This window comes from Gossypium arboreum, chromosome 9, assembly GCF_025698485.1.
Source record: "Gossypium arboreum isolate Shixiya-1 chromosome 9, ASM2569848v2, whole genome shotgun sequence".
NCBI lineage: Eukaryota > Viridiplantae > Streptophyta > Magnoliopsida > Malvales > Malvaceae > Gossypium > Gossypium arboreum.
The window spans coordinates 47,737,588-47,809,676 of record NC_069078.1 but is presented as its reverse complement, the minus strand read 5'-3'; the positions used below and the strand labels follow the sequence as shown (position 1 = coordinate 47,809,676).

The 72,089-nt window shown below is 36.0% G+C and overlaps 2 non-coding genes across 2 annotated transcripts; both read right to left on the bottom strand.

The window, feature by feature from the left end:
- Window positions 1-39,624: 39,624 nt before the first annotated feature.
- On the bottom strand, window positions 39,625-39,731 carry LOC128281171 (small nucleolar RNA R71). The gene has a single exon (XR_008271383.1). It is a non-coding gene; the product is annotated as a small nucleolar RNA R71 (small nucleolar RNA).
- A 25,042-nt stretch (window positions 39,732-64,773) lies between these two features.
- Window positions 64,774-64,879, bottom strand: LOC128281062 (small nucleolar RNA R71). The gene has a single exon (XR_008271278.1). It is a non-coding gene; the product is annotated as a small nucleolar RNA R71 (small nucleolar RNA).
- Between the last annotated feature and the right edge of the window lie 7,210 nt (window positions 64,880-72,089).

Here is a 72,089-nt window from a genome sequence, read left to right as displayed (position 1 = left end):
AACCTTAGCAATAGGTAATAATTACTGAAATACCCTTATGCCTGCAAAATTACGATTTTACACCTAGGGTTATTTTTTTTTCTGAAAAGCATGATGTTCTATTTCTATATACGTATGCCATGACATATTATTTCTGTTGCATGGGACATGGGTTTATATTGATGGAGGAAGCGTTACGGCGACCTCATTTTGCAATCTGGTGGCCTCGCCACATATATCTATTCTGGTGACTTCGTCACAATATCTGGCAGCCTTGTTGCAGCTGGTGGCTTCGCCACATATATATATCTATTCTGGTGGCCTAGCCACAATATCTGTATCTGGTGACTTCGTCACAATATCTGGCAGCCTCGCTGCAATTTTTGTGGTGTGTAGCGGCTGGGTGGGTCGAGTAGTCTCCCCACATGGTGTAAGGCTGGTTCGGGGGTGTGATGGATGGCTCTGGGTTGGGATTTCTGCATTCATGATATATTTGTTCTGTATCTGCTATGGGCCTATGGGTTTCAATCTGATTTTTGTACTAGGCCAAGGCCCAAATAAGTCTGACTCTGAGGATTGATCTGTTTTGGGCTATGGTTGGGTTATGTTACACACTGAGTTTACCGAACTCACCCTTTATTTTCATCTCTGGAGGAAATCCCTAACCATAGTGGGCTTGGAGCTGTGAGAGATTCGGAGTGGCCACATCATCTGCAAAGTTGGTTTTTCTAAGTTAGTTTATTTTTATTATTTTTATATTCTGATTTAATTTTGGGTTTTAAGTTGTAATAAGGCCGCTATTTAATTTTTTTTTTCTGCTATGGTGTTATTTTCTTATTATATTTATACTATGACGAAACTGCTAGTGTTAGGCTGCGCGAGTTTTCAAAATTAATGAACGTTTTCAAGACTCAACAAGGACAACAAATGGATAGCCTAAAGATTGATAAACCGGCTTTTCATTTAACTGTTGTTTTTACAAAGACCACCCCAATCACTTAAACCAGTGAATGCATACTAAGTCGTAAGTCCATTTGACACGTTAGATCTAGCCATAACGTCTGGGCCAGGTTTGGGGTGTTACATTTGGTGGTATCAGAGCCAAGTTGCAATAACTCGGTTGTGGAATGGGTCTAAAAATGGGAGTTTGTAAAGAAATACTGAATAAAGGTTTTCGAAAATCTTTTTTTTTTGGAACTTGATTATAAATTATTTTCAAGAATGTTTCCAATATTTTCTCTTTACAAATAGATGATTTTAAAGATTAAAATCAGTTTTCTAAAATTAGGTTTTTTTAGAAGGTGGCACACCGAATCTCCGGTCCAAGTCTATAAGTTTTCTGAGCCTTTCTGATTGTTTCTGAAATATCTGTTATATGCTTGTACAAAACCTTATCATGGTACTTTAGTTAGGGTAACACTGGAACCATAGAAACTCTGATAAGTAGACTGAGACTGTAGCTAGTCTACTGCAAAAGGAAACAAACTCAAACTCTGAATTACTATTATTCATAAGACATCTGTAATAAACACTAAAATATTAAACTGATTCATAAAATTCTTAATCAGATAATACGAAATGAGTACACGAGCAGCTCGTGGAAGAGGCCGTAGACGTTGCTGAGGTAATACTCAGGCTGAATCTTCATCTTCAGGACATGTGCCGGTAGCAGATACACCGATACCACCGGCAACAGAGGTAGAGTCTCATGATCGAGGTACCAGGGATGATGTTCTATCCCAGGCAATGTTCCGAGTTTTGGAAAGGGTTGCTGGGGCAAGTACGGGAAACAAAATTCAGGGGTCTATTTCTGAGTGGCTCCGGGCCAATAGAGTAAAGATATTTAGGGGCGTATCTGGTGTAGCTCCGAATGTGGCTGAGTATTGGTTAGAAGCCACAGAGCAGATTATGGATGATCAGGACTGCTCTGTGGAGTAGAAGTTGAAGGGAGCCATATCGTTACTCAGGGATGAGGCTTATCAGTGGTGGCTCACGGTGAGAGATGGAACTCCTGTTGACAGTGTGACTTGGGAGCTGTTTAAGACAACCTTCAAAGGAAAGTATGTTGGGGCTAGTTACGTGGACGCTCACCGGAAAGAATTTCTGAACCTGGTCCAAGGGAGTAAGTCAGTGGCTAAGTATGAGTCTGAGTTTACGAGGCCGAGCCAGGTATGCTACGGGATTGTCGCTATAGAGTATGAGCGTAGCGTCGCTTGAGGATGGTCGAGAGATGAACTTAGGGTGCTAATTGCTCCACGGAGGGAGCGTAACCCATTGCTTTAGTGGAGAAAGCTAAGATAGCTGAGGAAGTGAAGCATCTGAAAAGACGAATCGTGAGAAAGATCGGAACCGTTTTAGGAGAGATTCAGGACTTTCGGTGGTATGAACAGGAATGTTAAGAGAGCAAGGGTAATAGAGCCGATTCGGCGATCTGGATGAATCTTTGTTAGACCGCAGGGTTGTAGGAATTGTGGGAAGATGCATATGGGCGAGTGTCGGAAACGTTTTGGTGCTTGTTTCCAATGCGGATCTATAGAGCATAGGGTTAAGGATTGTCCCCAAGAACCAGATCAGGTTCAAGTTTTAGAGCAGAAGATCGCTCAACCAGTGAGGGGTGGACCACAGTTTCCGAGAAGACGTGGACAAGGTAGAGGTGGTAATTGAAACAGTCGAGGAAGAGGAGCGCCTGGTAGGGGTGCTGGATTTGTTAAGGCTCGTCAGCCGGCATTGGTGTATGCAGCTCGTCGTCGAGAGGAGGGTGATGCACCTGACGTCATAACTGGTACGTCTCTGATTTCCAGTATGCCATACACTACGTTGATAGATGTTGGATCTACCCATTCATTTGTTGCATGTGCTATATCTGGGTCGCTAGGTCTGTGCTCTGAGGAGACCGTGAGTGGGGTGTCTGTACTAAGTCCTTTGGGTCACTCGGTTAGGGTAGATAAACTGTATAGAGATATGCCTATAGAAACTCAAGGAAAAGTTTTCTCTGGAGATCTGATGGAGCTACCTTTCGGAGAATTCTATCTCATTTTGGGAATGGATTGGCTTGTTAAGCATAGGGCTACTCTGGATTGTGCTGTTAAGCGAATAATGTTAAAGACCACAAAGGATGAGGAGGTTTTGGTGATAGGCGAGCGTAGGGATTATTTGTCTAATGTGGTGTCGGCATTGAGAGCCAAGAAGTGGATTCGAAAGGGATGTGAGGCTTATTTCGCATTTGTAAGCCAATCGAAAACTGAGGATCTGACAGTGGATAAAGTTAGAACCGTCAAGGAGTTTCAAGATGTTTTTCCAGAAGAGCTTCCGAGTTTGCCCCCGAACTGAGAGGTTGAGTTTGGAATCGACTTGTTGCCTGGAACGGCACCTATGTCCATTACACCTTATAGGATGGCACCGAAGGAGTTGGTGGAGCTAAAAGCCCAAATTCAAGAGTTATTGGATAGAGGCTTCATTAGACCAAGTGTGTCTCTGTGGGGAGTACCAGTGTTGTCCGTAAAGAAGAAAGATGGGTCAATGCGAATATGGATCGATTATCAACAGTTGAACAAACTGACGATTAAGAACAAGTACCCACTGCCGAGAATCGATGATTTATTCGACCAACTTAGAGGAGCTTCAGTATTTTCCAAGATTGACCTTTGATCTGTGTGACAGCCCTAATGTGACCCTAGTCGGAAAGTGGTTTCGGGACCATAAAACAGAGTCATAAAAATAATTAACTGTTATTTTCTATGTTTATTGTGCATGAACATACATATGTGAAAATTTCATACTTTAATTTTGTCAATTATATATGAAATTATTAAATAGGACTTGTGTGAGAAAAATGAAAAGTGGTAGGCAAATTTTTAAGATGGTATATAATGAAAGTATTAAAAGGAAGGGTTTTGCATGTCAAATTAACCATTTTGTTATTAGTGGCTGGCCATGTTGTAAGTTAGTATAAAATATATGAGTTTTATTTTAGCATTTTCCATTATTAAATGGCTTTAAAATATAGAATAATAATAGTTAAAGGAAGGAAATGGGTGAAAGAAGCAAAGTCTTTATTCTTGTTTCTTCTTGGCCGATTCTAAGGGGGAAAAAGGGAGCAACCATTTGGTGATTCTAAGCCATAAATAAGGTGAGAAATTCATGTGAATTCTTGAAATTTTAGATAAATTTGAACTAGTTACCAAGTTCTTTAGGTAACCCATGTTAGAAATTTTTATTTTGGGATGACTAGAACTTTCGGCCATAGTAGTTATTGAGGATTAAGGTTTTTGTTTCATGTTAAATTGGATGAATCTTGGTGTATGGGTGTTTGAACTAAACTAATGATCAAATAGATGCATAGATACAAAGTGAGAAGAATCGGCTATTATGTTTGATACTATTGCCGAATATGAAAATGTTATACTTGAATAATGTATGTAGTTGGAGTTGATAATATGAAAAGAATGCTTAAATGTGTTATAATTGATTAGGCGTTAAATTAACAGCTGCAAAAATTTTCATTGTTTTAGCCGAATATGTGTTTGTTTAAAGAAGGAATTGTTGAAGAATGTATGTGAACTTGGCAAGTGTATTTGGCTTAGTACATAAATGATGTGAAAATTTTGGAATTTATTTTTGATTATGTGTATGTATGACCAAGTATAATCGGCCACATAAGTAAAATGAGTACTTGATGTTATATTATAATTATTGAGCTTAAGTATATGGATGTATGTATATGTGGTCATATAATGGCGTTTTGGTCTGAAAGTTGAATGATGAATTGTTATTTAAATTATATGAACATTCGGCAAAAGTAGCCATGGTGTATAAAATTGTATTATTTATGAAATTTGTAAGTTTAAAATAAATTGTAGAAATGATAAATTATAATAAAATGAGTTTGATATGTGATTGCCGAATGTGATTAACAAGTAAACATTATTGGTAAAACTATTGAATACTTCTACTTGTATTCATTAAGCTCAAGGGCAAGGGGAATCAAAGTTGGATCGGGGAAAAGAGAAAGCAATAGAGTAATCAATCCACAACCGTTCCAATATACCGAGGTAAGTCTTTGAGTAACGGAACTTAGTTTATGATTTTATAGGTATCATATAAAAGCATAGTAGATAAGTTGTGATCTTATGGTTCTATATAAATTACATAGTGAAACAAATGATTTTTATTTTATATGACTTGGAGCTGAATGGTTAAAGAATTCATGTGGAATAACGAAATGAAATCGTATTACGTGTATGTAGCTACTGAGTCGTAAGAGTAAGGGTTGATAAGCATGTTGAACTTGTTTTCTAGTAATGCTAAAGAGTTATGATATATATATGTGCATAGCATTAGTGCGGGTTATTATAACGGTTAAGCCCGAAGGCATTCGTATGCGGGTTATTATAACCGGTTAAGTCCGAAGGCATTCGTCTTTGGTTGTTACATCCGAGCCAAATTCGAAAGTATTTATGTTTGGAAAGGTGCAATTCTGTCGTAATAATTCCGATTAATGTGCTCATAATCCCTAATATGACCAGGTATGGATCATATATACATTGGAAAAATTTTGTACAGTATAAGTTGTGATTATGTAATCGAATAATGCTCTCCTGGCCATTCCTTAGGGTTAATGAAGTCTATAGCTCACTCGAGTTACATGAAATTGATTCAAATGAAATTTAGTTAAGTTTGACTTTGAATGTGTAAACATATTGATAGAAGTGTAAATTAAAATGAATATGTGATCTTGTGCATAGACATTTATTATTCTTATGAATGCTATTTCTTTTGTGTTTTTGTTTCAAATGATTTCCTTACTTATAAGCTTACTAAGCATCGAAACGCTTACTCTATTGCTTAAATTCTCTGTATTATAGATTTTGTTCAATCACTATCGGACTCGGAAGTGTCAAAGTCGAAGTCATCCACACTATCTAAGCCCTTTTGGTACTCTTTTAGTTGAACTTTGATAATGGCATGTATAGGACTGACCTTTGTTGTTAATTAAGTATCTTTTGGTAATGTATATTCGTATAGCCATGCGAAAATGGCTTGTATATTTTGAGTATAGCATTATAATCATTTTATATATATGGTCTTATGATATGGTTATTGAGTGGTATGGAAATGCTTGGTAATGACTAGCCATTGGAATGACTAATCATGATCATATTTGGTGCTATGTATGTCAAATTGCTAGCTAATCCATGGAAACCATGAAATAGGTAAAATTTACCACAAAATAGATTCAGACAGCAGTAGTGACGTGAATTTGAAAAATCACTAAAAATAGTAGAAATGAAATTAAATAATGAATAAGTTATGGAATCGAATCCTGATGAGTTTATTTTCATATGGAAGAAACAAAACAGGTATATGAGCTATATTTTATGAGATGTTTAAATTTTTGTGAAACAGGGCCAGAGCGATTTCTGGATCCCCTGTTATGACTTTGGAAATTCACCATAAATTTTACAAAGATAATTATAAGTCATGATTTATATGTACAGATTCAGTATTGAGTCTAGTTTTATTAGAGACAAACGGTATAGTCATCGAAGCTCTGTACAGGGAGATATCTGATTCGTAATACACAGAGGTCAGAGTAGTCAAACCCTAAAACAGGGGAGACTTTAACTAATAAACTGTACTAATTGGCCCGACCAAAAATTCTGAAAAATAATTAGTAGATAGATGTATGAGTCTAGTTTCAGGAAAAATTTATGGAACTGGATTTCGAGTTTTGGAACTCGAGATATGATTTTAAAGCGATTGTGATGCGATTAGCCACTTGTCTGGAAATTTTAAAATGAATTGTATGAGCTGTTTAAGAAATGAATTAAGTCCGTTAACACCTCGTGTTCAACTCCGGCAACGGTCTCGGGTACGGGGCGTTACATTTTATTGGTATCAGAGCCACGGTTTAGTCGATTCTAGGACTACCGTAATACGTTTCGATCTAGCTATACATGCCATTATGCGTTTATTTGATAGTGTGGTGATTTCTGACAGTTAAAAATGTGTTTATTTATAGTAATGGATCCCGATCCCAACCGAGCGGTAGTTGATGATGTTGAGAGTGTAGCGCTTACTCTCGTACATGGGACGGCGCCGGTGGACTCTCAACCTATTGCTAGTAATCAGAATGATGAAGCTAGGCAGGCTTTTTATAGCGTGATGAATGATTGGTTCAATTAGTATATTCGAACTAATACGGCTGTTCCACAACCCCCACCCCCGATTAATACACCCCCTGCACCCGCGATACCTCCAGTGATTGATCAGATGAGGTTAAATAAGCCCCGATGAGCGAATTTGGAAACACGGGCTCTGAATTTAAAGCTACAGACAGCGATGATGCGGAGCAAGCTGAATTTTGGTTGGACAACACTATTTGGGTTTTTGATGAACTATCTTGCACACCCGATGAATGCCTGAAGTGTGCTATATCTTTGCTACGTGATTCTGCCTATTATTGGTGGAATACTTTGGTTTCCGTCGTCTTAGAGAACGGGTTACTTGGGAATTCTTTCAAACCGAGTTCATAAAAATATATCGATCAAAGATTCATCGATCGAAACGGAAATAATTTCTTGAGCTTAAGCAGGGTTCTATGTCAGTTACTGATTATGAGCGAAAGTTTGTCAGACTTAGTAGATACGCTCGGGAATGTGTTTCGTCCGAGGCTATCATGTGTAAACGCTTTGAGGACGAGTTGAACGAAGATATAAAACTGTATGTTGGCATTCTTGAAATTAGACAATTTGTAGTACTTGTCGAGCGAGCTTGCAAAGCCGAAGAGCTCAGTAAGGAGAAAAGAAAAGCTAAAGTGGAAACAAGAGAGTTTCTAAGAGATTTTCGAGAAAGCCCTTTCAACAATCATCGAAGAAATGTAGAAATGATCCAGGCCGATCTAAAGACACTTCGGGCTTTTCCAGACGAGATCTTGATTGACCCCTTGTGAGTACGCGAGTCACTTCGGTTGCCAGTGTTAGAAATGATCGTCGGGACAGGACAGAGTGCCAGTATTGCGGTAAATGGCATTCAGGGAGTTGTAGATTCCATGACCGCTCCTGTTATAAATGCGGATCAGCTGACCACTTTATCAAAGATTGTCCGAGACCGCTATGCGAGCAGAATGTAAATCGAGTGGGAAACTGGGTGCTACTACAGTACGAGGTAGGCCACCTAGGAATACGGGGAACGCTAGTAGCGGTCAGAGAGGGTCTAAAGATGTTACCACCAGATCTGAGGCTCGTGCTCCTGCTAGAGCTTATGCTATACGTACACGCGAGGATGCTTCTTCTCCTGATGTTATTACCGGTACTTTCACTCTCTTTGATACTGATGTGATTGCTTTGATTGACCCTGGATCTACTCATTCTTATGTAAGTGAGACTTTAGCATCCAGTAAGACTTTACCTGTTGAGTCTACTGAGTTCGTTATTAGAGTGTCGAATCCCTTGGGTCGTTATGTGCTTGTCGACAAGGTGTGTAAGAAATGCCCCTTAATAATCCGAGGCTCTGTTTTTGGTGACTTGATGCTTTTACCGTTTGATGAATTTGATGTTATTCTCGGTTTGGATTGGTTGACCGTACATGATGCGGTTGTGAATTGCAAAAGTAAGACTATTGATTTGAGGTGTGCAAATAATGAGATAATCCGAGTTGAGTCTCTTGTTTTGAATGGATTGCCAAAATAATATCCTCGATGTTAGCTCAAAAATATGTGAAAAAGGGGTGTGAAGCGTATCTTGCATACGTACTTGATAATAAAGAATCAGAAAAGAAACTTGAATCGGTACCAATGGTTTGTGAATATCCGGATGTTTTTCCCGAAGAATTACCGGGGTTACTACCTGTTCAGGAGGTAGAGTTTGGCATCGAACTTGTACCTGGGACTACACCGATTTCGATGGCTCTGTATCGTATGGCACCAACGGAATTGAAAGAATTGAAAACTCAGTTGCAAGAGTTGACGGATAGAGGTTTTGCTCGACCGAGTTTTTCACCTTGGGGTGCACCAGTATTATTTGTGAAAAGAAGGACGGAACCATGAGGTTGTGCATCGACTATCGTCAGCTGAATAAAGTGACAATAAAGAATAAATATTTGTTACCGCGTATTGATGATTTGTTTGATCAACTAAAGGGGGCCTCAGTGTTTTCAAAGATAGATTTGAGATCGGGTTATTATCAGTTGCGAGTTCGAAATTCAGATATACCCAAAACTGGTTTTAGAATGAGATACGGTCACTACGAGTTCTTAGTGATGCCGTTTGGACTCACTAATGCCCCTGCGGTATTTATGGATTTGATGAATCGGACCTTCAGACAGTATTTGGATCGGTTTGTAGTTGTGTTTATTGATGACATTTTGGTCTATTCGAGAGATGAAACCGAACATGCTGAGCACCTGAGATTAGTGTTGCAGATTTTACGGGATAAGTAGTTATATGCTAAGTTCAGTAAATGTGAGTTCTGGTTGAGAGAAGTTAGCTTTTTGGGTCATGTGGTATCTGCATCGGGTATTCGAGTTGATCCGAGCAAAATTTCAGCCATACTTAACGGAAGCCTCAGAAATATTCTTGAGGTTCGAGCTTTTGGGACTTGCCGGTTACTACAGACGGTTTGTAAAGGGTTTCTCGATGATAGCCACACCAATGACGAAACTACTTCAGAAAGATGTTAAGTTTGAATGGTCAGAAAAATGTCAGAAAAGTTTCGATCAATTAAAAACTTATTTGACTGAAGCTCGATGCTAGTGCTTGACTGAATCGAGCAAAGAGTTTGTCATTCTGATGGCGCATCCTTACTTGGGTTGGGTTGTGTATTGATGCAAGAAGGTCGAGTTGTAGCTTATGCGTCGAGGCAATTGAAGCCACATGAGAAAAATTATCCAACCCATGATCTCGAATTAGCTGCCATCGTATTCGCTTTGAAAATATGGCGACATTACTTATTTGGTGAGAGGTGCCATGTATTTTCGGATCACAAAAGTCTCAAATATTTGATGACTCAAAGAGATTTGAATTTGTGACAAAGACGTTGGCTTGAGTTATTAAAAGATTATGAGCTTATCATTGACTATCACCCGGGAAAGGCTAATGTGGTTGCTGATTCTTTAAGTCGTAAATCCTTTGTTTGCTTCTGACGATGAATGTACACTTATGCATTCTATTCGATAATGTGTTAGTAGCAGAATTAAAGGCCAAACCATTGTTGATTCATCAAATTCGTGAAGCTCAGAAAGTCGATGATGAATTGGTTGCAAAACGGGCTGAATGTGTTTCGGATATGGAATCAGAGTTTCAAATTGATGATGACGATTGTTTGAGGTTCAGAAGTCATTTGTGTGTTCCAAGAAATTTAGAACTTATTTCGATGATTCTGAACGAAGCTCATTGTAGCCGAATGTCAATTCACCCGGGGAGTACGAAAATGTACAACGATCTGAGACGTCAGTTTTGGTGGCATGGTATGAAACGAGACATTTTCGATTTTGTTTCGAAGTGTTTAATATGTCAACAAGTGAAAGCGGAACATCAAGTGCCTTCAGGTTTACTTCAGCCAATCATGATACCTGAATGGAAATGGGATCGAGTCACGATGGATTTTGTATCTGGGTTGCCATTGTCGGCAAGTAAGAAAGATGCGATTTGGGTTGTTGTTGATAGGTGACTAAGTCGACTCATTTTATTCCGTGCGTCACGGATTATTCCTTTGGATAAACTAGCTGAATTGTATGTTTCTCAGATTGTAAGATTACACGGGGTACCTATTTCTATTGTGTCAGATAGAGATCCGAGATTCACCTCGCGATTTTGGAAGAAATTGCAAGAAGTTTTGGGTACCAAGTTGCATTTTAGCACCGCTTTTCATCCCTAGACTGATGGTCAATCCGAACGAATAATTCAGATACTTAAGGATATGTTGAGATGTTGCATCCTTGAGTTTAGTGGTTCGTGGGAACGGTATTTACCTTTGATTGAATTCGCTTACAACAATAGTTTTCAATCAAGCATTAAGATGGCACCTTACGAGGCTTTCTACAGTCGTAAATGCCGTACACCGTTGTTTTGGACCGAGCTCGGTGAAAGTAAAATTTTCGGAGTTGATTTGATTAAAGATGCTAAGCAGAAAGTAAAAATAATTCGTGAAAGTCTGAAGACAGCTTCAGATCGTCAGAAGTCGACTGTGATTTGAAGCGAAAAGACATTGAGTATCGGTGGGAGATAAAGTGTTTCTTAAAGTTTCACCTTGGAAAAAGATACTCGATTTGGCCGTACGGGCAAATTGAGTCCGAGGTTCATTGGGCCGTATGAAATATCCGAACGAGTTGGTCCAGTTGCATATAGATTGATTTTACCCCCTGAACTTGAAAAGATTCACAACGTTTTTCATGTTTCGATGCTTCGACATTATAGATCTGATCCTTCGCACATAATTAATCTATCAGAGGTTGAAATTCAATCCGATATGAGTTATGAAGAAGAACCGATTTGTATCCTAGCTCGTGAAGTGAAAGAATTACGAAACAAAAAGGTTCCTTTAGTAAAAGTGTTATGGCACAAGCACGGGATGGAAGAAGCTACTTGGGAACCCGAGAACTCTATGAAAGAATGATATCCTAACTTGTTCATTGGTAAGATTTTCGGGGATGAAAATTTCTTATGTGGGGGAGAGTTGTGACAGCCCTAATGTGACCCTAGTCGGAAAGTGGTTTCGGGACCACAAAACCGAGTCATAAAAATAATTAACTGTTATTTTCTATGTTTATTGTGCATGAACATACATATGTGAAAATTTCATACTTTAATTTTGTCAATTATATATGAAATTATTAAATAAGACTTGTGTGAGAAAAATGAAAAGTGGTAGGCAAATTTTTAAGATGGTATATAATGAAAGTATTAAAAGGACGGGTTTTGCATGTCAAATTAACCACTTTGTTATTAGTGGCCGGCCATGTTGTAAGTTAGTATAAAATATATGAATTTTATTTTAGCATTTTCCATTATTAAATGGCTTTAAAATATAGAATAATAATAGTTAAAGGAAGGAAATGGGTGAAAGAAACAAAGTCTTTATTCTTGTTTCTTCTTGGCCGATTCTAAGGGGGAAAAAGGGAGCAACCATTTGGTGATTCTAAGCCATAAATAAGGTGAGAAATTCATGTGAATTCTTGAAATTTTAGATAAATTTGAACTAGTTACCAAGTTCTTTAGGTAACCCATGTTAGAGATTTTTATCTTGGGTTGACTAGAACTTTCGGCCATAGTAGTTATTGAGGATTAAGGTTTTTGTTTCATGTTAAATTGGATGAATCTTGGTGTATGGGTGTTTGAACTAAACTAATGATCAAATAGATACATAGATACAAAGTGAGAAGAATCGGCTATTATGTTTGATACTATTGCCGAATATGAAAATGTTATACTTGAATAATGTATGTGGTTGGAGTTGATAATATGAAAAGAATGCTTAAATGTGTTATAATTGATTAGGCGTTAAATTAAAAGTGCTAAAATTTTCATTGTTTTAGCGAATATGTGTTTGTTTAAAGAAGGAATTGTTGAAGAATGTATGTGAACTTGGCAAGTGTATTCGGCTTAGTACATAAATGATGTGAAAATTTTGGAATTTATTTTTGATTATGTGTATGTATGACCAAGTATAATCGGCCACATGAGTAAAATGAGTACTTGATGTTATATTATAATTATTGAGCTTAAGTATATGGATGTATGTATATGTGGTCATATAATGGCATTTTGGTTTGAAAGTTGAATGATGAATTGTTATTTAAATTATATGAACATTCGGCAAAAGTAGCCATGGTGTATAAAATTGTATTATTATGAAATTTGTAAGTTTAAAATAAATTGTGGAAATGATAAATTATAATAAAATGAGTTTGATATGTGATTGCCGAATGTGATTAACAAGTAAACATTATTGGTAAAAATATTGAATACTTCTACTTGTATTCATTAAGCTTAAGGGCAAGGGGAATCAAAGTTGGATCGGGGAAAAGAGAAAACAATAGAGTAATCAATCCACAACCGTTCCAATATACCGAGGTAAGTCTTTGAGTGACGGAACTTAGTTTATGATTTTATAGGTATCATATAAAAGCATAGTAGATAAGTTGTGATCTTATGGTTCTATATAAATTACATAGTGAAACAAATGATTTTTATTTTATATGACTTGGAGCTGAATGGTTAAAGAATTCATGTGGAATAACGAAATGAAATCGTATTACGTGTATGTAGCTATTGAGCCGTAAGAGTAAGGGTTGATAAGCATGTTGAACTTGTTTTCTAGTAATGCTAATGAGTTATGATATATATATGTGCATAGCATTAAATGCGGGTTATTATAACCGGGTTAAGTCCGAAGGCATTCGTGCTGGTTATTATAACCGAGTTAAGTCCCAAAGGCATTCGTAATGCGGTTATTATAACCGGTTAACTCCTAAGGCATTCGTGCTGGTTGTTACATCCGAGCCAAATTTCAAAGTATTTATGTTTGGAAAGGTGCAATTACATCCGTAATAATTACGATTAATATGCTCATAATCCCTAATATGACCGGTATGGATCGTATATACATTGGAAAAATTTTGTACAGTATAAGTTGTGATTATGTAATCGAATAATGCTCTCCCGGCCATTCCTTAGGGTTATATGAAGTCTATAGCTCACTCGAGTTACATGAAATTGATTCAAATGAAATTTAGTTAAGTTTGATTTCGAATGTGTAAACATATTGATAGAAGTGTAAATTAAAATGAATATGTGATCTTGTGCATAGACATTTATTTATCCTTATGAATGCTATTTCTTTTGTGTTTTTGTTTCAAATGATTTCCTTACTTATAAGCTTACTAAGCATCAAACGCTTACTCTGTTGCTTAAATTCTCGTATTATAGATTTTGTTCGTCACCATCGGACTCGGAAGTGTCAAAGTCGAAGTCATCCACACTATCTAAGCCCCTTTTTGGTACTCTTTTAGTTGAACTTTGATAATGGCATGTATAGGACTGACCTTTGTTGTTAAATAAGTATCTTTTGGTAATGTATATTTGAATAGCCATGCGAAAATGGCTTGTATATTTTGAGTATAGCATTATAATCATTTTATATATATGGTCTTATGATATGGTTATTGAGTGGTATGGAAATGCTTGGTAATGACTAGCCATTGGAATGGCTAATCATGATCATATTTGGTGCTATGTATGTCAAATTGCTAGCTAATCCATGGAAACCATGAAATAGGTAAAATTTACCACAAAATAGATTCAGACAGCAGTAGTGACATGAATTTGAAAAATCACTAAAAATAGTAGAAATGGAATTAAATAATGAATAAGTTATGGAATCGAATCCTGATGAGTCTATTTTCATATGGAAGAAGAAAAATAGGTATATGAGCTATATTTTATGAGATGTTTAAATTTTTGTGAAATAGGGCCAGAGCGATTTCTGGATCCCCTATTATGACTTTGGAAATTCACCATAAATTTTACAAAGATAATTATAAGTCATGATTTATATGTACAGATTTAGTATTGAGTCTAGTTTTATTATAGACAAACGGCATAGTCATTGAAGCTCTGTACAGGGAGATATCTGATTCGTAATACACATAGGTCAGAGTAGTTGAACCCTGAAACAGGGGAGACTTTAACTAATAAACTGTACTAATTGGCCCAACCAAAAATTCTGAAAAAAAATTAGTAGATAGATGTATGAGTCTAGTTTCAGGAAAAATTTACAGAACTGGATTTCGAGTTTTGGAACTCGAGATATGATTTTTAAAGCGACTGTGATGCAGTTAGCCAGCTTATCTGGAAATTTTAAAAGGAATTGTATGAGCTGTTTAAGAAATGAATTAAGTCTGTTAACACCTCGTGTTCGACTCCGGCAACGGTCTCAGGTACGGGGCATTACAATCTGGGTATCATCAGTTGAGGGTTAAGGAGGTGGATATCCATAAGACGGCATTCAGAACTCGGTATGGTCACAATGAGTTCTTGGTTATGCCATTTGGGTTGACGAACGCACCTGCGGCATTTATGGATCTGATGAATCGAGTGTTCCAGCCATACTTGGATCAATTCGTGGCTGCCTTTATCGACGATATTCTGGTTTATTCTGAAACTGAGGAGAAGCATGATGAGCATCTTCGTATTGTACTGCAAGTGCTAAGGGAGAAGGAGCTTTATGCGAAATTCAGTAAGTGTGAGTTCTGGTTGAGAGAGGTAACTTTCTTGGGGCATGTTGTCTCTGCTGAAGGGATCAAGGTGGACCCTTGAAAGATTGAAGCGATTCTGGAATGGAAGCCATCAAGGTCAGTGTCGAAAATTCAAAGTTTTCTAGGTTTAGCTGGGTACTATAGAAGGTTTGTGGAAGGATTTTCTGTGATGGCAGCGCCTTTGACAAAGCTTATAAGGAAGGGAGTACCATTTGTTTGGACTGAGAAACAACAGGAATCTTTTGAGAATCTGAAGAAAGTTCTGACCGGGGCACCTATACTGATTCAGCCAGAGTCTGGATAAGATTTTACCGTATGTAGTGATGCATCACATGTAGGGTTGGGCTATGTGCTGATGCAAGAGGGTAAAATGGTTGCTTATACATCGCGGCAGCTTAAACCACATGAAGTTAACTATCCTACTCATGATCTGGAGTTGGCAGCGGTAATCTTTGCGCTTAAGATTTGGAGACATTACCTGTATGGAGAAAGGTGTATTATATACACAGATCATAAAAGTCTTAAGTACTTGCTGACTCAGAAGGAGCTGAACCTTAGGCAGCGGAGATGGATAGAGTTGCTTAAGGATTATGACTGCGCAATTGAGTATCACCCAGGCAAAGCTAATGTGGTGGCTGATGCTCAAAGTCGTAGAACTGTATCTGATCTGAGAGCCAAGTTTGCTTGTTTGAGTCCATATGACGACGGTAGTCTATTAGCAGAACTGCAAGTTAGGTCGACCTGGGTGGATGAGATTAAGGAAAAACTATAGAGGGATGAGTCCCTAGTTTCTCGATTCTGGCAGGTAAAGAATGGGCATACTTCTGAGTTCGGACTGAACAGTGAGGGAGTTCTGTGTTACCGAGGTAGAGTTTTTATTCCGAAGGATCTGACTTGAGGCAAGCAATTCTGAAAGAAGCTCATGGAGGTCTGTGTGCTATGCATCCTGGAGGGAGTAAAATGTATCACGATTTAAAAAAGTTGTATTGGTGGCCTAGATTGAAGCGAGAGGTAACAGAAGTTGTGGGAAAATGTCTGACTTGTTAGCAAGTGAAAGCTGAACATCAATTACCTTCCGGACTTTTGCAGCCAGTGAAAGTACCACTTTGGAAGTGGGAAAGGGTAACCATGGATTTTGTGAGTGGGTTACCCTTGACACCGTTGAAGAAGGACTCGATTTGGGTAATTGTGGATAGGTTGACCAAATCGCTCATTTCATACATGCGCACCGATTATTCACTTCAGAAGTTAGTCAAATTGTATGTGGCAGAAATAGTGCGACTTTACGGAGTGCCAGTGTCGATTATTTCTGATCGAGATCCTAGATTCACATCTCAGTTTTAGCAAAAGTTGCATGAGGCGTTGGGTACGCGATTGAACTTTAGTACAGCCTTTCATCCTCAGACTGATGGTCAGTCAGAAAGGGTTATTCAGATTCTAGAAAACATGTTGAGGGGATGCATTATCGACTTTCGAGGCAGTTGGGAGGATTACTTACGGTTGGCAGAGTTTGCATACAACAACAGTTATCAAGCAAGTATTCGAATGGCTCCTTATGAGGCACTGTATGGGCGAAGATGTCGTACACCTAGTTGTTGGACCGAGTTTGGTGAACGACAGGTTCTTGGACCTGAGTTGGTGGCAGATACTTAGGATAAGGTCAAGTTGATTAGAGATCGGTTGAAGGAAGCATCTGATAGACAGAAGTCATATGCAGATTTGAAGCGCAAGGAAATTGAGTACTCTGTGGGTGATATGGTCTTCTTAAAGTTTTTGCCTTGGAAGAAAATATTAAGGTTGGGAGGAAAGGCAAGTTAAGTCTGCGGTTCATTGGGCCTTATCGGATTCTTAAGCGAGTGGGTCCAATGGCTTGTCAGTTGGAGCTACCTCCAGAGTTGAATAAGATTCATGATGTCTTTCACATCTCTATGTTAAGGCGGTATCATTCTGACCCTACTCATGTTGTGTCGGTTGCAGAGATCGAGGTCCAAACAGACTTGACTTTTGAGGAAGAGCCTATGCAAATTTTGGATTGAGATGTTAAGATTTTGAGGAGGGAATCAATTCTGCTAGTAAAGGTGCGGTGGCGTAATCATGGTAGAGAGGAAGCTACTTGGGAGCCAGAAGTGGTGATGCGTCAACAATATCCTCATCTGTTTGATTCAGGTAAAATTTCGAGGACAAAATTTCTTTAAGGAGGGTAGAGTTGTAACGCCCCAATTTTCGTGTTTTCTGTGTTTCTGTGATTTTTAAAATTTATGTGTGTTCTAGTTGGTTAAAATATATATTTTAGTAGGCTAGTTGGCCTTTGGAAGGCCAAAACTTAAGTTAAATCCGTGGTAGTCTTCAGAATTTTAATTTTATGAACAGGTGATGCAATTGGCGTTTAGGCTTTTAAGAGTAAAGGGGTAAAAGATGACACAAAAAGGAGTGTGGTGTAGTGGCAAGGTGGCACCACTTAGGGGACAAGGAAGTGACGCCATAGAGGAAGCAAGGGGTTCAAGGTTCAAGTCTTGGCTCTTGCAATATATTTTGGTTTTCTTTTCAATAAATCTGAAGGCGAGTAGGTGCGCTTTAAAGTTTAATGTGTTGGATTTATGACACAAATGAGTTGAAGGCCTAGTGTTGGTGGCGTGAGTTGGCATGTGAGAGGACTTTGGTTGAATCCTTACGCATAAGGTTGATTATTTTGCTATGTTGGGATGGCAAGAGTTGGTGTTGGTTTTAAACTCTGGTGATGGAGGGATCCCACATCGGGAAGCTAACATAAGAGTAGATGGAAAGCTGGCTTTAAATAGAGCAAACCATGAGGAGAGTAGGCATACCCTTCTTGGCTGATCCCTTTCACTTTGTGACGTGCTCATTTGGGTTGGGCGTTAGCTAAGAGTGTTTGGAGCGCGGATTAACTGCAGTCTCCTAACAGGTGTGTATTTCTCATTACCCTAGCATTAGGACGGCTATTTTGGGCCGCGATGGGCTAAAATGGGCCATGTGGTCCTAATGGGTTCGTAGGCCCAAGTGGATAAGTTGTAAAATTACTAAAATACCCCTGTAGGGTAGGACTATCGATTTACCCCTAGAGGGTAAAATGACTATTTTACCCCTCGTGCGTAAATGACTAACTTGTGTGATGATTGGGTTAGTTGACGTGGATTTATGTTAGTTATCGTTAATTTGTAAGTCTAATGTGTTAGTGATCGATTGTAGGATTATCGCGTGGGAGATATCGTCATCAATCGTCATCAACCAGGTGTGTAAACGACACCCTCCCTTAGACTGAATCGGTAAAAGCCGAAATACCGAAACGTTGGTCTTTTGTGAACTCACGAGCGTGCGAGCGCTCGTGAGACAGTTGTTAATGAATATGGTGCATTTGGATGATTAGAGTGCAGAGTGTGCATTTTCATGCACAACAATATTTTTGGGCTTAATGGGCTAAAAACAGGCCAATGGGCCAACGGGCCCACTTTGGTAAAAAGACGAGGTAAGTACTTCTAATTACTTGGTAAACGTTAGAATGAGCATGAAACCTTAGCAATAGGTAATAATTACTGAAATACCCTTATGCATGTAAAATTACGATTTTACCCCTAGGGTTATTTTTTTTTCTGAAAAGCATGATGTTCATTTACGTATCGTATGCCATGACATATTATTTCATTGCATGGGACATGGGTTTATATTGATGGAGGAAGCGTTACGGCGGCCTTCGCCACATATAATCGATACGGTGACTTCGTCACAATATCTGGTAGCCTCGCTACAATCTGGTGGCCTCGCCACATATATATATATCTGTTCTGGTGGCCTAGCCACAATATCTGTATCTGGTGACTTCGTCACTGTAACACCACGAACCCGAGACCGTTGCCGGTGTCGGACACGAGGGGTTAACAAGCCAAAACCACTTATGGCACCGACTAATTTGACATTCCAGGCAAGCTGGAAAACTGCGTTGCTTGTCGCCTTAAAAAGCATATCTCGAGTTTCACAACTCGAAACTGATTCCGTAAATTTTCCTGAATTTAGACTCATATATCCATCCATGGATTTATTTCTAGAATTTTTGGTCGGGCCAATTGGTACAGTTTATTAGTTAAAGTCACCCATGTTACAGGGGTCGACTACACTGACCTTCGCGCGTTACAACTTGAATATCTCTCTGTACAGGGTTTCAATACTGATACCGTTTGTTTCTAATGAAACTATACTCAAAAAAGAATCTTCAAATATTAGGCATGACTTCTAATTCATTCTGGATAATTTATGGTAAATTTTCAAAGTCGCGACAGGGGACCCAAAAACCGTTCTGGCCCTGTCTCACGATAACTTTAATATCTCTTAACACGTAACTCCTATGACCGTTTCGTTTCTTCCATATGAAAGTAGACTCATCAAGGTTCATTTACATAATTCTTTCACTATTTAATACCATCCCTACAATTTTTGTGATTTTCACATTCCCGTCACTGCAGCTGGCAGCACCTGTTTTAAGGTAGGTCTTACCTATTTTGTAGTCTCCATGAACCAACTAGTCTTGCCATACATAGGTTCACCTATGACCATTTTTAGCCATTCAATGGCTGATCATGTGACCAACACTCCCATTTCCAATCCATAATCACATCATGAAACCATATATATATATACAAATCACAAATGGTCTAAGTTCAGTACTTTACTTCTACGAGCCATTTTCGCATGGCCGTACACATGTACATCACAACACATTTGAACCAACAAGGGGTAGTCCTATACATGCCATTTCAAAGTTCAACCAAAATTATACCAAAATGGAGGCTTTGATAGTGTGGATGACTTGACTTCAATGATCCCGTATCCGATCGCTAACGAACAAAATCTATAAAACAGAGAGCCAAAGCAGCGGGTAAGCATTTTTATGCTTAGTAAGTCTCAAGCAATAAAATCAGCTTTAACTAAAGCATTACATTCACATAGCCAAATGAATCATTTCATTAATACACATTCACATAATCATACTTACTTCACACTTCATCATTGTATACTTTCACAAGATATCAACCAATTCAATAGCTGAAAATTCGTTAGTCGATTGAGCGAATGTTACTCAAACATATCGACTTTTCCAATGCACATATAAACATACCTTATCCTTTGGGCTTTTCGAGCGTACTAATTAAATTTATTACAGCAACCAACGCTCACCTTCAGCCCAAGCTTCTTGAATACAACCGGATATGACCACATGCTCGAATGCCTTGGTCTTAGCCGGATAGAATGACTTGCACAAATGCCTTGGTATTAGCCGGATTTAACAACTTGCACGAATGCCTTGGGTCTTAGCCCAGATAGAACGACTTGCACAAATGCCTTGGTATTAGCCTAGATTTAACAACTTGCACGAATGCCTTGGTCTTAGCCGGATGTAGTCACTAGCACAATTGCCTTGGTCTTAACCCGGATATAATTACTAGCATAAATGTCTTGGGACTTAGCCGGATATCATTCAATTGCTCATGCACACATATACATCAATAATCATTACACATCCATATTTCATTTTCGTTACTAAGGCTCAAACACAAACATATCACTAGCATAATCGCCTTGGGACTTAGCCCGGTATCATTCAAATACTCATACACACATAAATCAATAATCATTACACATCCATATTTCATTTCACATAATTGAGTAGGGTCATTTCTTGAGGACTTACCTCGGATGTTGTCGAACAACTTCAACGGCTATTCGATCACTTTTCCTTCCCTTATCCAATTGTGGCCCTCTAAGCTCTCGAGCTTTATGTTAACAAGTAAATTGATTTAGTCGTTTGAATATCAAAGGGGAATCCAAGGTACTTAGCCCTTATAAGGCCGCACACAATTATATTCACACACTTGAGCTCATTAATTATAGCATAGCATCAAGCACTCATATGGCTGATTATACTTAGTCATACTTGCACCAAATCAACAATAATTTCAAGGTTTTTCATACTATACATGCACTAGGCCGAATGTACATGCAAATTTCACAACCATTCTTCAACAAATTTCTCCTTTAAAGAAACATATTTATCACTTTCTTCATAACCAAAACATCATGTGCAAACATATATACACATATAGGTGTAAGGCCGAATTTTAAGGTATCCATAACCATCCAAAACACAAATTTTTAACTAACATGCAAGAAGCATAAACCATGCTCATGAATGCTTCATGGCCGAATACATCACAATCATGCCCCTTTCAACTTCGGTCATGGTTAAACAAAAAGAAAACTCAATGTCTTACTCAAGATTGCTACAAAGAAATTTCAAGAGTAGACAATCCATCATTGCATGCATCATTAGCAAGCTTCACATTTAGCATGCAATGGCTTTAACACAATAACAACTTTGGCCAAATACCATTTCCATGGCATAACAAGGATTTGAACCATGGCTAACATGAACATCAAGTTAGCAACTAAAACATGCATGAAAATCATAACACAACCTCATACATACCTTAATCTTGATGCAAATTTAGCCAAATCTCCTTCTAGATCTCTTCTAAACAAAGAAAATGAAGCAAAATCTCTTCTTCCTCTTAGAATTTTCGCCAAAAGAAGGAGGAAAAGATGAACAATTTTTTTTGTTTTTCTTTCTTAGTTACACGGCAAGGGGGAAGGAGCCTTCATACACACATTTTTTTTATTCCATACTCCTTATTCTATTCATTCAAACATAACCCACTTACCAAACATGTTTCATGACATGATTTTTGCCCATAATTCCTTGTCATGGCCGGCCACTAGCTATAAAAGGGAATTTGACATGCAAGTCCATTGTTTTGCATGCATGCTTTAATTAGTCATCACACATTTCCCTATCGTACTTTCAAAGTTCACTACTAAGTCCCTTCTAGTGAAATTCACCTTTATAACACTAAATCAATCATCAAAAAATGTCCCACATGAGCATACACATATTATAGGCATCAAAATAAATTTTAAATTATTTTTATGCCTCGGTTTTGTGGTCCCGAAACCACATTCCGACTAGGGTCAATTTTGGGCTGTCATAGTCACAATATCTGGCAGCCTTGCTGCAATTTCTGTGGTGTGTAGCGGTTGGGTGGGTCGAGTAGTCTCCCCACATGGTGTAAGGCTGGTACGGGGGTGTTATGGATGGCTCTGGGTTGGGATTTCTGCATTCATGATATATTTGTTCTGTATCTGCTATGGGCCTATGGGTTTCATTCTGATTTCTGTACTGGGCCAAGGCCCAGATAAGTCTGACTCTGAGGTTTGATCTGTTTTGGGCTATGGTTGGGTTATGTTACACACTGAGTTTACCGAACTCACCCTTTATTTTCATCTCTGCAGGAAATCCCCAACCATAGTGGGCTTGGAGCTGTGAGGGATTCGGAGTGGCCACATCATCTGCAAAGTTGGTTTTTCTAAGTTAGTTTATTTTTATTATTTTTATATTCTAATTTAATTTTGGGTTTTAAGTTGTAATAAGGCCACTATTTAAATTTCTTTTTCCGCTATGGTTTTATTTTCTGATTATATTTATACTATGACGAAATGGCTTTTGGTGTTAAGTTGCACGGTTTTCAAAATTAATGAACATTTTCAAGACTCAACAAGTACAACAAATGGATAGCCTAAAGATTGATAAACCAGCTTTTCATTCAACCACTGTTTTTACAAAGACCACCCCAATCACTTAAACCAACGAATGCATACTAAGTCGTAAGTCCATGTGACACGTTAGATCTGGCCATAACGTTTGGGCCGGGTTTGGTGTGTTACAGTTTGACTGTTTGCTTTTTAAGGGATTACACACTGAGTTTTCATAAACTCACCCATTTGTTTAACTGTACAGGTAATCGCCAGCCTTAGGCGGATCGGTGCTACGAGGGACTCAATGGTGGCCACACAACTGCACTTGCTTTCTTATTTGATTTTTAAATTATAAGTAGTTTAATTTAGGTATTTTTATGTAATAAGGCCTTTAAGGTTTTAACTTTTAATTTGGGATTTTTACTTGCTTTGATATAAACTGCTAGTTGTAGGAAGAAGACGTGTTTTCAAAAGATAACTGTTTTTCAAAAACACTACGTCTTCTTAATATGATTTTAAAGCTTCCGCAACAAACATAGTTTTTAAAGTGTAATAACAATCTAATATGATTTACAAATTTTTGTTAATCATATAATAAGGTTTTAATATATAACGGACTTTCCAATGAAATTATGGTTTCGAAAAGCACTTCAATGTGACATCGCCAGATTCAACCATAACGTCTAGGCCAGGTTTGGGGTGTTATAAACTCAAATTGTTATACGGTTTGACCACACAACCGTGTGACCTTGTGATACACGGACTCAGGTTGTTACACAGTTTGGTCACATGGCCATGTTTTTTGCTATATGGTCTAGGCTCTGTGACATAGCCGTGTGACCCATTTTTCAGTTTTTTTCCATATTTTTTTTATTTCAAATTAGTTCATATTTGTTTCCAAGCTAATTTTAAGGCTATGTAAGCTCAATTTTAGGCCCATATTCATATTTATGCTATGGATAATAATTGGTTTTAAATATTTGATATTTAAATAAAATTTCAAATTGTATTAGATTGTTATTGAATTCGTTAATTATCATAATACTCTATAACCCTAATTAGGTGACAGAGACGGGTTAGGGGTATTACATTTACCGGTATCAGAGCTACAATTTAGTCAGTTATCGAATCGAACATAGCATCTATAAAGTGTAGAAATACATGCCATTTTATAACCTGTGATAGTGTGATGCCTCCTAACTTGAATTGATTATGTTTTTCATATAGATAAAAGATTTCGTCTGAATCCAACCGAGTTAATTTTGAAGAAGCTAAGAGCATTGCTTAAGCTTCAGTACATGAAGTTGTTCATAGTGTGCCCATTTCTGTGGGCCAAGGAAGTGAGGCTTTGATGTGATTTCTCGAACCCTAGTAGAACCTCAAAAATATGCCAACGAGGCCCGTATTCGATAGTTAGAAAAATTAACATTTTTTTAAGGACTGTCTTGATTAGGAACAAAATGAAGACCTTGACTTGAGGTGCTTGAAAGATTTAAGGAGCTGAAGCTATAAAAAAACTCGACCCGTTTAACCTTAGCAAATTACCCAAACCTTGGCATAAGAATAATTGATGTTGCCACACTCCAGACAGGGATGAGAAAGGGAGTGATACGACAGGGTTGAACACCATAAAACAATTAAGTTTTGATAAGTTCGGGAGTTCAATAAGGAACTAGAGAGAAACTCTCACAAAATAGTTTATATTCAAAAGATGATTAACGTTTACAATGAGTTGACAAAACAATTTATAGACCTAGGTAGGCTAACAACCACATTTAGCCATTAAAGCTTTCATGCATGAAGAATTAATTATGTTCATGAATTTAATCAGATTCAATGAACACTTGATTGGTCACATTCCTCCCTCATTGACCGTGCATGAATCTTTAATGTTGAAGGCTCCTCATGTGCATTAAATGATTATCAAAAGTCCCTTTCATTCCCCTTAGCCATTCATGTATATGTTAGTGTCATCCATGCTTCATAAAGTCTTGCATTAAAACCTTGCATATACATGAATATTTGAATGCATATTTAGGTTCATTCCCTAAGCTGGTACATGAATGTTGTGGTTCATTGTGCCGCATTAATGTTGCATCCTCTCCCTTGGACGTGCATGCATATAGCTCATGCATGAATGAAAATCGAATGGACAAGTTAAGCTCCCTTCTTGCCAACCGTCGATACACTTAGGTGTACCATTGTATTTAACCATAAATGAAAGTGGCCAGCCAAATGGTCCTACAAAAAAAATATATAAATAGAAGATGAGTTCATTTCAAACAAAGCACAATTTGAAATAGACAAATGAACCAAAGAGCGAAAACATATGACACTTTAACATATCATAATAGATAATCAAGAACATGATATCCCTATGTTAAGAACTAGACTAAGACATAAGTAAAATGACACACACATAATCCATGATATGTAACACCCCTTACCCATATCCAAGGCCGGGATAAGGTACGAGGCGTTACCGAACAAACATACAAACATTAAACTAAAATACAGGCCATAAAATTTCATTCATATTTCAAAACATTCATTCACTTACACATAGTCCCTTATTTGAGTCCACGGAGCCCAAAACATACTTTAGAAAGGGTTCGGGACTAAACCGAGAACTTACGAAAATCTTGGAAATTTGATGCTTTAAGGTTCCACACGCCCGTGTCCCAAAGTCGTGTCCCATACACGGCTGAGACATATGGTCGTGTCTCTGCCTGTGTGGAATATACCTAGGCTACTTTCTAAGCTTTGGTCAACCTTAATCTCTTACACACTTATACATTTATACCAAGATTATCATCTTACCAAATATCTTCAGCTTAATCATCAAGCATTCATATTTAAAGCTAGATCATATCTTTATAAAATACCACAATTCAGATGTGCAGGAATAACATGTTTGCTGAAACATTTCAATTCAACTCCATACCCAACAAGCATTACATTGAGACTAGTCATATATATATATATATATATACATGTCACGATACATATCATTCTCTTTCTGTTTTCTTATAAACACATATCATTTATTTCAATATATCAATATTTCATATACCATAGTTTCCATGTATTCCACGTATATTTATTTTCCTCCTCTTCCTCTCCATTCCACATCCTTAATGTATATAGCATTCTTGTAAGTACGATTTCACAATTTACTAATAAATTCTCACAACAAACTGTCCACACGAGTCATAGTAACTTACCTATTTATAATTTGAGCTACAAAGCTCCAAATTAAGATCCCTAAATTTCCCTGAAACTAGACTCACATATCTTTCCACCATAAAATTTTCATAATTTTGGTTTAGCCAATTAGTATAGTTTATTCATTAAAATTTCCCTGTTTCACTTTCGTGATTCGACCTCTCTTCACTAAAAATTAATTATCTCACAGTGTAACTCGGATAATGTTCTTGTTGATTTATCTTGAAAATAGGCTCATTAGGGATTTTAAAAATATAAGTTTGAGCCGCTAATTATTTTTTTCTCCAAATTTTTGTGATTTTCCAAAGTCAGAACAGGGCATCACGTAATCATTCTGAACCAGTCTCACAAAAACATAAATATCTCAAAATATAGTACTCCTTTTCTTGCTCTGTTTCTTTTATATGAAAATAGACTCATTATGTTTTAATTTGTTATCTCATTCAGTCTCTGATTCAGTTTTTACTATTTTTGGTGATTTTTAAAACTCACGTCACTGCTACTGTCCAAAATAGTTTTATTGCTAATTCACTCTTTCACACTTTCTTTGTATTAACCTCATTTTAACATACATATCACAAATCATTTTCACCACATTTCATACATCACAAGTATAGGCATTACATGGTCACCATAAAATCATCCTCACGTATAATTTACTTGTTTATAACCTTACCACATCCCGGTCACTTAATGTACACATCATTCACATAACCAAGTTCCTGCACTTATTCATCACAAAACTCACAAAGCAATACATAGAGAGAGTCTCCCGTTGAACACTTCGGATAAATCCTCGATACTTGGTTGTTTTAGCACATAGCTCCACCCATCATATAGTTTGACTCTCTTGTACACATGGTGAAGACTTAGTACCACCTATGTGACCTGGCCAGTTTATCTCGTAGCTCTCTTGTCTACATGGTGGCCTTCACCTGGAACCACGCATGCGACCTAGCTACATATATCCCGTAGCTCTCTTGTCTACATGGTGTACACATAGTATCACCCATGCGACCTAGCTACATCATAATGTCTTGTAGCTCTCTTGTACACATGATGTGCACTCAAGACTATACATGTGACCTAGCTACATACCATCAAGATCATCCAATCTTTCCAGAAGGTTCAACCGGATTTCTCTCTTTTTCCAACAATTTCACCAATCAAGTAATTATCAACAAACATATTTCCAACATTATTATAAAATATCATAATACAAGTAAAATTGATGTATTACTTACATATAAAGTTACATCTCATTTAATATTAAGGTAATAACATTAAATTACGCATTGCTTTATTAAAAATCATATGAACTTACAATTTCTCATAATATCCATAATCATAGAAATCAAATTTATGTATGATAATTCAATGCAGTTCATGTACCATAGACATAATTTTAAATCAATTCATAAACTGGGCACCATAAACATTTAATTTAACATAATTCAATTAATTCACTAAATTTAACTTTCAAATATAAATTAAGCATTATTGCTGTATTATTATCACACCAACTTACAAACTTTCAACACCTCGGCAATCATAGTAAATATATCAATTTTACATTGAAACATGCATAAATTAATGCTTATTATACATATGAACTTACCTCGATACTAAAACGGCCATTTTACCAACTTTCCCAATTTTTTATTTTTCTATCATTCTAGGTTCAAATCTCATTTTTCGAGATCTAAAACATCATATTTTACTTATTTAATTAATGTACTATTCAAAACAGTCCTTAATTCAAACTTTGGAAAAATTACAATTTTGCCCCTAAACTTTTGCATATTTACACTTTTGCCCCTAGGCTCGGGAATTAAAATTCATCCCTTATTCTTATGTTTTATGACATGCTGATCACTTTTCCCTCCTATGGCAACATCAAATTCTCACTCTAACATATACTTATGACTATTAGGTATTTTTACCAATTAAGCCCTTTTACTCGTTTTCGCTCAAAACCGAGTAGCACAAGTTGTCTAACATAATTTAAAACCTCATATTCTATCATAAAACATCAAAATAAACAAATTTTACCTATTGGTATTTTTCCAAATATGAACCCTACCTTAAATTATTGCTAGAATAAGCTTAATCAAATTACCGGGATACCAAAAACATAAAGAACTTGAAAAACGGGGTTAGAACGGACTTACTATTGAGCTTGGAAAGCTTGAAAACCCTAGCCATTGCTTCCCCCATGCTAATTTTGGCCTCCATGAAAAAGATGAGTCAATTTTGGCTTTATTTTCCCTTTTTATTTCTTTTAATTACCAAATGACCAAAATACCCTTCTTTACTAAACTTTCAAAAATTCCATCCATGTCCAATTTTTGTCCATAACTTAGAAATTGGTCAAATTGCTATTTAAGACCTCCTAATTAATATTTTAAAGCAATTTCATACTAGAAACTTCTAGAATGCAAGTTTTGCAGCTTATTCAATTTAGTCCCTAACTTCAAATTGAGCACTTTATGCATAGAATTTCTTCACGAAATTTTCACAAAATCATGCAATCATATCATAGACCTCAAAATAATCATAAAATAATTATTTCTATCTCAGATTTTGTGGTCCCGAAACCTATGTTCCAACTAGACCCAATTTTGGGCTATTACAACTCTCCCCCCTTTAGAGATTTTTGTCCTCAAAGATCTTACCGGAGTGAGGTTTAGTATCTTTCTCATAATTTCCAACATTACTAACTAATTGTTTTCAAGACGTTACTTTCAGAAACACTTTGTCATCAATTTGAATCCCAAGATAACTCAGTCAACTCTGATATTTCTCTAACTCTGTCCTTCACTTGTCAACTATTCTCAGTTTTGGTCATATCTATAATTATTTTATCACTGAACTCTTTGATTCCACACTTAGGAGCTTAGTCAACATGATTCTCATGAATTTCCTTATATATACCTCATCGGTAAGGGGGTGAGGTCGTACAGTCTCTAACTCAATTCTGACATATATCTATATGACACATTTTTTTTCATTATCCACATATGTCATTATAATCATACTATCCACTTCAAACAATTTATTATTCATACCTGTCTTACATAAAATTTCTAATTATCTCATTTCAAACAAGTGCACTCACTCATACATTCTATGAATTTTGAATAACTTTAGTCATCACGTTTACTAATCAATTTAGTCAAGCATGCAACAGCATATGAAGGCCAAACAAATATGAATAAATATATCACTATATAAACTTTCATCTCACATATTATCACATATACATATATCACGAATTCTTATTCATACCTTTCCGAGTTTAACATATCATAGCTACACTTTATTCAAAAACTTCAATATTACTATTAAATGGTCAGATGTAGCTCGGTTGGAGAATACTTCATTTTAAACAAAATGGTCCTCATTAGTGTCGGAGACATCACACTATCACATATTTGTGGCATGTATAACTAAACTCTCACACTTGCTATGTTAGTCAGAGAATCGACTAAACACCTTTCGATACCACTAAATGTAACACCCTTACCTGCATCCGAGGCGGGATAAGGTATGAGGCGTTACTGGACAAACATACAAACATTAAACTAAAATACAGAGCCATAAAATTTCATTCATATTTCAAAACGTTCATTCACTTACACATAGTCCCTTATTTGAGTCTACGGAGCCCAAAACATACTTTAGAAAGGGTTCGAGACTAAACCGAGAACTTACAAAAATCTCAAAAATTTGATGCTTTAAGGTTCCACACGCCCGTGTCCCAAAGTCGTCTTCCATACACGGCTGAGACACATGGTTGGGTCTCTGCCTGTGTGGAATATACCTAGACTATTTTCCAAGCTTTGGTCAACCTTAATCTCTTACACACTTATACATTTATACCAAGATTATCATCTTACCAAATATCTTCAGCTTAATCATCAAGCATTCATATTTAAAGCTAGATCATATCTTTATAAAATACCACAATTCAGATGTGCAGAATAACATGTTTACCTGAAACATTTCAATTCAACTCCATACCCAACAAGCATTACATTGAGACTAGTCATATATATATATATATACATGTCACGATACATATCATTCTCTTTCTGTTTTCTTATAAACACATATCATTTATTTCAATATATCAATATTTCATATACCATAGTTTCCATGTATTCCACGTATATTTATTTTCCTCCTCCTCTTCTCCATTCCACATCTTTAATGTATATAGCATTCTTGTAAGTACGATTTCACAACTTACTAATAAATTCTCACAACAAACTGTCCACACGAGTCATAGTAACTTACCTATTTATAATTTGAGCTACAAAGCTCCAAATTAAGATCCCTAAATTTCCCCTGAAACTAGACTCACATATCTTTCCACCATAAAATTTTCATAATTTTTGGTTTAGCCAATTAGTATAGTTTATTCATTAAAATTTCCCTGTTTCACTTTCGGCAGTTCTTACCTCTCTTCACTAAAATTAATTATCTCACAATCATGAACTGGGATAATGTTCTTGTTGATTTATCTTGAAAACAGACTCATTAGGGATTTTAAAAATATAAGTTTGAGCCTCTAATTATTTTTTTCTCCAAATTTTTGTGATTTTCCAAAGTTAGAACAGGGGATCACGTAATCATTCTGAACCAGTCTCACAAAAACATAAATATCTCAAAATATAATACTCCTTTTCTTGCTCTGTTTCTTTTATATGAAAATAGACTCATTATGTTTTAATTTGTTATCTCATTCAGTCTCTGATTCAGTTTCTACTATTTTTGGTGATTTTTAAAACTCACATCACTGCTACTGTCCAAAACAGTTTTATTGCTAATTCACTCTTTCACACTTTCTTTGTATTGACCTCATTTTAACATACATATCACAAATCATTTTCACCACATTTCATACATCACAAGTATAGGCCCATGATTACAAGGTCACCATAAAATCATCCTCACGTATAATTTACTTGTTTATAACCTTACCACATCCTGGTCACTTAATGTACACATCATTCACATAACCAAGTTCCTGCACTTATTCATCACAAAACTCACAAAGCAATACATAGAGAGAGTCTCCCGTTGAACACTTCGGATCAATCCTCGATACTTGGTGGTTTCAGCACATAGCTCTACCCATCATATAGTTCGACTCTCTTGTACACATGGTGAACACTTAGTACCACCCATGTGACCTAGCCAGTTTATCTCGTAGCTCTCTTGTCTACATGGTGTCCTTCACCTGGAACCACGCATGCGACCTAGCTACATATATCTCGTAGCTCTCTTGTCTACATGGTGTACACATAGTATCACCCATGCGACCTAGCTACATCATAATGTCTTGTAGCTCTCTTGTACACATGATGTGCACTCAGCACCATACATGTGACCTAGCTACATACCATCAAGATCATCCAATCTTTCCAAGGTTCAACCGGATTTCTCTCTTTTCCAACAATTTCACCAATCAAGTAATTATCAACAAACATATTTCCAACATTATTATAAAATATCATAATACAAGTAAAATTGATGTATTACTTACATATAAACCGACATCTCATTTAATATCAAGGTAATAACATTAAATTACACATTGCTTTATTAAAAATCATATGAACTTACAATTTCTCATAATATCCATAATCATAGAAATCACATTTATGTATGATAATTCGATGCACTTCATGTACAATAGACATATTTTAAATCAATTCATAAACTGGGCACCATAAACATTTAATTTAACATAATTCAATTAATTCACTAAATTTAACTTTCAAATATAAATTCTGACATTATTGTCATATTATTATCACACCAACTTACATACTTTCAACACCTCGGCAATCATAGTAAATATATAAATTTTACATTGAAACATGCATATATTAATACTTATTATACATATGAACTTACCTCGATACTAAAACGGCCATTTTATCAACTTTCCCAATTTTCGATTTTTCTCATTTTAGGTTCAAATCTCATTTTTCGAGATTTAAAACATCATATTTTACTTATTTAATTCATTTACTATTCAAAGCAGTCGTTAACTCAAACTTTGGCAAAATTACAATTTTGCCCCTAAACTTTTGCATATTTACACTTTTACCCCTAAGCTTGGGAATTAAAATTCATCCCTTATTCTTATGTTTTATGACATGCTGATCACTTTTCCCTCCTATGGCAACATCAAATTCTTACTCTAACATATACTTATGACTATTAGGTATTTTTACCAATTAAGCCCTTTTACTCGTTTTCGCTCAAAACCGAGTAGCACAAGTTGTTTAACATAATTTAAAACCTCATAGTCTATCATAAAACATCAAAATAAACAAATTTCACCTATGGTTACTTTTCCAAATATGAACTCTAGCTTAAATTATTGCTAGAATAAGCTTAATCAAATTACCGAGATTCCAAAAACGTAAAGAACTTGAAAAACGGGGTTAGAACGGACTTACTATTGAGCTTGGAAACCTTGAAAACCCTAGCCATGGCTTCCCCCATGCTAATTTCGGCCTCCATGAAAAAGATGAGTCAATTTTGGCTTTATTTTCCCTTTTTATTTCTTTTAATTACCAAATGACCAAAATGCCCTTCCTTACTAAACTTTCAAAAATTCCATCCATGTCCACTTTTTGTACATAACTTAGAAATTGGTCAAATTGCTATTTAATACCTCCTAATTAATATTTCAAAGCAATTTCATACTAGAAACTTCTAAAATGCAAGTTTTGCAACTTATTCAATTTAGTCCTTAACTTCAAATTGAGCACTTTATGCATAGAATTTCTTCACGAAAATTTCACAAAATTATGCAATCATATCATAGACCTCAAAATAATCACAAAATAATTATTTCTATCTCGGATTTTGTGGTCCCAAAACCTCTGTTCCAACTAGACCCAATTTTGGGCTATTACATGATATGAAAACCATATGGTAAAAAATAGACACACATTTAAAACATAAATAACTCAACACATAATATTTCTAACAATTGAACAAATGAGCATGTGGACACGACATAAACACTTAGACTCAAAATATGCATGAACATTATTAAAAACATGAAACAAAAACACGAAACAGAAACATAAACATAATCTAATTTGACCCAAAATAAACATGAAAGAAATAAAAGCATGATATAAAAGCATGAATACGAAACGCACACATTATGAAAGAGAATGTTAACAATAACATCAAATAAAGAACGTTCACATTTTATCCTAAACTTGGGCCCTTTACGTATGGACCAATCTCAAATCTTCCTAGCTGAGACAATTACATGATGTGACTGAGATTACAACAAGCCCGTGGAGCTTTCTTTCGCATGATGTTTGAATGGTTTATCGATTTTATGAGAACTAATCTGATGGCTCAACAACCTCCGCCCCTCTCGTACCTAAACATATACCTCTTAATCCTCAAGGTTTAGAACAAGTACAAGCTCACAAGCCTCCTATAAATAAAATTTGTAAATACTGGCCTGAAGAATTTTGTGGAAAATTCGAAGATGATCTGAAAAAGGCCAAGTACTGGTTAGAAAATACCTTAAGGTTATTTGACGAATTTCTATGCTCTGCTAAAAATTGTTTGAGGTGTGTAGTCTTGTTATTGAAAGAAGAAGCATATCAGTGGTGGAATACATTATCAGTTGTGGTATTGAAAGATTGGTTGGGTTAGGAATTTTTCCAGATAGAATTTAGAAAAAAATATGCCAGTCAGAGGTATCTTGATAAAAAGAAAAAAGAGTTTCTCGAGTTGAAATAGGGCCACAAAACTATAGCTAAATACGAGAGAGAATTTGTTTGGCTAAGTAAGTATGCTCGTGAATTAATTCTAATAGACGCCGCCATGTGTACTCACTTTGAGGAGGGGTTGAATGAAGAGATCAGTTACTTATTATGGCACTTGAGTTGAATGAGTTCATTGTATTAGTTGATAGAGCTCACAAAATGGAGTACATTAGTAAATCAAAGAAAAAAGTTGATTTAGAAGTTAAAGACATAGGTAAATGACAATTAGGAAAAACATTATCCTCTCTCCTGAAGAAAGTAACAGAATTTTACAGTCAATTTTCAGCTCCATCGGGATTTTTTGGAAAAGATTGTGGAAAGCAAAGTAGTCCAAGAACTTAGGGTACCATAGTAACTAATGTTGGCAATGTTCGAAACTCCAACAAGCCGAATTGTCAGTATTGTAGTAGGAAGCATCTTAGAGAGTTCTAGTTGAAGGAAGGATCTTGTTTCAAATGTGGCTGGTTGGATCTTTTCCTCAAAGATTGTCCAGAAAGACCGGATAGGGACAAAGCTTAGAATGTACGATCTGGGGTTGCACCTTCTAAAGGTAGAGCACCAAAAAATTGTGGAAATGTAGGAGTCAGCAGAAGTGGAATGAAAGACGTTGCAGTACAATCTAATGCACAAGTTCCTACTAGGGCTTATGTAATTTAAGCTCACGAGGATACTTCATTACCTGATGTCATCGTTGGTACATTTTCTCTCTTTGATGTTATTGTTTACACTTTGATTGACACGGGTTCAACTCAGTTGTATATATACACTGCTCTAATAACAGATACGAAAATACCAATAGAGTCAACTGAATTTATGGTCAAAGTATTTAATCCATTAGGTTAGTATGTGTTAGTTGACAAGATTTGTAAGAATTGTCCACTGAAATTTTGGGATTGCGACTTTCCAGTTGATGTGATGTTGTTTCCATTTAATGCATTTGATGTTATTCTCGGCATGGACTGGCTGACTTTGCATGATGCGATTGTGAACTATAGATGAAAACAAATCACATTGAAATGTCAAAATAATGATTTAGTCATTGTTGAGACAGATAGATCAAAAGGTATGGCCAACATCATTTCTGCTTTGTCAGCTCAGAAACTTGTACGAAAAGTGTCGAGGTGTATTTGGCATATATTTCAGATTCTCAAGTTTTAGAATCAAAGGTTGAAATAGTTCCTACTATTTGTGATTTTGTTGTTGTATTTCTAGAAAAGTTTCCAGGGTTACCACTAGTTAGAGAGCTTGAGTTTGCTATTGAGTTAATGCCAGGAACTTCTCCGATATCAATTGCTCCTTATAAAATGTCTCCATTTGAATTAAAAAAGCTAAAAGCATAGTTGCAAGAATTGACAGATAGAGGATTTGTTTGGCCGAGCATATCTCACTAGGGTGCGCCAGTGTTGTTCATTAAGAAAAAGGATAGGTCGATGATTTGTGTATTGATTATCAGCAGTTGGATAATTTACGATTAAAAACAAATATCCGTTACCCCAAAGATGATTTGTTCGACCAGTTGAAATGTACGACAGTATTTTCAAAAATTGATCTTCATTCTAGATATTATCAACTTCGAGTTAAAGATTCAGATGTGCCAAAAATAGCTTTCAGTACCAGGTATGGACATTATAAATTTTTAGTTATGTCGTCCAATTTAGCAAATGCTCCAGCTGCATTTATGGACCCGATGAACAGAATTTCTGGATGTATTTAGATAAGTTTGTTGTTTTCATCAATGATATATTGATTTACTCAAGAGATGAGATTGGGCATGCTCAGCATTTGAGCATTGTAATGTAAACCTTACGCGAGAAACAACAAATTGTGAAATTAAATAAATGTGAGCTTTGGCTATGAGAAGTGGGGTTTTTGGGTCACGTGGTATTGATAGATGGCATACAAGTTTATCATAGTAAGATTTCAACTATATTGAGTTGGAAACCTTCGAGAAATATCAAATAATTAAGAAGTTTTTTCAGTCTGGCTGGATATTACAAGTGTTTTGTTAAAGGTTTCTCAATAATTGCATTAGTACTGACGAGATTGTTACAAAAAGATGTTAAGTTTGTTTGGTCTGATAAATGTCAACAAAGCTTCGACCAGTTGAAAACGATGTTAACCAAATCCCTTTTGTTAACTCAACCGGAGTTTGGTAAAGAATTTTTAATTTATAGTGATGTCCCATTCAATGGTTTAGGTTGTGCTTTGATGCAGGAAGGCAAAGTTGTAGCTAATGCTTCCCGATAGCTAAAATTGCAAGAGAAAAAATTATCTGACATAAGATTTGGAACTTGTTGCTATCGTGTTTGCCTTGAAGATTTGATAATATTACTTATACTAAGAACAATGTCAAATTTTCTCCAATAATAAAAGCTTTGAAGATGGTTGGAGTTGTTAAAAGACTACGATTTTATTATCGACTATCACCCAAGAAAAGCTAATGTTGTGGTCGATGCTCTAAGTCGAAAATCATTATCTACACTGAAAGCTTTAAATGCTCATCTAATGTTGGTTGATGAAGGATCAATTTTGGTTGAATTAAATGCTAAATCGATATTTTTACAATAGATTTGCTAAGTAATGAAAAACGATCTCGAATTGGTTTCTAAGCAAGAACAAGTCGGAAAACTGCTAGATAAAGAATTTCATATTGGTGCTGATGATAACTTCTACTTTCAAATAGATTGTGTGTTTTGAAGAATTCTGAAGTTAAATTAGAGATTTCGCAAGAATTCGTAACACTCGATTTGGCCAGCTGTATACAGTCGTTGTAACACCCCAAACTCGGCCTAGACGTTATGGTCGAATCTGAAGATTTCACAGAGAATGGGTTTAGTTCCGTAAAGTCATTTCAATTTCTTAACACATATAATTTATATCCATTTCAAAAACATTAATCAACTAGTTTATTTGCCAAAACCTATTTTACGGCTGAAGTCTAACAAAATCGGTGCATTTAGAAATCAGTTTCGTATTTTTAGGAAAACCTCACTTGCATAGAAACCATCAATTTCATAAAACAATTTAACCAAGCATGTAGAAAACAACAAACCAAAATCAACAGTTTAAAACCAAAAAGTCCATAGAGTCCCAAAAATTACAAACTTTTAAAATGAATAGTGAAAACATAAATAAGAGTATAGATTGCTAAGTTTAAACAATTTTACAGTCGGGTGGTCACCGTTGAGTCACTGCCACACCGATTCACCTAAATCTATGGATTACTTGAAAAAAAAAACAACAGATGTGAGTCTACGAAAACCCAATGTGTAACCCAGCAGAATTGAGCATGCAAACATACAGAATTATATGCACAGTTAGATACAAATACAGATTTAGTTTCAAATTCAGTTTCAGATTCAAATTCAGATAACAGATTCAGCTTTAGATATGCAGAATACTACCCCCAGCCTCGACACACCAACTCCGACCATCCCATCACACCATATCTGTTTAAAAAGACCCACCCATCCCTACACACCACATTATGCCATTAAGACACATATCGGAGAATATGCAGCCAAGCTGCCAGAATAAAGGCGATTAATGTCGAACAGAATACTTCCTCCTTATATACAAATCCTACCCCAACAACATATATAGAGATTCAGATACATATATAACAAATTAAACACGCTCAACATGCTTTATACAAATAACGGATACACACACATCAGTATAGTCAGGCATACATTTAGTATCGTGATAAACCATAATTTATACATATTTTTACCCTTAGCATATTTTTGGGTGAATTATCCTTAGATTTGGTGAATTCGATGCTTCTAATCCTTTAATTTCATGTTTTATACTTAGGTGAGCATAGGAGAGTAAAAAGAGCGAGAAATGGGCCGAAAATGGAGAAAATGGACCAACATGTGAAATCAACATGGCCTGGACTTCTGTACACGGGCAGACCACACGCCCATGTCCATTTAGTAGAATCAAGCATGACTTACACGAGTAGACCACATGCCCATGTCTATTTAACAACCTTGAACACGAATTGAAGAAATCAAACACGGGGCGTGTCACACGGGCGTGTCCCTGTCGAGCCCAAGTTTAATCCTATTCGGAAAAGGCCACTCTTGAGGGCTTTTAGGCATTCTAAAGCCTATTTAAACTTACTAGAGGAGGATTAAGGGGGACACACGGAGTAGGAGGTAAGGAATTACTCGAGGAAAGCCAATTGATCCATCTCAGAAGCCGGATTCACCTTCAAGACTGAAGATCTCCCTTTAATTCCCTTCAACAGTTCTTGGGTTTTCTTTATGTTTTGTTATCATTATTCTTTTGAGATATTTTCTTTCATAAATATGAACTAAACCCTCTAAATACCTAAGGGGAATAAAACATAAGATGGATCTTGTTATTATTATCTGAATTATATGATAAATATTTAACTTGTTCTTAATCATGAGTTCTTAATTCTTGCTTTAATATTCCAGGATATTGATTCAAGTGTTGATGTGCTTATTTAAAGGAGTAAAAGTCCTTGTCTAGAGATAGGGTGACATAATTTTTCCGGATTAGGGTGAAACCAAATAAGGGAATCCATAGATCGAGTTAATGCAACACTGGGGGTTTTAATTAGAAAAACATTTCAATTAATCAACCTATGGTTAGATGTTGTTAGTCTCGAGAGAGATAATAATATAACTTAGGGATTTTTACGGATCAATTCAAGTGAAAAATCGTCTAATTCAGAGTCAATAACAAGTGAAGTCTAGGTGGATTTTTCCCTTAGGTATTGTCCAAATCATTCAGTTTCCCCAAAAGTTATCTCCCCAATTTACTTCCTGTGCATTCTTAGTTTAGTAATTAGTTTAGATAACACAAACCCTTCTATGTTTAGGCTAGATAATAAAAAGAAAGTTAATACTAGTACTTTTAGTTCCTTTGGGTTTGACATCCCGGTCTTTCCATAAGCTATACTACTGTTCGATAAGGTGCGCTTGCCTTTGTCGTGATCATAGTTAGTTTTTGAGAACGGGCATTCATAAATTACAAAACTTACCACGATTCACATAACGTTAAGTTTTTGGTGCCGTTTTCGAGGAACTAAGATATTAGGAACACTTGATTTTTATTACTTTAGCCATTTTACTTTTATTGTAATTTAAATTTTATTTTCTTTTCTAATTTTTCATTTATTCGCTTCTGGCAGGTTTTTATAGTGTATGACTAGAAGAAACCCGTCAGGACCATTACTTTTTGACAGTGAGATTGATCGCACAGCTCGCAAAAACCGAAGAGAAATAAAGAGAAGCCTAAGATACACAAGGAAGAGTAACAGGATGATAGTTCCACCACAACTGAGGAGATGGCTGAAAATCAGGAAAACCTGCTACCTCCTGCGATAGCTGCTGATCCAGTGAATCAGAATCCTGCTCTACGCACTATGTATGATTATGCTAAACCTACTTTAACAGGAAGTATAGTTAAGCCTGCTGTTGCTGCAAATAATTTTGAACTGAAACCTAACACAATTCAAATGACCCAACAGTTTGTTCAGTTTAATGGTTTGCAGGTTGAGGACCCAAACACTCATTTGGCGAATTTCCTAGAGTTTTGTGACACTTTTAAAATCAACGACATTTCTAATGATGCCATTCGCCTTCGGTTGTTTCCCTTTTTGTTGAGGAACAAAGCTAAATAGTGGTTGAACTTGTTACCACGAGGGTGAATCACTATTTGGGAACAAATGACCGAAAAATTTTTACTTAAATATTTTTCGCCGGCTAAAATGGCTAAGTTGAGGAATGATATCTCTTCTTTTGTGTAGATGGATCTAGAGACACTCTATGATGCATGGGAGAGATACAAGGACCTATTGAGAAGGTGCCCTCACTATGGGATACCTTTATAGTTGCAGGTTCAAACGTTTTACAATGGCGTGAACCCCTCAACAAGGCAACTTATCGACACAGCTGCTGGTGGGACTATCAATAACAAAACACTTGAAGTGGCTTACGAATTTATTGAAGAGATGTCATTGAATAACTATCAGTGGCAAGTCATGAGAACAAAGCCGACGAAAGCAGCCGGTGTTTTCAACCTTGATGCGGTTACTATGATATCTAACCAGGTAGAACTCTTAAATAAAAAGATTGACGGTTTCTGTGGTTCTACTCAGGTACATACAGTGATGAGGTGTGATTCAAATGGAGGAAGAGCATACACAGAATATCAACCCTTCAACCCTAGCACCGAAGAGGAACAAGTTCAATATATGGGTAATAATAATTTTAGATCTCAAAATAACCCATATAGTAACACATATAATGTAGGTTGGAGGAACCATCCCAACTTCTCGTGGGGTGGTCAAGGGAATCAAAGGCCACAACATCCTCTAGGTTTTCAACAACCACCTTACCAATAGGAAAAGAAGCCAAACCTTGAGGAGATGATAACAATGTTTATCTTGGTATCGGAAACTCACTTTCAGAATACTGAAACAGCACTTAAGAATCAACAAGTGTCGATCCAAGGGCTCAAAACTCAGATAGGCCAAATCGCCAAATTGATTTCTAAATGGCCATAAGGTAGCCTGCCGAGTAACATTGAATCTAACCCAAGGAAACAACTCAATGCAATTACCATTCAAGATGAGGAAGGGTTAGTTGAACCTGAACCAAAACTAAGGCAAGGAATTGGGGTAAGTAAAAGCAAAGGTGAGGTAACCACAGTGAACAAACACCGGTAAGTAAAGAGGACAAACTTCATGTGCCATACCCCAATGCGACAAGAAAAGACTGCACAGATGAACAATTCGGTAAATTCCTTAAAATATTCAAAAAATTACATATTAACTTACCATTTATTGAAGCTCTTTCGAAGATGCCAAACGCCGTCAAATTCTTAAAGGAGCTTTTAACAAATAAGCGGAAGTTGGATGAGGCGTCGCATGTAGAGTTAAATGCAGTTTGTTCAGCCATACTACAGAATAAATTGGTCAACAAATTAAAAGATCTAGGGAGTTTTACGATTCCTTATTTAATTGGTAGTTTAGATGTTAATAATGCTTTGGCTGATTTAGGGGCTAGTATCAATGTCATGCCTTATAAAATGTTTAAACAACTAGGTCTTGGGAAACCCAAACAAACTAGGATGAGCATTCAGTTAGCACTAGGGGTATTATTGAAGATGTACTCGTTAAAATTGACAAATTCATTTCCCAGTTGATTTTTTTGTTCTAGACATAGAAAAGGATAGTGACGTGCCTTTAATTTTAGGAAGGCATTTTTTAGCAACTGCTAGAACTATAATTGATGTTTAGTATAGGTGAACTCACGCTTCGTGTGGGTGAGGAAACAATCACTTTTCAAGCTCGTAATTCAAGTAACACATCAAATATTGAAGGTGATTGTATAAATCATGCTACTAATACTAATCATGTGGTGAAACCTTCTTTGTAGGAAACACGTTCAAAGAATACACCTGAGCCATGTTTGAGTAATGATAAGGGACCCATCTATGAAGAACGAAGGCTACAGGTTGAGGAACTAGATGAGTGGTGGACACAGAAATCGAGATCACATGATAAACCAAAACCATGCCATGATGAGCTAAATATTTCACCAAATCAACTTAAGGTTGGAGACAAAGTACTATTAGATGCAGCAGACCCTCGGGTTCCACCTCTGAACCTAATAGAGAAATCCCTCTTATGGTACTTAGCATTTTCCCATACGACACAGTCGAGGTAATTCATCCCAAATTCGGTATGTTCAAGGTAAATAATACTTGTCTAAAACCTTATTTTGATAAAATTTATAGCAGGGATGAGGAGTGTAAACTCCTCACACCACCATGACCATGCAACAGAGAGGTGAGTCGAGCTTAGACTCTAAATAAGCACTTCTTGGGAGGTAACCCAAGCATTAAACTCATTAAATAACGTTTAATTTTTCTTTAACTATTCATAGTCTAGCTGCATGAAATGTTGACATTTGGTAAGGGCAAACACGGCCTAATCTACAGGCGTGCCTTAGGCTGTGCGCATACCACAGCCAGAGACACGGCCGTGCGATATGGCTGTGTGAAAGCAGAGCAACATTTTTCCTAAAACACGGATTCGGTACATTGCCACAGCCATGTTGCATGGCCGTGCGCAATCCTGCCAAATCAACACTGGCGTACAACACGCCCGTGTCTATGAACCATGGTTGAAACTGAGAAATTAGCACGGGCGTGGGCACATAAACACGGGCGTGGGAGAAGCGAACGAATTAACACGGGCGTGCAGCACGCCCATGCCCACCACCCATGGTTGAAACTGACAAAATGACACGGCCATGTGCACTAACAAGCCCAGAGGAACACGGGCGTGTGTGTTTTACTATTAGTTTATTTTTATCTTTGTTTCTATTTTTATTCCATTGTCTCTTATTTACTTTTGAAGACCCTCATCTTATATTCTACCTACCTACCTACCTTTATGGTTATCATTGAATTATTCCCTTAATTCTCCTTCACAGGGGTGTCTTCTCATTTATCCCTCAGAATCATACCTTCCTTTCAGTTTTTTCTTCAATTCTTGCTCTCGCTAATCCAAAGATATCGTCCAAAATTTCAAGGTAGTTTCACTTCTCTCCCTCTCTTTTGATATTATCTTTATATTACTATTATACATCTTTGTACATTGAGCATAATGTACATCTTAAGTGTGGGGGGTCATTTATATCATTATCAGAAAAATCCCTGAATTTTGTCTTGTTCTCATGTGATCTTCTCATATCATTATTAGAATGAATTTTGATTAATTTGTGATTTTTATTGATATTTCTTGAATTAAAACATAGGCATTTATGCATTGATTGTTAAACTTTAAGGAATTAGAGAATCAAGCATGATAAGTTGATTTTTTTTTTAGAATTAAAATTTTTTTAGGTTGTTTCCCCAAGTTTAGGTATTATCTTGAGTTAAAATTCACAGGTTTAACATTAAAAAGCCATAATTTTTGTGAGATCTTAAGCCTTTAGAGCATCTATTATTTCTTTCATGCTCACTTTTTTCTATTGCTATGAGTGAGTCAATATTGATTTGTTAGTCTAGAACTTGCTTGATTATGCATGTCAAGACCACACCTTTGATTTGATATGTTGAGATGATAAAGGCACCTAGGTTTAACCCACTCACTCCATAAAATCCTACCTCCATAATTAACCCTTAGTGAACCCCCTTTAGCCTAACAAGCCATTAATTGATTTACCCTTAATATTAACCCAAAACCCATTATTGTTGAAATCCCCTAAATTAATTTGATCCCTATTTTTATGGAGATTTGATTTGAATAAATTACTTAGCTATGTTTTATTTTTGATAGCTAGCCTATGTTACTTGACTTGTTCTTAAAAAAAAATACATACATACAAATTAGTAGTACTTCTTTGTTTTTTGATCCTAAGTATTTAATTCCATACCCATGAAGAAAAGCTCAATTAGGAATGTAAATTGTCTATTGTAGTATTTTTCTAGTTAGGTAATTTTTCAATTCAATCTCGATTCTAACCTAACCAAAGCCAAGTTACAACCCTCTAAAAGACCTTTTGACTGATGTATCATCTCAACATATAGTGGTGGAGATTTGATTTTCACGCAAGCCTATGTTAATAACTATTGACTGTTGAATGCTAAATTTCTTGTCCTTAAATACCTTGAGTGATTTGAGTGAATCTGAAGTGAGGATGTGAAACTCTGTGATATTTTGAATCAAAGGTGATTACTTAGATGAGGGGAGACACCTATGTTTTCAAAATAAAATACTCAACTAGAATGCTTGAAACTTTGATGTTCTTCGAGTTGAATTTTCAATGTATGACTACTTATGGATTATTTTGAGAGACTATTGATGAGAATTATAAGTTGAGAAGAATTTATTTTGATTGTGAGTTGAGGATTTTGCTTGAGGATAAGCAAACGCTTAAGTGTAGGGGTATTTGATAAACAATAATTTATACATATTTTTACCCCATGCTTAGCATATTTTTGGATGAATTATCCTTAGATTTGGTGAATTCGATGCTCCTAATCCTTTAAGTTCATGTTTTATACTTAGATGAGCATGGGAGAGTAAAAAGAGTGAGAAACGGGCTGAAAATGGAGAAAATGGACCAACATGTGAAATCAACACGGCCTGGACTTCCGTACACGGGCAGACCACATGCCTGTGTCCTTTTAGTAAAATCGAGCACGACTTACAGGGGCAGACCACATGCCAGTGTCTATTTAACAGCCTTGAACACGAATTGAAGAAATCGAACACGGGCGTGTCACACGGGTGTGTCCCTGTTGAGCCCAAGTTTAGTCCTATTCAGAAAAGGTGACTCTTGAGGGCTTTTAGGCATTCTAAAGCCTATTTAAACACACTAGAGGAGGATTAAGGGAGACACAAAGAGTAGGAGGCAAGGAATTACTTGAGGAAAGCTGATTGATCCATCTCAGAAGCCGGATTCACCTTCAAGACTGAAGATCTCCCTTCAATTCCCTTCAACAGTTCTTGGGTTTTCTTTATGTTTTGTTATCATTATTCTTTTGAGATGTTTTATTTCATAAATATGAACTAAACCCATTAAATACCTAAAGGGATTGAAACCTAAGACGGATCTTGTTATTATTATCTGAATTATATGATAAATATTTAACTTGTTCTTAATTATGAGTTCTTAATTCTTGCTTTAATATTCCAGGATATTGATTCAAGTGTTGATGGCTTATTCAAAGGAGCAAAAGTCCCTGTCTAAGAGTAGATCTAACATAATTAAGCAGAGTTGATTGCACGCCTTGAGATAGGGTGACATAATTTTGCCGAATTAGGGTGAAACCTAATAAGAGAATCCATAGATCGAGTTAATGCAACACTGGGGGTTTGAATTAGAAAGAGATTTCAATTAATCAACCTAAGGTTAGATGTTTTTAGTCTTGATAAAGATAATAATATAACTTAGGGATTTTTACGGATCAAGTCAAGTGAATAAATCGTCTGATTCAGAGTCAATAATAAGTGAAGTCTAGGTGGATTTTTCCCCTAGGTATTGTCCAAATCATTCAGTTTCCCCAAAAGTTATTTCCCAAATTTACTTCCTATGCATTCTTAGTTTAGTAATTAGTTTAGATAAAACAAACCCATTTATTTTTAGGCTAGATAATAAAAAGAAAGTTAATACTAGTAATTTTAGTTTCTTTGGGTTCGATATCCCGGTCTTGCCATAAGCTATACTACTGTTCGATAAGGTACGCTTGCCTTTGTCGTGATAATTGTTAGTTTTTGAGAATGAACATTCATAAATTATAAAACTTATAACGATTCACATCATATCAGCATCCTACTCAGATCAGTATATTAGAACATCATAGCATACAAATCAAGGTTTAATTAGCCCTTACTGACCCTACAGTAGGCCCACAGTCGGTTGGAGCGACCCGTATGACCTTAAGGAAATTTTTAGAAAAATAGGCCTACATGCCCGTGTGGTTTGCCCGTGTGAGCCTACACGCCCATATTGTACTTGCCCATGTGGCCCACACAACTTGGCCAAAAATCCACACTCCCGTGTGACATGCTCGTGTAGCCTACACGCCCAAATTGGCCTTGCCCGTGTGGCCCACACAGCCAAACTGAAGTCATGACACAGCCTTGTGCTGCGCACAGCCATACCTTCATCGACCACACGACCATGTCTAGCACATGGCCATCCACATGGGTGACCACACGCCCTTACGGCATCGACAGCATCATTTTTCGACTGCATTTTGGGTACACACCAGATACGATTATGCTACGAAACCACTCCTGAAGCCTTCAAAACCTATAAGATAACGGTCAAACGTCCAATTAATAGTCGATTATGAATTAATACATAACACTAAATAACGCACAAGACTTACTAATGACACAAAAATACCTCAGCACGATTTAGGCTATCAGAACAAAACTTCACCAAACCTCACCTTCTCCTATACCATAAATATGTAGAAATTAGTCCCTTAACTGACATATCAAAATGCCAACACCAACGAGTAGTAGAACTGTGCTACAGATACTGAAATCCCACTTACCAGAATGATACAAAGACACCGAATTAACAAGAAGTAGGAACACAATCAAAAAAATAAAATAGAATTAAAGGGAGAAAGAGGAAAAGGGAATAATGGCAGAGAACAGAAACTAACGTCAGATGTTCTCGGGGAGAGAGAAATTAAAATTTGAAACAAAAAGAGATAATCCTAAATATGATAGGATATCCCCTATTTTCCTCCCACTAACCCACTAACCTACAACCACTTCAGAATCCTAACCCCACCGGAATACTTGACCATAACCGAGCCAAAAATAACACCCACGCTTACGTGAAGATTTGAATTCAAGACCTCTACATACTGACTCCCTTACCACTTGAACCAATAGGCTCATTCTGATATAAACTAACAGAGGATTTTATATAAGCCCACTCCACAAAGGTAAGGGCTTGGGTAAAAAGTACAACTATTACAGAAGTGGGACTTGAACCTAAGACATCTCACGCACTCCCAGAACACTTAACCACTGAAGCAGATAGATACTTGTGTCAAATTTTACAAGAACATAAATAAATTAATCAGGGCGTTACAGTCGTTCAAGTAATAAGTAAGTAAAATGAGTTATTGTCTCCATAGGGACTGCGCATGTTAATCGATTATTTTCAAAATTATAAGTCAATAATGTGGTGATAAAAACACAATGATTTGGGTGATGACGATTAAATTAAATTAACTAGATGCAAAATTGATCCCTAATTCAATTTTAAATTAAGTATGCAAATTATCTAAATGTATGAATGAATTTAGCAGCAGAAACACAACTTCAACAATCAATAACATGAATAGTCTAGGATAACTACATTAATTAACTTGATTCAGTTTCATCATGCTTAACAGTGTTCGAAAAGCATTCCATGGCAATTCGATCTTTCATGAGTTCTATAATCAAATTAAGTCCTTTCAGAATCTTTTACTTAGTGAAACATGTATTTTACTAATCATATTAAACTACGGGTTTCTTAGTATTTATGTGAAGCAACAGGGGCGGGTTAGGTTTGAAACAGTTTAATCACATAAACCTAAAAACTATGTAAGATAATAGAGCTCATTAAAGTTATTATGAACCTTCAATTTAGTCAGGATAGAATCTAAATTAAGCATGCACTTTTCAATTATTGCGTCTACTAGCCATCATTTGGTTAGGATCGGTTAGCTAATTCTAATGCATCCAATCATGTATGAATGAAATACATACTTGAATTTAATTGAAAACATGATCGACTGAGGCACAAACATTTTAAACATGAATCAAACAAATCTCATTGAATTAATGCAATAAACCTAGCTAAAAATATTTAAGCTACCATTGTTGATGTCAAGATCACAAAACACATTGTAAACATAATTAATTTAAAGCAACAAGTAAGGGAAGAATAAACTTTATTTCAAGTTGGCAGTTTTGCAGACTCTAATTGACGGTGTTTTTCTTCGCTCCTCTTGTTGCACCTTTGCTAATGGCTCGTCAAGGAGGCCATCTAAGAGATTATCTCTTTAAGGCTTTTGCTGGCTAAAAAATAATGGGAAAATGGAATGATAGGCGTGATGGATGAAAAGAGCAAGAGAGGAAATGAAGAGTGTTGTAAAAATGAGGGATGAAGAGATGAGTAAGGGATGATTGAAAAGGTGAGATAGGTGTGGTATTTATACTTGAAGTACGTGGGTGAGTTTACTACAAATAGCAGCAATAATCCCTTGGATTTCTCCCTTCTATGGGCGGCCATGATATGCAGAAGAGAAGGTGGTTTGGTTGCTTGATTTCTCAAAAAAATCTTGTGTGTCAATTTCCAATATTCTTCCAAGTGTAGGGACCTCCAAATAATTGTCCCAAAGTTGATTTTTGGTTGCCCAAGTGTGGTTGTGTAACACCCCTAACCCATAACTGTCGCCAGAATAGGTTAGGAGGCATTACTTAACCCACAACACAATTCAGAATAATTGTATATCAAATATTAAATCATTACAGTAAATGTCAGTCATTCACATTCATTAAGAACATAAAATCGAGCATACAATAATTAAACGTGTATTCGGGACTAAATTGATAATATATAAAAGTTTCAGAACTTATAAAAATTTTTAACTTTTCAAAGGTCGCTAGTGTGAACAGGCTGTGTGCCTCACATGTCCTTAGACACACTTATGTGTCTAAGCCGTGTCAAAACAGGGCATAGTTACTCACTTGCTCACACGACTACAAGACACACTTGTGTGACTTAGCCTTGGACGAGCCTGACTTAGGCCACACAGCTAGCCAAACGTCCATGTGCTTTGGTCATGTTTGGGTCTGACTTACAATTGTAGGGTACTCTAGGGGACACATGACCGTGCAACATAGCCATGTGTCGCACACAGCTGAGACACACGCCCATGTCTCTGCGCGTGTGGACAAAAATATGCCATTTGAATAACCAATTTGCCACCCCAAAATGGGTCAACCTACAAGCAAAGAAACAAGCATCTTTGCTCAACCATTTCAACCAATATCTATACCAAAACATTCACCAATTATATCTTAACAATATCAACCATTTTCCTACTTATAAACCTTTCCAAACTTACCAACTAAAACATACCACAATTGCATATTAACATCTCATACCATAAGTGTAAGACCCTAATTTTGGGCCTAGAAGTAATAGGCCTTGAGTTTGGGATCGGTTAGAAGGCCGCTTGAATAAAAGAAAGGTGTTTAAATATTTTATAATTGTGTGTTTAGTTTAATTGTTAAATTATTTAGGGAGGGTTGGTAGTGAGGAAAAGGTCCTGGGTTCGATCCAGGGCTTTAGCAAAATTTTGCATTTCTTTTTCTAAAGAACCCTAAGCATTAGGTGGAAGGCTTATTAATAAGGCCTGGTAAAATTTGACACAAGGAAGCATGTGGCCTAGTGGCAAAAGGCGTATGTAGTAATCTCAAATGCTCAGGATGTTCGGATTCATCACGTGAGTAAATCAATATGTCATCAATAAATACAACAATAAATTGATCTAATTACGGTCTGAAAATTCTATTCATCAAATCCATAAAGATAGTAGGTGCGTTAGTCAATCCGAAAGGCATAATTAAGAATTCATAGTGGTCGTACCTCGTTCTAAAAGTAGTTTTCGGAATATCTGAATCTTTCACTCGCAACTGATAATAACCTGATCTCAAATCTATTTTTGAAAACATAGTAGTTCCTTTCAATTGATCAAACAAATCATCAATTCAGGGTAAAGGATATTTATCCTTGATAGTCACTTTATTCAACTGATGATAATCGATACACATTCTCATCGTACCATCTTTCTTTTTCACAAATAAAACCGAAGCACCCTAAGCTGAAAAACTCGATCTGGCAAATCCTCCTTTGGTCAACTCTTGCAACTGGGACTTTAATTCCTTTAACTCTGTCGGAGCCATTTTGTACGGAGCTATTGAAATCAGAGTAGTATCAAGTACCAATTCAATACCAAATTCTACCTCTCTAACCGGAGGTAATCTTGGAAGTTCTGAAATACATCAGGGAACTCATATGCAACAGGCACTGATTCAACTTTCTTTTTTGACACTCTTGAATCAATCACATATTCAAAATAAGCTTCACAACCCTTTCTCACCGTACATAAAGCTTTCATCGAAGATATTACAGTAGACAATCCATTCAAATCACTAGATTCAATTCTGACTATTTCATCATTCTTGCATCTCAAATCAATAGTTTTCCATTTGCAGTTCACAACAGCATCATGCAAAGTTAACCAATCCATGCCCAGAATTATATCAAACTCATCAAAAGGTAACAACATCAGATTAGCCAGAAAAAAAGTGTCTCGAAACATTAATGGACAATTCCTGCATACTTTATCAACCAGAACACATCTGCCTAGGGGGTTTGAAACTCTAATTACAAATTAGTAGACTCTACAGCTAAAGTCTTATTGTTCACTAAGTTCATGCATATATACGAATGTGTCGATCCAAGATCTATCAAAGCAATCACAGAAATATCATAGAGAGTAAATGTACCCGTAATCACATCTGGCTATGAAGCTTCCTCGCGAGCTCGGATAGCATAGGCTCTGGTAGGTGCATGAGCTTCAGATCTAACAGCTATGTCTTTTGTTCCTCTTTGACTACCGCTTATATTTCCTGAATTTTTGGGAGGTCTACCCTGAGAAGCATTACCACTCTGCCTCAGATTCTGAACATTATCTTTTTCAACTAAATCTGGGCAATCTTTTATAAAATGATTTCTTGAACCACAACTATAACGAGCTCGATTATTACTTTTCCCCAGCATTCATTGAAGTTTTGTCTTCCACATTGATCATACTCAGGCTTTTCATTCTTTGCAATATCAACACTGGCAACAAACATAGCTGAAGATTTGAAATTCGATTGCGATCTAGCATGATCTCTGTTCGAATATCCCACACTAGTTTTTGAATGACTGCTATCATCTCTAAACTTCTTTGATCTAGATTGAAATGATTTACCCAATAATCTCTTTCGTACCTCTCTAGCTTCAAAATCAGCTTTTCTTTTCTCTTTTCCAAGATCTTCAGCTTTATATGCTCGTTCCACTAGTACAACGAATTCTTTGATTTCCAGAATCCCGACTAACAAATGAATATCCTCATTCAAACCATCTTCAAATCTTTTGCACATTATTGCTTCTGAAGATACAAATTCTCGGGCATACTAATTCAACCTTACAAATTCAAGCTCGTATTCTGTTACAGACATACAGCCTTATTTAAGCTCAAGAAACTCTTTACATTTCTGATCAATGAACTTTGACTAATATATTTCTTCCAAAATTTAGCTTGGAAGAAATCCCAAGTAACCCATTCACTCGAAACCATAGATCTCAAAGTCTTCCACCAATGATACGTCGTATCTCTCAGAAGGGAAACAACACATTTTATACATTCCTCGGGAGTCAAAGACAATTCATCAAACACTCTTATTGTATTCTCTAACCAGAATTCGACCTTTTCAGCATCATCGCTTGTTGTAGCTCAGAACTCTTCAGCACCATATTTTCTAATCTTATCGACTGGTGGTCTAGTTAACTGAACGTGATTCACTAGTGGCATAACAGGAGTTTGAGGAGAATTAACCAAGGGTGGATGTTGTTGTACAGCCGGATTAGTTCTAATATATTGGGTGAACCAATCATTCATCATCTAATAGAAGGCTTGTTTAGCCTCATCATTACGGGTACTCGTAGCTGGTAGAGTGCTGGAGCAGGTGCATTGCTTTCAACATCATCTACTACGGCTCTTTTGGGATCTATTTATTATATAAAAGCACATTTCAAAGTCAGGATTCATCACACTATCGCAGTTCATAAATATGACATGTATAGCTAGACTCACAAACGCTATGGTAGTCCTAGAATTGACTAAACCATGGCTTTGATACCAATTAAAATGTAACACCCCTAACCCGTAATCGTCACTAAAATAGGTTAGGAGGCATTACTTAACCCACAACACAATTCAGAATAATCGTATATCAAATATTAAATCATTACAGTAAATGTCACTCATTCACATTCATTCAGAACATAAAATCGAGCATACAATAATTAAACGTGTATTTGGGACTAAATTGATAATATATAAAAGTTTCAGAACTTATAAAAATTTTCAACTTTTCAAAGGTCACACGCCCGTGTGAACAGGCTGTGAGCCTCACATGTCCTTAGACATGCCCATGTGTCTAATTCATGTCAAAACAGGGCATAGCTATTGACTTCCTCACACGGCTACAAGACACACCCGTGTGCCTTGGCTGTGGTTGAGCCTGACGTAGGCCACACGGCTAGCCACATGCCTATGTGCTTTGGCCGTGTTCGGGCCTGACTTACAGTTGTAGGGTACCCCAGGGGACACACGACCGTGCAACATAGCCGTGTGTCGCACATAGCTGAGACACACGCCTGTGTGGACAAAAATAGGCCATTTGAATAATCAATTTGCTACCCCAAAATGGGTCAACCTACAAGCAAAGAAACAAGCATATTTTCTCAACCATTTTAGCCAATATCTATACCAAAACATTCATCATTTATATCATAACAATATCAATCATTTTCCTACTTGTAAACCTTTCCAAACTTACCAACTAAAACATACCACAATTGCATATTAACATCACATACCATAAGTCATTATCAACTATAAGTTTAAACACCAAATAGCCAAATCACATGGCTAAGTATATACATCACAAAACATATGTAATATCCTGAATTAGGGCTTAATCGGAATAGTGGTTTCGTGACCACAAATCCGAGATAGAAATAATTATTTTATAATTATTTTGATGATTATGATATGATTGCATGATTGTGTGAAAATTTCGTGATGAAATTCTATGCCTAAAGTGCTTAAATTGAAAGTAGGGACTAAATCGAATAAGCTGCAAAACTTGCATTCTAGAAGTTTTTAGTATGAAATTGTTTTGGAATATTAATGAGGAGGTCTTAAATAGCAATTTGACCAATTTTAATTTCATGGACAAAATTAGGACATGGAAGGAATTTTTGGAAAGTTTAGTAGTAAGGGTATTTTGGTCATTTAGTTATTAAAATGAATTAAAAACAAAATTAAAAGCCAAATTTTGTCCATCTTCTTCATTAGGCCGAAATTTCAAGGGTTCTCCATAGCTAGGGTTTGTTTCAAGCTTCCAAGCTCCATAGTAAGTGATTCCAAGCCCCGTTTTTAATGTTCTTTACGTTTTTGGAATCCCGGTAGCTCGATTAAGCTTATGTTAGCAATAATTCAACCTAGGGTTTATATTTGGAAAAATACCCATAGGTAAAATTTGTGTATTTTGATGTTTTATGATAGAATATGAGGTTTTAAATTATGTTAGACAACTTGTGCCACTCGGTTTTGAGTGAAAACGAGTAAAAGGGCTTAATCGGCAAAAATACCTAATAGTCACAAGTATATGTTAGAGAGAGAATTTGATCTTTCCATAGAAGGGAAAAGTGATCAGCATGTTATAAAACATAAGAATAAGGAATAAAGTTTAATTCCCGAGCCTAGGGGCAAAAGTGTAATTATGCAAAAGTTTAGGGGCAAAAGTGTAATTTTTCCAAAGTTCGTATTAAATGCTGTTTTGATGAATGTATGTATTAAATAAGATTAATTTGGCATTATAGATCAAGAGAAACGAGATTCAAGTCGCGATCGAGGAAAAGAAAAGATTATGGACTAAATTGCAAAATCTTTATATTTTGGTACCAAGGTAAGTTCATGTGTAAATGTAGTAACATAATTGTCATTTTAAGCAATTTAATGTTGTTTATATGATATGATGCTGATTATTATCATGAAATATTATGCTTTGTGGTTATTGTTGAATAATATGTAATTATGTGAATTACTGGATGAGTATGAACTATCACCGAGTATCGGTTCCGATATTCCGTGGAAGATGGCAAAGATGTGAGATTGAGGAAAAAAAATCCCGTTTGAACCTTAGGAATAGATTAGGATACAAGTGACATGTCACTAGGATGGTTGAGCATCCGAACTCGTTGAGTTGAGTCCGAGTTCACTTATGGATGCGAATGTCCGAACTCGTTGAGTTGAGTCCGAGTTCACTTATGGATGTGAAAGCTCGAGCTCATTGAGTTGAGTCCGAGTTCACTTAGGGGTGGGTTACATGATTTCTTGATTACATATGAGGCACTTATGTGCAAATTATCCGTGTATCCGAGTTGTATTCCGATGTGTTCAACGGGTGAAATTTCTAGTGAAATAGAAGAACACTTAAGATGCAAGTGACGTTTTGGTAAGTGTTGTGAAATGGACACTTTGGACAGGTATGTTCTTAACCCTCGGGTTGAAATTAGATACAACAAGGATAAGGTGGTAAGATGATGAATGATGTTTAGAAATGTGATATATGTTTTGGTGATACCATGCTAAAGTTGTTTGGTATATTTGTATTGTTATGTTACTTGTTATTTACATATGAACTTAGTAAGCATTTATGCTTACTCCCTCCTCTTTATTTACTGTAGTTTGAACAAGCCAGCTCGGGAATCGGGACGGGTCGAAGGTTCGATCACACTATCCAAAGGACTTTCATCTGGGTAAATGGCTTGTAAAACTTAAGTATGGCATGTATAGCAATATACTTATTTTGTGTAAATAATTTTATGATATGGCCATGTTTGGTTGAGAAAATGTTTGATATTGATAAGTCATGGTGATGGCTAATTTAGATCATGTTTGATATTATGGAAGTTTAATAGGTTATCTAGTTCATAAAAATTCATGGAAAGATGAAACTTGCCTTAAAATGTAATATTGCTGCAGCAATGACATGAATTTGAAAAATCACTAAAATAGTATAAATGGAAATAAATAATGAGTAAGTTATGAAATTTAAGCTTAATGAGTCTATTTTCATATGGATTTAACAAAACAGTCATATAAATTATATTTTATGAGATATTTAAACTTTTGTGAAACAGGGCCAGAGTTATTTCTGGATCCCCTATTCTGACTTTAAAAATTCATAGTAAATTTTAAAAAAATAATTAGAAGTTTTTATTTATATTTAAAGATTCCTTATTGAGTCTAGTTTAAAGAAAAACAAACCTCGTAGTCATTGAAATTCTTTATGCAGAGATATCTGATTTGTAATACACAGATGTCAGAGCAGTCGAACCCTGAAACAGGGGAGATTTTAACTAATAAACTGTACTAATTGGCCCAACCAAAAATTCTAGAAAAAAATTAGTAAATAGATATATGAGTCTAGATTTAGGTAAAATTTACGGATCTTGATTTCAAGTTTCGTAACTCGAGATATGATTTTTCTTGTAACTGTGACGCGGGTAGTTAGAAAGCTGTGAATGTAGAAACAAATGATTTGAAGTTCTTAATTTGATAAATTATGTTCGGTAACCCCTCAAGCTCGACTCCGGCGACGGTTTCGGGCGTGGGGGTGTTACAACATAATCCCACAACTACTAGCCTATACATGCCATACTTTAATATATACATTTTCAAAGTACCAAAATAAAGTTTGATAGTGTAGTGACGATCCTGGATGATCCCCGAGCTTACAGTAGCTTCGATATCTATAAAACAATGCAAACACACACAAAGTAAGCTTTCAAAAACTTAGTAAGCTCGTACCAAAAATCATCAATACATAAGTATTTATAAATTCTCAAATCATCTATCAAATCTATACCAACACAATCCACATGTTCATACCAAATCAATGAGCTTCACATACATAGTATCATCTACCACATAGGTATCGTACATACCTGAATCTTCCCGTACTTATTCACTTTCATTATCACCTTTCGTTTAAATATTTTAAGACTTTCCATAAATTATTCGTGCTTTGAACATCTGCACACTGAGTGCTGCAACAGTTAGCCGAAGCTAGAATGATTCTGCACACTTAGTGCCATCTTAACTAACCGAAGCTAAGTCGATATCGCACACTTAGTGCCTCATATAGCCGAAGCTAGTTTAAATCGCACACTTAGTGCCAATTACCATTGGTTTATCATCGTATTCATCCAAACCAAACATATATACAATGTATATATAATCAAATCATCAAAGTATACTTAACATCATGTTTTAAGTACGAACTTACCTCATACTCTGAATTGTTGACTCGGACCATTTACTCTACAATCTTCGACTTCCCTCGGTCTAAGTCTGAATTCCTCTTTTCTTGATCTATATGTATTCAAAATTAACCATTCTACTCACCAAATAATTCAAAACAATCCATATACACATATTTAGGGCATTTTACAAAATAGCCCTCACATTTGTACATTTCGACACTTTAGTCCCTAAATCACAAAATGAGATGATTGAGGTATATATTTTATTTATGAATATGACATGGTTATAAGTTTCATAATTGTGAATTCACTAACCTTGTGAGGTTTGTGGTGTGCATAGGAGACGAATGAGCTTACGAGTTGTTTAATGAATTTTATGTATGAATTGTTAGTTAAATCCTATTTGGTAACTTTGAGTTTGCATTACATACGAGCTTACTAAGCATTGATTACTTATGTCCATTGTATTTCATTTTTTGTAGGTCATCGAAAGTCAGGTCGGTTGGAAGTTCAAGTCGGAGCGCACACTATTCGTTCTTTGACTTGGTAGAAGTTTAATCATTTTGGTTTGGTTATAAATGGCATGTACTAAGAGTTTAAGGATCATATGTATATAACTATGTTTTGTTTTGGTTTGGTTTTTCAAATATGGTAAATGTGCTACTTAATAGGTACTTTTTGTTTGGTATGCTCATGTATATATAAGTGGTGTGATTTATTCTCTTGAAAGTTTGGTTTTGGATGTGGTTTGAGGTATGGTAAAATGGATGTGAATAAAATGCATGAGTTGGTATGTTTGAAATGAATGAAATGGTAAAATGGAACTTGTGATCATTGGATGTGAATTTAGATTGGTGTTTGATTTGTGGTGCCAATGAGAGCATATTGGTCAGACACTTAGGTCAAATGTTTTAGTATGTTTTCGGCATGTTTGAATGTGTGAAAATGGTTTGGCTTGGTACCTAAGAAATGGTTGATGATTTGGCTTGTTTTAGAAGTTATTTGAGGTGCACGCAGGCTGTCACATAGCTGTGTTCTATACACGGTCATATCACACTGCGATGTGGCCTATTTGATTTTTGGTGTAGGATTTTTTACACGAACTTAGGTTGTTAAACGGTTTGGCCATATGGCCATGTCTTTGAGCCACATGGTCTAGGTTTTATCACACAGCCGTGTGACCCCTTTTTTTAGTTTTTTTTTCCATATTTTTTGGTTTTGTTTCATGTTAGTCCTTATTTGTTTTCAAGCTGATTTGAGGGCTATGTGAGCTAGATTTACGGCTTGTATTCATATTTATGCTATGGATTATAATTGGTTATGAATATTTGATATTTAAATTAAATTTTGAATTGTATTAGATTGTTATTGAATTCGTTAACTATCATAATACTTACGTTGGCCGAACCCTTTTTGTAACACCCCTTACCCGTATCTGAGGCCGGGCTAAGGTACGAGGCGTTACCAGACAAACATACAAACATTAAACTAAAATACGAGCCATAAAATTTTATTCATATTTCAAAGCGTTCATTCTCTTACACATAGTCCCTTATTTGAGTCTACTGAGCCCAAAACATACTTTAGAAAGGGTTTGGGACTAAACCGAGAACTTACGAAAATCTTGGAAATTTCATGCTTTAAGGCTCCACACTGTGTCCCAAAGTCGTGTTCCATACACTACCGAGACACATGGTCGTGTTTCACTGTGTGGAATATACCTAGGCTATTTTCCATGTTTTGGTCAACCTTGATCTCTTACACACTTATACAAAATCAAAAGCATATAACATGGTATTCATTTAATGATTAAACATCCTCAATTAAACCACAAACATAGCATTTGTATGTCATCATACATGTGTCTCTCATACTCATTTTACCTTGTTTATTATAGTACCACTTATACATTTATACCAAGATTATCATCTTACCAAATATCTTCAGCTTAATTATTAAGCATTCATATTTAAAGCTAGATCATATCTGTATAAAATACCACGATTCAAATGCGTAGAATAACATGTTTGCCTAAAACATTTCAATTCAATTCCATACCCAACAAGCATTACATTGAGACTAGTCATATATATATACATGTCATGATACATAACATTCTCTTTTTGTTTTCTTATAAACACATATCATTTATTTCATTATATCAATATTTCATATACCATAGTTTCCATGTATTCCACATATATTTATTTTCCTCCTCCTCCTCTCCATTCCACATCCTTAATGTATATAGCATTCTTGTAAGTACGATTTCACAATTTACTAATAAATGTTCACATCAAACTGTCCACACAAGTCATAGTGACTTAATTATTTATAATTCGAGCTACAGAGCTCCAAATTAAGATCCGTAAATTTCTACTGAAACTAGACTCACATATCGTTCCACCATAAAATTTTCATAATTTTTGGTTTAGCCAATTAGTACAGTTTATTCATTAAAATTTCCCCTATTTCAATTTCTGACAGTTCTGACTTCTCTTCACTAAAAAATAATTATCTCACAGTACAGAACTTGGATAATGTTCTTGTTGATTTATCTTGAAAATAGACTCATTATGGATTTTAAAAATATAATTTTTAGCCTCTAATTATTTTTCTCCAAATTTTTGTTATTTTCCAAAGTCAGAACAGGGGATCACGTAATCATTCTGAATCAGTCTCACGAAAACATAAATATCTCAAAATATAGAACTCCTTTGCTTTCTATGTTTCTTTTATATGAAATATACTCATTAAGCTTTAATTTGATATCTCATTTAGTCTCTGATTCAATTTATACTATTTTTGGTGATTTTTCAAAATCACGTCACTGCTACTGTCCAAAACAGTTTTATTGCTAATTCACTCTTTCACACTTTCTTTGTATTAACCTCATTTTAACATACATATCACAAATCATTTTCACGACATTTCATACATCACAAGTATAGGCCCATGATCACAAGGTCACCATAAAATCATCCTCATGTATAACTTACTTGTTTATAACCTTACCACATCCTGGTCACTTAATGAACACACCATTCACATAACCAAGTTCCTGCACATATTCATCACAAAACTCACAAAGCAATACATAGAGAGTCTCCCGTTGAACACTTCGGATCAATCCTTGATACTTGGTGTTTTTAGCACATAGCTCCACCCATCATATAGTTCGGCTCTCTTGTACACATGGTGAACACTTAGTACCACCCATGTGACCTAGCCAGTTTATCTCGTAGCTCTCTTGTCTACAAGGTGTCCTTCACTTGGAACCACGCATGCGACCTAGCTACATATATCCTGTAGCTCTCTTGTCTACATGGTGTACACATAGTATCACCCATTTGACCTAGCTACATCATAATGTCTTGTAGCTCTCTTGTACACATGATGTGCACTCAAGACTATACATGTGACCTAGCTACATACCATCTCAGATCATCCAATCTTTCCAAAGGTTCAACCGGATTTCTCTCTTTTCCAACAATTTCACCAATCAAGTAATTATCCACAAACATATTTCCAATATTTTTATAAAATATCATAATACAAGTAATAGTGATGTATTACTTACATATAAACTTACATCTTATTTAATATCAACGCAATAACATTAAATTACACATTGTCTTATTAAAAATCATATGAACTTACAATTTCCCATAATATCCATAATCATAGAAATCACATTTATGTATGATAATTCAATGCACTTCATGTACCATAGACATATTTTTAAATCAATTCATAAACTTGGCACCATAATCATTTAATTTAACATAATTCAATTAATTCACTAAATTTAACTTTCAAATATAAATTACAAGATTATTGTTGTATTATTATCATACCAACTTACATACTTTCAACACCTCGGAGATCATAGTAAATATATCAATTTTACATTGAAACATGCATAAATTAATGCTTATTATACATATGAACTTACCTTGATATTAAAACGGTCATTTTACCAACTTTCCCAATTTTCGATTTTTCTCTCATTCTAGGTTCAAATCTCATTTTCCGGGATCTAAAACATCAAATTTTACTTATTTAATTAATTTACTATTCAAAACAGTCCTTAACTCAAACTTTGGAAAAATTACAATTTTGCCCCTAAACTTTTGTATATTTACACTTTTGCCCTTAGGCTCGGGAATTAAACTTCATCCCTTATTCTTATGTTTTATGACATGATTATAATTTTTCCCTTCTATGGCAACATCAAATTCTCACTCTAACATATACTTATGACTATTAGGTATTTTTACCGATTAAGCCCTTTTGCTCGTTTTCACTTAAAACCGAGTAGCACAAGTTGTCTAACATAATTTAAAACCTCATATTCTATCATAAAACAGCAAAATAAACACATTTCAACTATGGGTATTTTTCCAAATATGAACCCTAGCTTAAATTATTGCTAGAATAAGCTTAATCAAATTACCGGGATTCTAAAAACGTAAAGAACTTGAAAAACGGGGTTAGAACGGACTTACAATTGAGCTTGGGAAGCTTGATAATCCTAGCCATGGAGTCTCCCTTGGTATACACGTCCATGGTGAAGAAGATGAGCAAAATTGGCTTTTAATTTTGTATTTTAATTCATTTTACCCCTAAATGACCAAAATACCCTTACTACTAAACTTTCCAAAAATTCCATCCATGTCCAATTTTTGTCCATAACTTAGAAATTGGTCAAATTTCTATTTAAGACCTCCTAATTAATATTTCAAATAAATTTCATACTAGAAACTTCTAGAATGCAAGTTTTGCAACTTCTTCAATTTAGTCCCTAACTTCGAATTAAGCACTTTATGCATAGAATTTCTTCACGAAATTTTCACACAATCATGTAATCATATCATAGACCTCAAAATAATCATAACATAATTATTTATATCTCAAATTTTGTGGTCCTAAAACCTCTGTTCCAACTAGACCCAATTTTGGGCTATTACACTTTTCTTTTCTTTCCCTAGTCTTGTACCGCCCCTATCCCTAAGGATTTTGAATCTTCTCTCATCATTTCTCTAGCATCGCCCCTTGCTTCTCCCCCTCTCCTCTCATCTTTTACTTTTTCTTTATTTTCTCCCTAAGTGTCACCGCTCCTTCCACCACTTTTGGGCCAACCTTTCTTTTCTTTTCCCTTCTCCTCCATTTTTTTCCTCTATTTATCTCTCCTAGCCACCGTACTTGGCACCTTGGACCACCAAACCTTCTTAGATTTTCCCTTACTATCGCGTCCATCACTTTTTGGGCTACTATTTTCCCTCTTTTCCCTTTTTCCTTGTTGCACCTTGCACTCAACTGAAGTCGTCGAACTTTTCATCCCTTGTGCCACCAATTTTTCTTTCCTTGCTGAATCACTTTATTCATTCGGATTCCATTAGCGCTTATATCTATCAAAAATTAATTATGTTCTTAACAACAATAGATCGGTAAGTATAATCTTAACATTAGTTAGATTTGGTTGATAGTACATTTGAAAGTGTGGTTTCTACACACCCCTCCTCTTTTTGTTATGTTATAAGGTTTTGTGGTTTCCCGAATTAGACTAATGCTATTTTTTAACGTAAGTCATGTTTTTCATGTATTTATTGTTTGAAGAGCCAAATCTAGGAGAGATGAATCAAATATGAATTTGAGGTGTTTCAATCGGTCTTATGGTGAAGGTGTTTATCTTAACTAGTGTTGCCATGTGTGCTTTTCAGCATTTGGCTAAATATATATATACATCCCTTGGGATTTTTGGTTGATGATTCCATATCTTGATGATGAGTAAATACTTCTAATGGTTTCGATTTTTCTAAGTAACCCAGACCTGATCTAAAAATAAACTCTAATCCGATACCGAAAAACTATCTATTCAATTTAATGGGTAAAAAAATTGTGTATGGTAGATCTAACTTTTTTATGCTTCCATTTTTTCGAATTGGTATGTTGATCATGTATGTGATGTAATTCCTGTGTTAAATTTGTAGTTACTACTGATGCATATTTACTGCTATTGATAAAATTATAAATTGCTGTTCTTTGCATGGATGTTGCATGTTAATACTACTATCATTATTGTTTACTATTTATAAAAGCATGTCATACTGTTGCATTGAGTTTGAGATACTAAAGGTGGAAGTACCAACTTTAATTTTCGGATTAGATCGCCTATCAAATCTACTGTTATACTAGCGGTTCATCCGCAAAATATTATTTTTGTTGTGCAGGGATGGATAAGTTCTGGGGAACCCTTACTATGGAATGTAGCGGATGGTTGCGTAGGAATTTCATACTATTATTCATGCATATTGTGTATATACTAAAAATTTTACCATGTGGCTGACAATCTGATATGCTCTGATTTCTGCAACTCATGCGTTATATTACTATTTAAATGCTATCTGTCTTTGTGTTAACAACACACTGAGCTTCATAGCTCTTTCTTTAATTTCCCATCTCTCTAGATAACTCGTGAGGTTAGGGCTCGGACTCAGCAATCAGAGCACTGTCACCGAATTTTATACAGAAGTATTTTAAACTCCATTTTACAAGCTTTGTTGATTTTTACATTGTTTACAAATGGACTGTGGCCTGGACTGTCTATTTCTATATAGGTGTTAATTTTAGGATTGACTTTATATGTTTTAAGAACAAACTCGAACACGGCTAAAGTTTTCAAGACATTATTTTTAATTATTTTAAATGGTATAAATATGAATTTTCCTATTGATTTTGGTAATTAATAATTAAATTAAACTAATGTTTTCTTAAAACGAATTAGATTTTAAATGTGCCTTTGAAACTAAAAAATTATTTTTTCTAAAAGCGAATCGTTGCAATTTTATAAGGAGTTAAAATAATATATATAAATATATACTAAAATCTTACAATAACGTTTAATTTTCAAAGCTTGATAGGATACCCAATAATAACAATACTTTATTGAGTTTCAATGCCTTTTAATCAAGAGATGATTTCTCTTAAGGGAAGTTGAGGTTTTTTTTTCTACTTAACTCTTTTTACTGAATCTCAATGTTTTACTAAGCCATCTCGGTGGCTAATGTAACTTCCATAATTTGGTCACAATGTCGGGCCAGGTTGGAAAGTGATAAACTGTAATTTATACATATTTTTACCCCATTTTTAATGCATTTTATGGATGATTTCTATTAGAATTGGTGAATTCGATGCTCCTAATACTTTAATTTCAATTTTTATACTTAGGAGAGCATAGGAGAGCGAAAGGAGCCACAAACGAGCCAAAAAGGGACAAAACAGACCAAATCGAGAAGATGACACGGCCTATGCCTTGCCACATGGGTAGCTTACACGCCCGTGTCTTTCGAGGGTGTCGACCAAGGCTTCCATGATTCACACGGCTTGGCCATTGGCCCACACGGCCGTGAGCAATTTAACGGATCAAATACAGCCTGGCAATCATGTCACACGGGCGTGTCCCTGCCGAGCCCAAGTTAAGTCCAATTCAGAAAAAGTCACTTTTGAGGGCTTCTAGGCAGTCCAAAGCCTATAAATACACCCTAGAAGAGGAGAAAAAGCACACAGAGAATAGGGGGTAAAGAATTACCCCAGGGAAGCCGATTGATCCATCTCAGAAGCTGGATTCATTATCAAGACTGAAGATCTCTCCTCAATTTCCCTTCAGGAGTTTTGGGTTTTCTTTATGTTTTGTATTCTTTATTCTTCTGAGATGTTTTCTTACTTAGTTATGAACTAAATCCCCTAAATACCTAAGGGGAATGAAACCTAAGACGAATCTTGTTATTATTTTCTGAATCGTATGATAAATATTTAACTTGTTCTTAATTATGTGTTCTTAATTCTTGTTTTGATATCCCAGGATACTAATTCAAGACATGCTCTTATTCAGAGGAGGAATAGACCCTGTCTAAGAGTACTTTTGTCATAATTAAGTGGAGTTGATCGAACGCCTAGAAATAGGGTTACAAGATTTTGTCAGATTAGGGTGACACCTAATATGGGAGTCCATAGATCGATTTACTGCTTCCCTAGGGTTTTTCATTAGAAAGAAATTTCAATTAATTCAACTGAGGGTTAGACGTTATTAGTCTCAAAAGAGATGATAATATAGGTTAGGGAGTCTCACGGAACAAGTTGAATGAATAAATCATCCGGTTCAGAGCCAGAATAACAAGTAAAGTCTAGGTGGATTTTTCCTTAGGTATTGTCTCAAGTCAATCGATTTTTCCCAAAAGAAATTCCCCAATTCTTTTCTCTGTGCGTTCTTAGTTTACATAATTAGTTAATTAAGTTTAATAAACAACCCCTCTTTATTTCTAGGTTAAATAATAAAAAGATAGTTATTACTAGTACTTTTGGTTCCCTTGGGTACGATATCCCGGTCTTGCCATTACTATACTATTGTTCGATAGGTGCACTTGCCTTTTCATTGTGTTAATAGTTAGTCTAAGTTTGATCTTCATTATAAATATTTATTACTTATCACGAATGACGCGATCAAGTTTTTGGCGCCGTTGCCAGGGAACTGAAATATTAGAAACGCTAAATTTTTATTACTTTAGCCATTTATTTTCCTTGCAATTTAATTTAATTTATTTATTTATTATTATTACTAATTAATTTACTTTTTCTTTCTCTTGGCAGGTTTTTATAGTTTATGACTAGAAGAAGCCCGTCAAGACCATTACTTTTTGACGAAGAAATCGATTGTACAATTCACAGAAATCAAAGAGAGATAAGGCGAAGCTGACGATACACAGAGAACGAGCAAGAAGACGATACTCAATCCCCAATCGAAGAGATGGCTGAAAACCAAGGCAATCAGTTACCTCCTGCAATTGTGGCTAATCAAAATCCTGCTCCACGCACTATGTATGATTATGCTAAACCTTCTTTAATTGGATATGAATTTAGCATAGTTAGACCTGCTGTAGCTGTAAATACTTTTGAATTAAAACCTAACACTATTCAGATGATACAGTAATTCGTTCAGCTTGATGGTTTGCAGGATGAAGATCCCAACGCTCATTGCGATACATTTAAAATCAATGGTGTTTCTGATGATGCCATATGTCTTCGGTTATTCCCTTTTTCACTAAGAAACAAAGCTAAATAGTGGTTGAACTCGTTACCACAAGGATCAATTACTACTTGGGAACAAATGACCGAAAATTTTTTACTAAAATATTTTTCGCTAGCTAAAACGACCAAGTTACGTAATGATATCTCTTCTTTTGTGCAGATGGACTTAGAAACACTCTACGATGCATGGGAGAGATACAAGGACTTATTGAGAAGGTGCCCTCACCATGGATTACCGCTTTGGCTTTAAGTACAAACATTCCACAATGGTTTGAATCCCTCGACTCGGCAAATGGTTGACGCAGCTGCTGGCGGAACCATCAATAATAAAAAACCGGAAGATGCCTATGAATTTATAGAGGAGATGTCACCGAATAACTATTAGTGGCAAGTCATGAGGACAAAGCCAACGAAAACAGCCGGCATTTATAACGTCAATTCGGTCACCATGCTCTCTAATTAGGTAGAACTTCTCAATAAAAAGATTGATGGTTTTCTTAGTTCTACGCAGGTACATCCAGTAATAAGGTTTGACTCAAGTGGAGGAGGTGTGCATACAGAATATCAATCCTTCAATCCTACAACCCATACAGTAATACTTATAATGCAGGTTGGAGGAACCACCCAAACTTCTCTTGGGGTGGTCAAGGGAATCAAAAGCCACAAAATCCTTAGGGCTTTCAACAGCCACCTTATCAACAAGAAAAGAAATCGAACCTTGAGTAGATGCTCTCCAAGTTTATTTCGGTGTCAAAAACTCATTTTTAGAGCACTGAGACAGCACTTAGAAATCAACAAGCGTCGATCCAAGGGCTCGAAACTTAGATAGGCCAGCTTTCAAAACTAATCTCTGAACGACCACAAGGTAGTTTGCCAAGTAATACTGAACCCAATCCGAGGGAACACCTCAACGCAATTAGTACTCAAGATAATGAAGGATTCATTGCACTAGAGCTAGAATTACAACAAGACAACGCGATGAGCAAAGGTCAAGAAGAGGTAAGCAATGATGATCCTAAACAGGTAAGTACGAATTATAAACCTCGTGTACCATATCCTAATGCGAGAACAAAAGAAAGAACAGAAGAACAATTCGGTAAGTTTGTCAAACTCTATTAACTTACCCTTTATTGAAGTTCTTTCGCAGATGCCCAACTCAGCAAAATTCTTAAAGGAACTTCTGACCAATAAGTGAAAATTAGACGCTACATCGCATATGGAACTCAATGCAGTCTACTCAGCTATTCTAAAGAACAAGCTACCTAAAAAATTGAAAGATCTAGGGAATTTTACAATTCCTTACTTAATTGGTGAGCTTACACTTAGTGTGGGAGACAAAACGATCACCCTTCAAGCTTGTAATTCTGGCATCACATCGAATAGTGAAGGTAATAGTCCACACCAGTCTACTAAAACTAACAATATGACATAGCCTACTTTGCAGAAATTAAGTTTCAAAGAAGTTTGCAAGCCATGTTCCAGCAATGATAGAAGTTACACTCATGAAGAACAAAGGCTACGGATAGAGGAGCTAAACGAATGGAGAGTACATAAACCAAGAACACACGATAAACCGAAATTACGCCAGAATGAGTTCAATACCTCTCCAAATCAACTTAAGGTTGGCGATAAAGTCTTACTAAAAGCCGCAGATCCTCACATTGTCACTACCACACCAAATGAGGGAATCTTTCTTACTGTACTCAGTATTTTTTGATTCGGTATGGTGGAGGTGAGTCATCCTAGGTTCGGCACTTTTAAGGTAAACAACACCCATTTAAAACCTTAATTTGATGAGACTGATAGCAGCACTGAGGAGTACGAACTCCTCGAACAACCCTGACCATTCACTAGAGAGGTAAGTTGAGCTTAGACTATAAATAAGCGCTTCTCGGGAGGCAACCCGAGCACTAACATATTTTGATTTCTTATTTCTAACACTTTAAATAATTAAATTTATCTTTGAATTGCAAGGTTTTTCAGCCCACACGGCTAGGCACACGGGTGTGCCTAAAGCCGTGGCCAAATAGGAGAAGAGACACGGCCGTGCGATACGGCCGTGTGGAAGCAGGACATGATTTCCCCAAAACACGGGATGCGATAAATCCCCATGGTCGTGCGACATGGCCGTCAGTGAACTTGATAGGTGAACACGGGCGTGGGAATGGAAAAACACGGGCAGGCTAGGGGCAAGTCTCGATTCTGTTTCTTTGACATAAGCATTAGACACGCCCGTGCCGTTAAGCCGTGGACAACAATACATGGGCGTGGTACCTTAACACACAGGCGTGGGAGAAGCGAACAAGGCTAGGTACAACTGTGCGATATGGCCGTGTGCCACACACGCCCAAGACACACGGGCGTGGGATAGTATCCGAGCACGACCTAAATTGTAAAATTCAAAAAACACGGGTTCGCTTTCAGAGTACACGGGCGTGGCCCTAGGCCATGTGCACCTCCACTATATAAGCAAGTCACTGTTCATTTTTTTTCTTCATTTCAAAACCCTAGATGAAATATCCCCTTCTCCACTCCCTAATCCCTATTCCGGTCACCATTCCCCAGATTCTCACTTCCCCAACCCCCAAACCACCCTAAAATCCACGCCCCCTGCATCAATCCTCACTTTCCTCACCCTCATCGGCCAGATGTCTCCACAAGGTATCTCGAGCATGCTTAGCATGAGGATGATCGAGAGGCACCATGGAACCTACCCTCCCTAGTATCGTCTCATCCAATCTACCGACGAGGAGGCCTACGAGGACATTATTGATGATGTCCCCCCACAGCACGAGGACCCACCGACTCAGCCACCACCACTCTCTTGTCCAGTTCATGCGGCGACTTCATATACTGACATCTCTGAGCGCCTCACCCGATTCGAACAGCAGTGTTATCAACGATTTGACAACATTGTTACTACTCTACAGCAGATTTGTCAGCACCACCACATCTCATCGCCAGTCCCACCTCATGAACCATCCAGCGATGAAGATGTTTAAAACATTTATTTATAATTTTATGTTTTTTTTAAATTTTTATTAAAACTACTTTTTATTCTTGTTAGATTTTAGAATTTTATTTTTAATTATTATTATTAATTTCGGTTATTTCTTTATGAGTAATTATTCTTCCTAAAATCCCCTAAAAAGTCATTGATTTTATCACAGTTATATCGAGCTATTAAGCTCATCATCACATAAGAACTAAAACTCCATCGGGAAAGGTTCTCCACGACTGCCATGTCTTACTCGACCACGACCATAGCTACCACTAGATATAATATTCTTGTGGCGCAGGACTCATGGATTAATGAACCTCTATGACCGCTGGAGTATCCTCCTCCACTCTCGAACCAATTACTCTCCACAACTCCAGTTCGAGGAATTCATCATACAGGAAGTTTCACTTCTCCCCCTATCTTCTTTTTATACTTTAAATATCTATCTTTGTACATTGAGGGCAATGTACATCTTAAGTGTGGGGGGTTATTTATTTCATTATCAGAAAAATCCCTGAATGATTGCCTTGTTCTTTTGAAAAGCTTCCATATCATATTTAGGATAAATTTTAATTAATTTATGATTTTGATTGATATATCTTGAATTAAAACACAGGCAATTATGCATTGATTGTTTAAACTTTAAGACATTAGAGAATCAAGCATGATAAGTTGATTTTTAAGAATTTAAAATCTTAGGTTGTTTCCCCAAAGTTTAGGTATTCCTTTGAATCGAAATTCACAAGTTTTTATCATCAAAAATCCATAATTTTTTGTGAGATTGTTTAACCTTTTGAGCATCTATTCATTCTTTCATGCTCACTCTTATTATGGCTTTGAGTGCGTCAGTATTTAACTGTTATTCTAGAACTTGCTTGATTATGCATGTCAAGACCACATCATTTGATTTGATATGTCAAAATGATTAAGGCACTTAGGATTAACCCACTTATGCCGTGAAAAGCCTACCTCTACGATTAACCCCTAGTAAACCATTCTTTGTATTACCCTTAATATTAACCCTTAACCCATTATTTTTGGAATCCCCTAAATTAATCCCTATTTTGTCGAGATTTGAGTTGAATGGATTGCTTAGCTATGTTTTGTTCTATGTTGTTTAACTTGTTCTTAAAAAAAAAACTATGTATATTTATTAGTAATTCCATATTCCGAGAAGAAGTTCTGTTATACACAAATAAAGATTAACTCTATTTCTAGTTAGGAATTTTTCAATTCAATCTCGATTCTAAACCTTTCATTCAACTTGTGACCACACCCCCTAACCAAGCCTCATTACAACCCTCTAAAGACCTTTTGATTGATGTATTATCTTAAATTAAAGTGGTGGAGATTTGATTTTCATGCAAGCCTATGGTAATGACTTTTCATTATTGACTATTGAGTGCTCCATTTATTGTCCTTAAACACCTCGAGTGATTTGAGGGAATCTTTAGTGAGGATGTGAAACTCTATGATATTCTGAATTGAAGGTAATTACTTAGATGAGGGGAGACACCTATGTTTTTGGGATAAAATGCTCAACTTGAAATGTTTGGAACTTTTATATTCTTTTAGTTGAATTCTCCATGTACGATTATTTATGGATTAATGTGAGATATTATCGATAGAAATTATAAGTTGACAAGAATTTATTTTGATTATGAGTTGAGGATTTTGCTTTAAGACAAGCAAATGCTTAAGTGTAGGGGTATTTGCTAAACTGTAATTTATACATATTTTTACACCATGTTTAATGCATTTTATGGATGATTTCTCATTAGAATTGGTGAATTCGATGCTCCTAATGCTTTAATTTCATGTTTCATACTTAGGAGAGCATAGGAGAGCGAAAGGAGCCAAAAAGGGACAAAACGGACCAAATCGAGAAGATGACATGGCCTAAGCCTTGCCACACGGGTAGCTCACACACCCGTGTCTTTCAAGGGTGTCGACCAAGGCTTTCACGATTCACACGGCCTGGCCATTGACCCATACGGCCATGTGTAATTTAACGGATCGAACACGGCCTGGCAATCACGTCACTCGTGCATGTCCCTGCCGAGCCCAAATTAAGTCCAATTCAGAAAAAGTCACTTTTGAGGGCTTCTAGGCAGTCCAAAGCCTATAAATACACCATAGAAGAGGAGAAAAAGGACACGGAGAATGGGGGTAAGGAATTACCCCAGGGAAGCCGATTGATCCATCTCAGAAGTCGGATTCATCATCAAAACTAAAGATCTCTCCTCAATTTCCCTTCAGAAGTTTTGGGTTTTATTTATGTTTTGTATTCTTTATTCTTCTGAGATGTTTTCTTATTTAGTTATGAACTAAATCCCCTAAATACCTAAGGGGAATGAAACCTAAGACGAATCTTGTTATTATTTTCTGAATCGTATGATAAATATTTAACTTGTTCTTAATTATGTGTTCTTAATTCTTGTTTTGATATCCCAGGATACTAATTCAAGACATGTTCTTATTCAGAGGAGGAATAGACCCTGTCTAAGAGTACTTTTGTCATAATTAAGCAGATTTGATCGAACGCCTAGAAATAGGGTTACGAGATTTTGCCGAATTAGGGTGAAACCTAATATGGGAGTCCATAGATTGATTTACTGCTTCCCTAGGGGTTTTAATTAGAAAGAAATTCCAATTAATTCAACTGAGGGTTAGACGTTATTAGTCTCCATAAAGATAATAATATAGGTTAGGGAGTCTCACGAAACAAGTTGAATGAATAAATCGTTCGGTTCAGAGCCAGAATAACAAGTAAAGTCTAGGTGGATTTTTCCTTAGGTATTGTCTCAAGTCAATCGATTTTTCCCAAAAGCAATTCCCCATTTCTTTTCTCTGTGTGTTCTTAGTTTAGATAATTAGTTAATTAAGTTTAATAAACAACCCCTCTTTATTTCTAGGTTAAACAATAAAGAGATAGTTATTACTAGTACTTTTGGTTCCCTCAGGTACGATATCCCGGTATTGCCATTACTATACTATTGTTCGATAGGTGTGCTTGCCTTTTTGTTGTGATAATAGTTAGTCTAGGTTTGATCTTCATTATAAATATTTATTACTTATCACGAATCACTCGATCAGAAAGGCTACAAAAGTTGTATACCCTACGTATTAGCTTTCGGTTCCTTATCTATTTGAACTTAGGTTTTTACTTAAATCAAAGCATACGAGTTACACATACATAGTCCATCATCCATTCAGGATTAAGGTATGTCACACTATAAACATCACAAGTGAATAAATCCATAAACGAATCTAAGACCTATTCTACTTGGGTCTTGTCTAATGTACTGTTAGAATATTTATTCATATCTATGTCTCTATCTTTTAGGAGTCGTCCACTCCGATGCTCAAGACAAAACATCTCCCCAATTGGATGATAAATGACAAGTTTTTCTTTCAATCGGCTTGCTCATTTTCGATTAGACTAAGAACATTTTTAGGTTCATCTACTAATACAAGCTATCTTTTCGTATTACAATTCAACCATGTAATGCAACTTAGTATTAGTTAAAAGTTAAACAACCAATGAGCCAATATTTGATTCTATTTTGTTTTGCATGCAAAAACATCGAGGACAATATATAAAGGGTATTAATGTAATTAATGGATATTTTATTAAACCAATTTGTTTGAAAAAAAAATACAAGTATAGTTAGACGAAAATACTACACCAAGGGCACTAGAAACCAACAATTTATTCTATGAATTATGAGTTGCTTCCATGCCAAATAAATTAATTTTGATGTCGAGTTGGGTATCTTATGAGCTTGTTGATGTCTATTTTGTTTGAATATGTTTAGGGGAGTTTGAATGGTGTTTAGAACTTGATTATTAAGTTTGATAATTCATAGAATTGATTTGGTAATGTTCGGAATCAAAATTGGTGAGTTTTGGGGTCTTTTTAGGTCCAAACAAACTTGTTTTGGTACAAGTGACAAGTTGTATAGGTACAGGTAAGGGTCTGTGTAACATCCCAAACTCGGCTTAAACGTTATTTCTGAATCCAAAAGTGTCACAAGAAATGGATTGAAAAACTATTGTCGTTAAGTTAAAACCTTGCCAGTTCATTAGCCTTAATCGCTATTATTGATTTCAAAACTCTCTTTCATTTAATCATTTGGAGATAAAACGTATTTGTAGCAGAAGCTTGTAAAATCACTGTGTCTAGAAAATCTATTCAAGATTTTAGGAAACCCTTACTTTTGGTAAACCATCACAGTTATAAGTAAGTAAAAACCAAAAACCCAAAACCAACGTCAAGCAGTTTTAAAGAGTCCAGAGTCCCAGAAAAAAATACAACCTCAATGCCAAAACTTAATAACCATAAATCAAAATAAAACGGTAAAATAGGTGGTCACCGTCAAGTCCCCCATTGCACCGATCCACCTAAGACTGTGGGTTACCTGTACAGAAAAATAGAGAAGG